Source organism: Ictidomys tridecemlineatus, unplaced genomic scaffold (genome assembly GCF_052094955.1).
Source record: "Ictidomys tridecemlineatus isolate mIctTri1 unplaced genomic scaffold, mIctTri1.hap1 Scaffold_708, whole genome shotgun sequence".
Taxonomy (NCBI): domain Eukaryota; kingdom Metazoa; phylum Chordata; class Mammalia; order Rodentia; family Sciuridae; genus Ictidomys; species Ictidomys tridecemlineatus.
Window position 1 is genome coordinate 116,089 of NW_027525060.1, and position 72,089 is coordinate 188,177.

Genomic DNA, 72,089 nt, shown 5'->3' on the forward strand with positions numbered 1-72,089 from the left:
CTCAATTTTGCTGTGAACCTAAAACTGCTCTTAAAAACACAATAAAAAAAATCAAGTTTTTCTTATACCAACAATGAACAATTAGAAATTATTATTATTTTTTTGTTACTGGGGATTGAACCAGGGGTGGGGGTAGAGAGGGGCACTTTACCACTAAACTAATCCTAGTCCATTTTAATTTTTCATTCTAAGAGAGGGTTTTGCTAAATTGCTATGGGGCCTCCCTAATTTGTTGAAGCTGATCCCCTACTTGCAATCCTCCTGATTTAGCCCCTTGAGTTGTTGGGAGTGCAGGTACGAGCCACCATGCCCAGCAAACAATTGAAATTTGAAATTAAAATAATATTATTTACATTATACAAAAAATAAATAATTAGGGTTGGGATTGTGGCTCACTGGCAGAGCACTTGCCTTGCACATATGAGACACTGGATTTGATCCTCAGCACCACATAAAAATAAATAAATAAAATAAAGGTATTGTGTCCATCTACAACTAAAAATAACAATTGGGTGTGAATTTAACAAAAATGTACAGAATCTATATGTGAAAAATACAAAATTCTGATAAAAGAAATCAAGTAAGATCTAAATAAATGGGAGGGTATTCTATATTCATCAACTGGAAGATACCATTTTTTTAAGAAGTGGACTTTTCCCCCAATTTTGTCTACAAATTCAATGTAATTACAATCTGTATTCTGGGAATTTGATGGATACTGATAAACTGTAAAGGTGAAAAATCTAGGATAGTTAACACAATACTAGAAGAAGAATCAAATTGGATGATTGACATTATCTAATTTCAAGATTTACTATAAAGCTAATATGATCAAAATTTTATGATTTTGGTGAAAGAATAGGAAAATAGATCAATGGAATAAAATAGAAAACCTAGGAACAGAACCACACAAATACTGGCAAAACATATAGTTAGCTCCGATTTTTCTGACCCACCTGCAATCTCTGACCTTTAATTGGTGTGTTTAGAACACTGACATTCAAAGTAATCATTGATAGATTTGGGTTAATAGCTACCATATGTGTTAGTGTGTTCCATTTGTTGCCCTTGTTCTTTATTCCTGTTTTTGTCTTCCACTGTTTTTAAGCCTTTTGTGGTTTTAGATGAGCATTTTATATTATTCCATTTTATCTCCTTTCTTTGCATGTCAGTTAGACTTCTTTTTTTTTTACTCTTAAAGTAATTTCTCTAGAGTTTGCTTATGTGCTTACTATTAATCTAAGATCCCTTTCAAATAGCATGATATTGCTTTCTAGGTAGTTTTAAGACCTCTTGATAACAAAATAATCCAAGTCTTTCCTCTCTCATCCCTTGTTTGATTTCTGTCATTCACTTATATACAAGCATATAGAAATACACAGACACAGGAGCTATAGATAATTGAATATATTATTGCTATTATTATTATTCAGAATAAAATGTTGCATATAAACTTTTTGGAAGCCAGACTTTATGTTTGGGGCATTAGTACACTAGTACATTAGTGTGTGTTTGTGTGAATCTGGTCTGGAACTGAGCTGCACTCAATGTTTTCTGTAGCTGAAGTTTGCAAAGCCTTCAGTGTCTTAACCTCTTGTCTTTTGGTTTCTCTAAGAACTCCCCAAATATGCTATGTCTTGCAGTTTCCTCAGTTGTGATCTACTGTTGTTATAATGGAGTTCTGTTGCTGTGGTAAAATGTGAGTCAGGAGAAGCTGTCCATGATTTCATGATTAAATCTCAGTCTTTGGTAGACAACTGTTTCATTGCTTTGACCAAAATACTTGAGAAAAGCAACTTTAAGGAGGAAAGATTTATTTTGGCTCATAGTTTGGGGGGTGGCGTACAATTTGTGGTTGACCAGCTCCATTACTTCGGGTCTGTGGTATGGCAGAACATCATGGTAGAAGGGTGTGGTTCAAGAAAGATGTTCAGCTCATGGTTGCTGGAAAGCAGAGAGGGTGAGGAAAAGAGCCAGAGACAAGGTATAGTCTTCAAGGACACACCCTAAAGACTCACTCCCTCCAACTAGGTTCCATCTCCTATATTTTACATCACCCACAATAATATGTTAAATATGAATCCCTCAGTGGATTAATCCATTGATAAAGCCCTCATGATACAATTACTTTCCCAAATCCCCACCTCTGAACATTGCTACACTCCGGATCATGCCTTAATGCAGGAGTCTTTGGAAGACTACTGGTGGGCTAGATTCCAAGTATGCTCTGCAGATGTTTCTTTGCCTTCCCTGTCCACACCACCACCCCCACCGCCCCCCGCCTTCTCATCTAGAGGATCTTGAGTTGGGCAATTACCCTTTGGCCAAGAAGATAAAACTCTGATGGTCATTTTCTTTGGAGAACAGGCCTTTATATGGAGATTGCTTTGGGCATAGTTCAAAATTGGTTAAATTTTACTTCTCTGCCCAAAACATGAAGGGACTTGACTTGCTCTTCACCTGAAAAATATAGTGGGGTTCCTGGAGGGACAATCCCGGAAAGGGTGGGGTTCCCTGAAAACTGGTCACCAGGAGTTTCTCTCACTTGTTAAGCTACAGTCAGCTTCCAGAAATTAGTCAAGTTCCCAAACAAATGTTCCTGCCAGCTTCTGGCTCTCGAGGCTTCTGATCAATGTAATCTGGTCTTGACTATGATTATAAACATCTGTCTCTAGATTTTGGAGAGGTGATTTGCCCTATGACCTCAATTCTCTGATGAGACTAAGAAAAGATGATTTTAATTTAGGCTACCTATTTTCTTATTATAAAAGTGGAATTTATGACTACTAAGCCCTCTACTAGTCAGACCTGAAACCAGAAGTCACCCAATCTCCTTTTTAAATACTTAACTAAACCAAAGTAAAATGATTTGTTGAGGAGTTTGCTCAATTACTGTGACATTCCCGGAGTTTGAGTTGTAATATGTCTCCCCGTGACTACCATGTATAGGATTTTGTGTAAATCGTTACAGCATGAGTTTTGTGTGAATGTATATGAACAATTTGAGTCTGAGGCCCAAATTCACATACAGTAGCTACAATTTCAATTTGATGTGCAGTAGTTATCTACATGTGAAATATGCTTATCTCTTTACTTAGTACTCCCACTTCTAAGAGTAGGTCCTACAGAAGAATAAGCAGGAGTGTAAAAAATAAAGGTGCATGAGGAGGTGTTTTAATAAACTGTAATATTGCTTTGTCTGGTTCTGTAATTGTTCAAACAAAATCAAGTGACACTTTTGATAGGTGCTGTACAGGGGATTCACACTGCTCATGGTGACATAAGTAATAAAGTCTTTTGTATCTGTTCAGAAGTCTATGTCTCCTGTCAATATCAATAAAATAGTAAAAGGCCAACTTATTAGAATAAAATTGGCACTTCATAACTCTTGGCAAAAATAATGCATTTCACCATTTCCTCCCAATATGTTCTTTAATAAATCATGTTTTTATTAACTCTAATTAGCATTTTTCACTTTCAAAGCATGCTTTGAAGATAGAATATTTTAAAATGCAAAATTTATTGACCTCTTTACAGTTGAAATTAAAAGACAGTATTAAATTTACTGTGAGTTTATTAAAAACTTGATGTGCATAGATAAGCACTTGAGCTAGTGAAGCAGGTAGTAATGACTTATTAGTATTCAAAAACTCTGGGGTAATATAGGGTTATAAATTAATCTGTCTCTTCTCTCTCCTTCCTCAGTCATTCAGGATATAGTAGATGATTCCAAGACTATTTTGTGACTTAAAATGAGAGATTTATTTGTTCCTGTATGGCATTGTTCTCCCCAGTGAATTGTTCAATTTTCTTTCTTTATTTGTTCCAGAATCTCTTTTAAAACTCTATTCTAAATACATTTGCCTTTTGCATTATTTAAGATAAAAAATAAGTATTCAATTTATTGAAGCTTCTATCAATTCTATGTAAGCCTGTTGACAAAAATTGCTTTTTAAAATTTGATGTTTATTCATAAGAGAATAACTATATGAGAGTCACAAATTTTGAGATAAAAATACTTTATTCCCTGTGATATACACTTCTTCTTGATACTGTTTTATTTCTAAGAACTACTGTAAATATCTTATCCAAATCTTAAAAACCATATTATTAACTAGTAAAATTAAGAAAACAAGGCTATGAAATCAAATTAATACCCACACATTCACGTGATGTTTGCTATTTGCCAGATTTGTCAGATTCTAATAGGGAAATTAAGGCACAGAAAGGTCAAGCAACTTGCCCAAGATCACACAATTAGAAAATGGAGAAAGTCTGATTGTAGGGTTCATCTACTTCACTGTGTTGCTTCTTAAATTTCATCTTATTCTCACCCAATAAAAATATAAATCCAATCCCTTTCTATAATTCCTTCACCTCTCTTAAAATTGTCATATTATTAATAGGTTGACTACAATCTACTCTCTCAAATACCTGTGCATTTTCCTGATATATACTTGAACATAAACTTACACAGAGTATATTCATGCAAGGCTTTAATTCAGATAATGAATATGGCACATGAAGAGATATATAGTACAGGCAAATATCAAAAAGGTCCAAAAGTTTCAAATTACCTAACAAATCTCTTTTAAAAAATAAAATATTTAAAGGGGCTCGGGTTATGGCTCAGCGGTAAAGCACTCGCCCTACATGTACAAGGCCCTGGGTTCGGTTTTCAGCACAACATAAAAATAAATAAATTAAAAATAAAGTTAAAAAATTATTTAAAAATATTTTTTGAGGGCTGGGGATGTGGCTCAGAGGTAGAGTGCTCACCTAACATGGATGAGGCACTGGGTTCGATCCTCAGCACCACATAAAAATAAAGATATTGTGTTCACCTATAACTTTAAAAACATATAAAAATATTTTAAGAAACAATTTTCCTTTGTCCTGCAATTTCCTTATTATTTTTTTCCACTAAACTATGAGGTAAGTGAGAGGTGATAACTGAAATTTTTTATTGTGGTAAAATACACATAAGAGAAAACTTTACCATCTTACCATTTTTTAGTATACGGCTCAGTGATATGAAATGCATTCATAATACCGTCTATCACCACAGCATCCGTCTCCATAACACTTTTTGTTCTGCAGAAGTGGAATTGCATACACACTGAACAATGAATGACTCCTCATTTTGCACTACCTTTGGCTTTTGGCAACCACGGTTCTACTCTCTGTGTCTATGAATTGTACTACCCTATGTATCTCATAGAAGTAAAGTCATATGGTGTTTACCTTTTTATGACCAGCATATTCCATTTGGCATAATGTCCTCAACTTTCATATGTATTGTAACACATCAGAGTTTCCTTCCTTTTTAAGCCAGGATAATATTTCATTGTATATCTGTACTGCATTTGCTTATGTATTCATCTGCTGATAAACACTTGAGTTGCTTTTACATTTGAGCTTTTGTGAATAATGCTGCTATTTATAAAGACAGACAAATATCTTTTTCAATGATTTGGGCATATACCCAGAAGTAGAATTGCTGGATCATGTGAGGACTCTATTTTAAAATTTTTTTAATACGTTTATTTTATTCATTTATATGTGGTGCTGAGGATCGAACCCAGGGCCTCACAAGTGCTAAGTGAGCGCTCTACTGCTGCCACAACCCCAGCCCTGTTTTAAATTTTTTGAGAAACCATCAGAAGACTTTTTTTGTGTCAGAGAGGCTTCAAATTTAGATTTCGAACTACTTGGATAGTCTCAGTGGAGCCGAATTTACCCAAACCACTCAAACCCACTCATGTAACTACATCAGATGGCCTAACTAGTTAAATCAAGTGCAAACTATTGATCCATTATTTTGATAATATATGAAAATGTTGAATAGTTTCTATTGATTATATTTAAATTTGCTAATCATTATTTCTGTTTTGCCTAATCCGCTGTGAATCCCATACAGTATATTTTTTTATTGTTGGTTGTTCAAAACATTATATAGTTCTTGATATATCATATTTCACATTTTGATTCAAGTGGGTTATGATATTTTTTACAAAGGAATTTTTTCATCTTTGTAAGTTTGTTTTGGGTTTTTAAAAGGAACTCCCAAATTCCTATTCACATTCAAATTTCTTTCAGCTTTCTTGAACTTAAGGAACCCAGTTATAATAGCTATTTTAATGTCCTTATTTGTTAATTATATCATTTGTACCATTTTCATTCATTTTCAAATTGACTCATTTTTCTCGTTGATATGAGTCATATCTTCTGTATTTTGCTTGCTTGGTGATTTTGGACTCAATGTCAGATCACAGTTTCATCTTTTGTCTTGTTTTAAGCTACCTATACCTTACCTCTATTCCCTCAGAATTCCCTGGAAGTACCATTGTTGTACCCTTCTATGCATTTTTCTGTTGTTTGGTATTGTCTTCTTGTCTCCCTGGCTGGTATTCCATAGCTATATCAAGCCAAACTGGGCTCATGCTACCACCATTCTTAGTTTATTATTGCATCATTACATTTATCACACTATTATAATTCTGAGGGTGCCTATCTATTTCTCCAGTAGGCTCTGCAATAAAGACTGTCTCTACAGACTCATTTCTGTCATTCTTGTGTTTCATAATGCATTGAATGAGTTTATGAATAAAATGAATATTTGAAAATAAATTATTTTAGCCAATAATTTAGCACAGAGAAGTTTGAAATTGAACATTAGATCTGTTATATAGTACTTTACTTTATTGAATATGATTTTATTAACTATCTAAAGGATATATATTTTTTAATTTCTTTTAATTTTTCAGTTTTTCACTAAGTTATTTTATACTTTCAGGAAATCTGACCAAAAATAACCCTTCCAAGCATCTTCTGATTCAGGAAACAGCCTCATTGAATCTTCTCTGATTACTTCATTTAAGATCCTTATACACAAAGTAGAGAAATTAGATATTCCTGTCACAGTAGGTTGTGGTTTTGATAGATCATAAAAATCAGAGGTAAAAATCAGAATTTCATTTTATAACTGAATATATATATTTTTTTGTTGTAATAAAGTCCCTACATTTTAGCAGCAGAAAATTAATTCTCATCTTCCAGGTACTTAGTCTAATCCAAAGGTTCTTCTCTCATATTTAAGCATTATTGTCTGTCAGTTGGTTTTACAAATGTCAGATGGGATTTCTCTTTCCTTGGCTTTCTCTGAGTGGCTTACAAGACAGGAAGAATATATACAGAACTAGTCAGAGTGGGGACAGGGCATGGAAGATGCAGGTACTTTCTATTCTCTGAGTGGCTTCCACTGTCTATGCAATTTATGTTCTTAATTTTGGCAATATGAGATGCTAGTGAGATTTGCTAGCTTCTGGAAAATATACTGGTTGTCTGTGAATCTTTCTGAAAATAGATGACTCCACAAAGCTTCAGGTCCAAGTTAGCCCAGACACTAAGGAGCTGAGTGAACTTGTTTGTGGCTATCATTTGACTTCTTCTGTCCACAGCTTACTCTGGATCTAAGGAGTTCTGTGTTGGTATCAGTGTCATGCCTTCCTTAGATCAAAGCACTCTTAACCTTCAGTGAGAAGTCCTTGTGGGGATGAACCCAGGAGAGGATAGGAGTTGGGTAGGAACGGAAGAAGAACAACCTGCTTTGCTCACATGCTTTCTCAGAGTCCCCATAAACTTGTTTCTCATATTTCTCCCTCTCCAGCCTCCATGTATATACAGTACAGTTTCCACGAAAACACATACCTTTGCAAACATTGGAGGTTTTTGTTCTTACTGCTTATCAGAGCTGTATTGGTATGTGTGGACTGAAGAAGTTGCTTCTCTAATAAGCCTAAAAGTGTAGTTGGAGCCCAAGTCATGACTCCCAAGCAGATGCTGATTCAAGGCTTTTAGTTTGTACTGAGGAAGTTGCAAAAAAAAGAAAACAGAACATTTTGTTGATGACTCTTGTTAGCTGCCAAACATCAGCAATTCCATGTCATTTTGTCTCATGAGTGGACACTCTGCTCAGTCAGAGCCTGACAGACTGCTTATATTTGACTTACCTACCTCAACATGGAGCCATCCAAGAAGTTATAAGGCATTTGGCCCCAATTTCCCTTAATACTTGCTACAATAGTCTCATTCAAAAATCCAAAATGATTGTTTAATTGAGTCATCCCAAGGTCTTCCAAATTGTGAGGCCTTTTTAAAAAATTTAAATTTTTCCAGAGTGGGGAGTCATCTGTTTTATATCGTTTTTGGCTCCTTTTCTACTTTAAGGTAGCAGTTGGATTTCTTTCCTGAAAGATTGATTTCAAGTTATCAAACATTCTTATATTTAGTCCTTCTAGTTCCAGACATTTAAAGGGAGGATTCTATTAAGACAAAAGAGGAATTATTAACAAAAACTCCTTCTTATTTATTTTACCTTGAGGCTATAACTTGAATTTGGCTTTGAATGGTTTTTCAGTATTTTTCTGTTAGGTAGGGATCTGCATGCAACAGATGTTTAGTCTATGCTCATTGACTCAACCTAGTGGCTCTGTTTAAATTACATATGAAAAGGAAAATGACAATTGAATTGACATATATGAATGAGGAAATTTAATTTTTTATAATCACTCAACCTTTTCTAAGAAGTCAATTTTTGCTGATTATATAAAAAATGAGTATCTATTCTGGTTCATTGCATATTGCCAATAAACTTTACTAATGGCATTAATAAGCTGAAAAAATTTATAGTTTGATACAGTGTAGTATTAGAAACATTTTGCATTACATGAGTTGACATATAGGTTTTTGATAAATCATGTTCTATTCATTGGGTTTGTATCCCTATGAGTGATTTGAATCAGGCATAAAAGGTGACCTTCTCAGCATGAAAGTAAAGTTATGTATTTTAGTTGTACTTAAACTAGATATAAAGCAAGAGAATGAAAGTGGAGTTATTAGAGCGATAAAGCAGCATAGGTGGCCTGTGACAGGTCAGTGACTACACACGAAAGCCCTGTGAGGAGATGTTTGCTGAAGCTGGTTGGGCTTTGTTGAGCTTTACTTGAATGGTTCCTGTCTGACTTGTATGGATTACTGATCAGAGCAGGGAGTTCTCTATTTGATGCCAGCATCCAGTGTGAAAATGTCACCTGGTGCTTTAATCAGTAATATATATTTCCATCAACCTCTTCAGATTGTAATTTTTTTTTAAAAAAATGTAGATTTGTCTTGCTATTATGTTCACAGAATGTGCTAGGTACCTATTGAATTAATTAGTGAATGAATAAAAAATTGTAAATTATCTACCCCAAATCCAAATGAAATGGCTCACATGCAAGTGCATATGTCCATACAGTTTTTTAAAAATACTCATCAGAGAGGGAGCATAAAAGCCTTGGCAACTCCAGAGCAGGGGAAGATCTTTCCTCTCTCTGTATGTTAAAATAAATATTCTATTAGTATTTTAAATATTTGTTTAACTGCACTAAAATGAAAGAGAGACTGAAAGGTATGTTTGGTTTTGGTAACAACATTTTGCCTACATGGAGAGAAGTAGAAAAATAGCAGTCCAGATGTGTATGCTAATTTCAAATTACTCTGGAACTGGGGCTGGGGATGTGGCTCAAGCGGTAGCGTACTCACCTGGCATGCGTGCAGCCCGGGTTCGATCCTCAGCACCACATACAAACAAAGATGTTGTATCCGCCAAACAGACAAACAAACAAACAAGCAAACAAAAATTACTCTAGACCTTGCATGTTGGGTTGAGCATTTAGGTAATGGCAAACTATTCAGATTTTAAAATTTTATATATATATATATATATATATATATATATATATATATATATATGGAAAATGATGTGATTGCACATCTGGGCATTAGAGAGATTTATATTGCAAGAATATGTATTTATTAATGAAGAAGTTTGAAAATAAGTAAGTTGAAGATAATGTACTGAAATTGTAAAAGGCCTGTAAATGTTGGACTGTGGTACTTGCTTTGCATTGCCAGTGAGGAAAGTCAAGGTAAAAGAGAAAGTATTGAAATGAGTAAAGGTCAGTAAAAATGCATTTGGTTTCTGGGGATTTTTGATAATAGTTTTGATATTCTTTTGGAGATAAAGCTTTTTGTAGTAACCACAATGAACTAATCTTATTTGAATTGCTTTGAATTCTACAGCTGTCAAAAAGACATTTAATGTTTTAGCAAAAATAATTGAGAAAAGCTAAAGAGAAAGCCTGTCTTCTATGTAGTTTTAGGATAAATTGTCAAAAGACAATGACAATGGGTACATATTTTTTTATTTGTTTATACAGAATAGAAGCTTTTAGCCTTAAAGCCTAACAAATAAAATCATTAAAAAGTTAATAATACTCTCCAAAGCATATAAGGACTTTTAAGATATCAAAATGATAATAATAATGACTTGGAAAGAAAACATGTATATAGGGAAATTAAGAGTCTAGATAGAATTATTCTATGAAAGCTTCTGTCCCTGGAACAGAAACTGATGGCATAGCTGAGTTTATAAAGATGCTCTTTTTGTTTGTTTGGAGTTGACAGTTGCGAGAGCAGAACGGCTCCAAATGGGACTATACTTTCTAAAGCAGCTTTGACTAAAAGACCTGACCAGAACAATTTTAGAGGAGGAAAAGTTTATTTGGGGGCCCATTGTTTCAGAGGTCTTAGTCCATAGACAGCTGTCTCCATTGCTGGGGGCTCAAGGAGAGGCAGTACATCATGGCAGAAGTGTGTGGCGGAAAGAGTCCCACATGATGATCAGGAAGCAGTGGTCTCACCAGATATAAAATATAAACCCTAAAGGCATGCCCACAGTGACCCACCTCCTCTAGCCATACCTCACCGACTTTCAGTTACCACTCAGTTAATCCCTGTCAGGGGATTAATTCACTGACTGGGTTGAGGCTCTCATAACCCAATCATTTCACCTCGAAGCCTTCTTGCATTGTCTCACACATGAGCTTTTGGGGGACACCTCATATCCAAACCATAACAATTAGCATTTTTATTGCTTTCCTTTTATGAACAAATCACTGAAGGAGATGCTGAAGATTGAAGAAAACAAACTGAAACTTCAGTCTCCTCAAGGCCTAAAATTTAGTGGAAAAAGTCAGGCACTATGAGAGTGAACAAGCTCATAAATTAGGAATTAGGAACTGGCATGGTGCAGACAATCAATATTGATAAAGAATAAGGGTGTGGAAGCAAAGAATGGGGAGACCTGTGGCAGAAGGGTATTAAATCTTAATCTGAGGATGAGTGAGTGAGTCTGTGCTGGCCTCATACAGAGATGGAGGGAAAGCATTCTAGACCTGGGTCCTGCAGAGACATCGGCCTAAAGTGCAAAAGAGAGTCCAATATGTTCAAGGAACAGACCCAAGTTGGAAAAGCAGCAGAGGTTAGACACTCAGGGCCTCAGAGGCAATGGCAAGGGCTTTGGATTTATTTTAGTGGTTTTAAGATGTGTTTTGTCAGGTTTTTCATTGCTGTGACTAAATGATCTGACAAGAACAATGTAGAGGAGGAAGAGTTTATTTTGGCTCGTTGTTTCAGATGTTCAGTGCACGCTTGGCTGACTCCATAGCTCTGGATTTGAGGTGAGGCAGAACATCCTAGTGGAAGAAAAACATTTTAGAACACGACAGCCAGGAAAGAGAGAGAGAGACCTCTGCTCACCAGCGACAAAATTGTAAACCCTGAAGACACACCTCTGGTGACCTACTTCCTCCAGTCACTTCTCACTTGCCTGCAGTTATCACCTAATTTATATCAGTGGACTGATCCACTTATTAGGTCATACTTCTCATAATCTAGTCATTTCATTTCTGAAAATTCCTGCATCACATTACATATGAGCTTTTGGGAGACAACTTATATTTAAACTGTAAGAGGATGCTATTAAGTTTTTAAATAATTGTGCAGCAATTCACATTTTACATTGACATTTTAGAAGGATGACTCTTAGATTAGAACTATGAATAAACTGGAAGGAAGGAGGTGAATTAGACAAGATGGAATATTTTATATGGAATAATGGAAAGTAGATGGGTTCAAGGTATATTTGGAGGCAGAAGGAACAAAATGCAGTTGGTAACCTGGAGGGGCAAAGTGAGAAAGAAGAAATCCAAGATGACACTGAAATTTCTTGGATTAGTAAATGAGTTATCGTTTATAGGGAACACTAGAGATAGTGGAACAACAAGCGTTCAGTTTGAGAGGCTGTAAGACATCCAAGTAAAAGTGTCAGTGAGAAGTTGGCTGTAGTATAAGAGAGGCAGGGCAATTTGTATACTTTTGGAACTCATCAGCATATGAAATGGTATTAAAAGTGAAAGGAGTAGAAGAGACACTTCGGGAAAATTTTATAGCATTAATGTACAAAAAGTTGGCATACTTATAACTTCAAACTTACCACTGTAATATGTATATATATATATATATATATATATATATATATATATATATATATATATATGGCTCATATACATTCATATATTTTTATTGTATATTTTTATAAATAAAATTTTGTGGTGTGTGCTATGTATCTTTGTGCATTTCTTATTGAGTTTATTCCTATTGATTTTCACTAGATATTTTTATCATAAAATGAAATATTTTTCATTCTATTTTCAGTTATTATTTATAGATTACAGAGCTACATAAGTTTTTACTTTTTTAGATATTTCAGTTTTAAACCCCAACCCACAATTAAGACAAGTGTGTGCTTATTTCCACTTATTGGGCTTTGGAGGTTGATAGTCCATATCACATTTAAACAAACAAACAAACAAAAAACATTCTCGTCTCTTCTAATAGTCGTAGTATTCGTTTCTGTTTGTGACTTTACTGCACTAATGTCTTAATATCCTTAGTAGAGGATATTCTTGTTTTATATGCAACTGAAATACCTTTTTCAGTGTGAAGTGCGATGTGGTTCTAAGATACACACCTACATGTGTGTAAGTGTAAGAGTGTGTGTGTCCATTTCTCAAAAAGACATATTTGGTCATGTGAGCTATTTTATATTTTGTTTAGTTATTTTGCTAGTATTGTGATTTCAACTTTTTACATCTCCATTGGTGTAGTATCTATATTTAGCTTTTGCCTGTTACCCATTTTTGTCAGGTTTTTATATGAGTACTCTGATGGTTTCATTAAAAAATTGGGTATATTCATAGATTCAAGCCTTTTATGTGCTCAAAAATGAATTGCATGGCAAGGAAGTATTTTTCTTGTACCTCCTCAGAAGTAGTACATTGCATTCCAGCCTAATATTGACTGCTCTTTTGTTTAACCTCTCAATAGGCTGGCATAGCTTATTTTTATTTATTGTTTGACATAGTGTTTTCTTATTTTGCATTTAAGCTTTTAAAAGCATATTATGCATCACATTTGACTTCCATCCAATGGGGTGTTCGGTTTAGCTGTGTGTGCAGGGAAATAGTCCCTTGTTCCATAATAGAGTTTATATTTTTTAAAAATATATTTTTTTGTTCTTCCCTTGCTTATTTATAAATGTAGAGTTTGTCTTCTATTTGCAAACTGAAAGGTAGATAGAATTTCATGCATTGCTTGGGTACTGGATGCTTTCCAAATGGCAGGTTAATTGTCACAGCTTATGGTACAATTTGAAATAAAAAGATTTTTTTGTTTGGATTTTGTCTAATTAACTTTTAGGGTAATGTCTTGCTTGATTTTGTTGTCTTTGAGTATTTGTAAGGTCTTTGTTCTATTTCTATTAGCAATTATCTTTATATAAAATATAGACGTGTCACCTTGGTCTATGCCACCAAGATGAAGGTTTTCATCTCTTTTGTTGATCTGTTGTTGTATCTGAAGAACCCAGAAGTATGCCTGAAATATACCAGATGTGTACTGAGTATCGGTGAAATGAATGGATCTGTGCATAACCAGGCATTTAGCACACATTATCTTTTCTTATCCTTTTCTAATCAACTTTATTAACTCTATCTGAAATTATAAAAGCAGGTTTTTTTAAAGAAAGCAGCAATTGTATTCACACATACTTCATAATCTTATAATTTTTGTTTGCTATTGTATATTTTATTTCATAAATATTTTTGCAATAATTATTTACATTCAACTATGACTTATTAAATTTTATAGCCATCATTAGATATTTGTTCTAAAATGTTTTTTGCACTTTCAGTTTTGGAAATCATGTAGAATATGTTCAAGTAAATTATTCTGGAATATTTTCAGGAATTCAACACAAATGACATATGTTCTTGGTATGTAGATATCTGAGATGTTTCCCTGGTGCTCTCACACATTAAGTGCAATATGTTGGGTGTAGCACTTTTGAGCATAAAATTTTCTTATCATATCTTCAGCTTTAGCTATTTTGGATCAGTTATTTGAAACTTCCTGGATATGTTATTGAATTAATATTAGATCTTTCTTTTTTCTGTAAGTTGTATTTCCTTCTAAATTAATTTTTCCTAGAGTAAGATAAGCCCTTTTATGATCTATACACAAAGGTCTTTTTACTGAGGAAAATTTTCTTCAATTACATCTTTGATTTTTGTCCTTGCCATTTATTCATTTTTATTCCTGAGTGTTGTGGATTTTATTATGATTGTTTCCTTCTAATTTGATTTTGAGGTCTCACTGTCAACAGTGGCAATAAACCAAAATTGTCACTCTCTGGGTGAACACCAATGGGGTGTTCGGTTTAGCTGTGTGTGCAGGGGAAATAGTCCCTTGTTCCATAATAGAGTTTATTTTTTAAAAATATTTTTTTGTTCTTCCCTTGTTTATTTATAAATGTAGAGCTTGTCTTCTATTTGCAAACTAAAAGGTAGACAGAATTTCATGCATTGCTTGGGTACTGGTTGCTTTCCCAATTTCAGGTTAATTGTCACAGCTTATGGTACAATTTGAAGTAAAAAGATTTTTTTTTGTTTGGATTTTGTCTAATTAACTGAGCTATTTCTCCTTCTTTAACTATTTTGTTCTCTACCCAGGACACAGCATCTGAAAGGAGCCTACAAGCCTGCAGCTCTTTATTGGGGGATGTTAATTAAAAAAAAATCCATCTCCTCCAGCATGCACTAATTCTAATTAATTTATATTTTTCTCAGGTAAGTATGATAATTATTTATCCATTTTCTAGATTTAAATACAGAAAATAAAACTCATACAAAAGTTATTTGAACAATAGCCTATTTGTTAACTCGTATAATAAGAGGGAGAAGTGGCTTCAACTTATTATTTTAGTGGATAAAAGATGTTATAAAGACCAGATATATTTCATATTCTATCTCTTTAGTATGCTGATTACTTTCCTTATTGTTAGAAGATGAGTATAGGAGCTCCAGCCTTTATATCCTCACCCAGCTTTATGTGCAGGTAGAAAATAACCTAATCCTCAACTCTGTCATCAGCAAGCTCATCTTCCTGAGGAGCTACCCAGAAGAAATGTCTTCATTTCTTGTTGGGAAGAACCATGTTACATGTTCTCTTCCAAATCAAATTACTTTTGTTAAGAGAATGAATTTCCATAATTAGCTTAGGTTAGTTGTTCTCAACTCTGTTTGCACATAAATCACCTGGTAACTTACAAAAACAAAAGCAAAACACCCCCTCTATACCAGCAAACCAATTAAATCAGCATATTTGAGAATGGTGTATGGTTATCTGTATTTGAAAAATTCCCAGTTATTGGCAAATGTGGAGACTCATTGGCTTAGATTTGTCAAAGTTCAAATTCTTAGCTCTGTGGCTAAGGAGAGGCTTATCATTCTCTGGGGTAGCTGGCCCCTTGGTACTCGATCAAATTTAGGATCTCATGATTAGGAGAAGGTGAACTGAGGGAAAGTAATTATTTTGTTCTGTGCAATGGCTGCCATTTTATGTATTGAGAATTGAAATGTCTCTGAGGCCTTAGAGTGGAAAGAACTGACAAGTATGCAGATGTGTGTTATCACTGTAGCTGTCTTGGAAGAGACTTCCCTTGTGCTTGGGGAAACAGTTCTATTTTCTTCAACGTACAGATAGTTTGTGGAGTCAGAATACAAAGTTGTGGTGAATCTAAGCTTTGTCCTTCATACTTTAGCACAGGTTTGCTGCTCTGTTTCAGTTGGTTGAGCCAAGGTAATTAAAAATATGATTCTCAACCTATTTTTATCATAGCCATAGGAGCAGGATTTTGGCATACAAAATTCTTTTAAGTTTCTAATAGCATTTTAAACATTTTATTTTTGCATTTTTAAATTTTTTCCTTTTAGATATACATGACAGTAGAGTTTAGTTTGACATATTTTATGTACATGGAGTATAATTTATTCTAATTAAGATCTCATTTTTGTGATTGTGCATAATGTGGAGTTCCACTGGTGGTGTGTTCATATGTGAATGTATGAAAGTTATGTCTGATTCATTCTTTCCATCTTTATTCAGCTATTGCCCATCATTACTCACAAGACTAAATGCCTTGAGACAATGGATCTGTATTCATCATTTCATGTCCATTGTCAAATATGCATATGGAATAAGGCATGGGCTCAGTAAATATTTGGTGAATAAGTGAACACATCTGTCTTTGGTCAGATTACTGTAGCAACCCAAATGATTCTTTTAATCCTTAAGTGAGGTATTTTATTTCTTCTGCCCAAAACCTCCCACTGCTTTCCTATCCAATGCAAAAAGCTAGTGAACTCTAAATCACTTTTGTTATCTGGAATTGTGGCTGTTTGGGGAGTTTCACCTCTTACTTTTCCATATTTATTCCCATCAAAACAAACTGCCAGTCTTGTAATTCCTGAACATGCTAATTCCATTCCTGCCCCAGGGTGTGTACTTGTTCCCTTTGTTCAGAACACATTCCCCATAAATGGCCACAAAGTTCACTCCTCACCTACCTTTGCTCAAATGTTGTCTTACCAAAGACACCTGTCTGGCCAGCTTATTTAAAGCATCCATTCAAAGCCCAGTTATTCGCTCTTTCCTTCATGGTCTTGTTTTCTTCTAGGTTTTTATTGTCATTATAATCTTCAGTACTACATATTTGCTTTTTTTTTTAAAGCCCTGTCAGATGTTGTCCTTCATAAGAGAACAAGCTTTTCCAGGGAATTTCATCATTTATAATTTATAGCTGGACCTCGGTTGTAAAGAACAGTGCTTGGTGTAGAGTTGATTCTCAATTAAGAATTGATGAGTGAACAAAGGACATGCTTTAACTATAAACTGAGTATAACATCTACCCAACAAATTTCCTCTGAGTACTGGTGACAATACATACAAAATGATTAGCAAAGTGCCCAGTGCATAGTAGTTGTTCATCAAAGTAAATTTTTGTTATTTTAAAAATAATGTTTATAATGTTTGGGTAAAAATTCCAAACATAAGTATATTTTATTTAATGCCCTCCACCATGGAGAAATTACCTGTGATGTACAAGCTCCATTTAATAGAGTGTAAAGATAAAGATCCTTTTTCATGCTTAGGCAGTTGAAGTTCTTGCATACACAATATTTCAACTCCTAGACAGTTTTCAAATCTCTCAAGTACCAAGAGGAAATTATTTCAACCACAAAATAATAAATTCATTTGCAGATTCCTTATTTTTTTCAAGAATGTTATTGAATACTGGGTACTGCATCTCTCTTTCTTCAGTTTATATTCTTTCCCAATAATCTGAACATATCTGGAAAAGATTGATCAAAAATTCAGACCATTGAGGAATCCAAAGTTCCAAATCACCATCTTTATCTGTATTATTTCTATCACTCATGTCTTCATGTCATCAGAACGTACATCTATTTCTATTTCTGTAATATTGAGAGATGCATCATAGACTTTTATTATTAGGAAGTATCTTAAGCCCATGAAACACAGAAAAATATCACAAATATCAGTATGGCTTATTGTAATCTTTATGACACGTTTTGCCATATTTGATTCAAATAATTTTCCTAATAAATATGACAATGTTGAGTTACTTTTGTTTTTCTAGACTCTATTTTTTCCATCGGGGATAATCCTGACTTTTCTTGTTTCTCATGATTGTGAGTTAATTATTTAAAGTTTTACAACTGTTATATCCTAGATGTAAATCACATACCTGCCTTAATTCAGTTTCAGATTTACATTTGAATAAAACTGAAGAAACAAAACACAGTATCTCATTTAGAACTCAGTCTACCTTCTCTTGGAAAATCAGAAATTCCAGATCTGCATTTCTGAATCTTGTGGCCAGCTGACACTGACAGATGACCTTCTCTTCAACACTTGAGTTTCAGTTAATGACTGCTAACTTACTTCAGGCCTGTTTCATCTTTATTTCTTAATAGGTATGCATCTTGCTTTTTGAACTTTAACTCATTTAAAATAGTTCCTTTCAGGCCTATCTTCTGTTTTATTTGCCTCTTATTCTGTTGTGTATTTATGTTTTGCCAATTATTCTTTGGTTGAACAAGAACACAAAATTTGTAATTTCCCCATGCATGTAACCAACAGTGACCAGTTTACCTAATTTCAAGCAGGGGCTAATTTTCTTTGAACTGAACATAGCAAGTATGTCCTCATTTGCCCCCATTTCTTTCTGTTAGCTTTTTTTTTTTTTAATGAGCTTGACGTTATTTGGAAAAAGTTCATTTTCCCCTCTTCTTAGCCTTGGCTCTTGTAAGTTTTCTTTGAAGTTGTTAAAGTAAACCTTCAGGGATTACGATTTCAAGTCATCTATACTTTGTTGACCTGATGTGTATTTTATTCTATCTTTGTCATCAAAAGAAATTCTTAAATTCGGAATGGGCAATGAAACAAGAGAAAGACTGATGTTATATCTCAGAGCCTGTGGGGAGAAAAATCAGATTCAATAACAAAGCATTCATTTTATAAATTTTTATTATTAATCTTATTTTAAGAATTGTTAATGACCACCAGGGAAATTATGATACTTTTAATAATTTATGATAGTGCTAGATAATACCACACTATTTATTGAATAATACAAGGACAAACAAAGGGAAAATTGGGAAAAACATTCGCATATGTAATTTCTTGATCCACACTGCCTATACTAGATTCTCTCTGGAGCACCAGATTATTCTCAACAAATTTTCCTACTTAGTAACAAACCAAATAATCATTGTGCTGATTTCATCCCATATGGAACCACATTCAGTTTCTGAATCCAATCATGGGCAGTCACAAATTCTCCTATTCCCATTATGACAAGCAAAGGGGGTGAGCAAGGTTTAACCTTATGTTTTTCACATCCCCTTAAAAGGGAAATACATTCCTTATCTGGGTCTTAGGTTCTATGGTAAAAGTTTCTAAAAGACATTAAATAAGAATATGTAGCATATTTTCTTTAATAACAGGCTTTGTACTTCTTTTTAATTTCTTCAGAATTTTGGTTTTGATATCCTTTATCCAATGAAATTATATAATTTTTTCATTAGTTTATATTTGAAAGACAGAGAAAGAGGATAAATTACCTTGAAGAAATTATACAGAAAACTAAGGAAATACATACCAAGGTGATTTTAGAATCTCCTCAGTTTCTTTGAAAAAAGAACTTCCTCTCCCCTAGTGATTTTGGTGACACATATTGTCTCCCTGCTCTTTAATATAGATTGTGCAGTAATTTAGATACAGAATTTTAATCTGGCAGAGCACAAATGCTTCCAGATAAGGTTGATTTGCTTTCTATCCTGAAATAGCTTCTTAAAATTCTGTATTTAGAGGAAAAATATACCTTCTTGAAATGTGAATGAGTGTGTGACCTCTGTCAAGGTCTGAGGCCAACTGGATTTCTTTGACATGGCAAATTAATGTGTTTCAGAATACAGGTCACTTCATGAAGAGTGTGGTCATATAGAACATCTAATACACACTTCAGTAAAGATGCATGCTTTCATTATTGGGCTAGTTTTGTGTCCTTGCAATGACTGAAAAAAAAAGTTCACACTGAAGATTAAAACTAAGTACACCCCAAAGGAAAGACACACACCAACTTTGTTTTAAAAGAAAGAGTATTTATTAAGAAATTATATGCTGGATTCTACAGTCTGTGAAGATGGTTTATTCCATTTCCACAGCACAAGACAATAGCTAAGAGTATTTGGAAAACACTTGCAATGCTTGGGAATGAAGAATTCCTAGGAACAGGAGATGAAGTGAAGTGATGTATGAACTAATTGAGATTTTTGGATCCAAAGACAAGACAATCTTTTCTTTGTCAATCTAGTTCTCACCTGTGTGAACATTTAAACCTGTCCATGGAATCTCATGCCTAGACTGAAATATTAGGTAATAACTGGATCATTTCAGTTCAGTAGAGCGAAGCATGCTCAATTTAGTCACAGGTCAAACCAGCAGTTAACTGTTGTCTCACATCTGAAATAACTGCATTCTTTATTAATAAAAATGGTGCTTATAGAGGGCAGAAATATAACTTTTTCAAGTATTTTATCCTTATGATCTGAAGTACTTTAAACTATAAATTAAAAATAAATTATAAAAACTAGCATACAATGTATCTTTTCTTACATGATGCTATTGTAAATAAGCTTTAAATGTAGAATTGCCATACCACCTGACTCTATATATGGTCAACAATGAGACATGCTAATCATAAAAATAGCTTTTACAAATATACATTTGTATACAGTGTCTCTCTTACCATTCATAAATGTCCTTCACAGTTTAAGACTTAAAAAAAAACATAATTAGCAAGAGGGAAACACATTTACAATTTAAACCATAAAAACCTGACAATTATACAGCTTAGAACATAGAAGAAATGGAATTTCTAAAATTGAACAATACTGTCCATCTTATTTATTTGGGTTTTTATACAAATCGAACCAAAGATGCTGCAATCCAGTAGGAAACCTTCTTTCACATTTCTGGGGGTTGTCAGAGTTTCTCTTTTCTGTTTTTGTGTCATCATATATTATTTCAGATCACTTTATCTGTAGAAACTGAGAAAAGAAAAAAAAAGTTTTTTAAAACACAGGGATTTGTGTTTCATTGTTATTAGCATGAGAAGATGTAAGTCAGATTTTAGGACTTAATCAAGAGAAGGATAAAGAAATAGTTAGATCCTTAGGATGAATATTTTTTCTATTTTGATTAGTTGTAGATGGCCACAATAACTTTATTTTATTTATTTTTAATGTGGTCTTGAGAATCAAACCCAGTGCCTGGTACAATGCTGAACCACAAACCCAGCCCTAGGGTGATTTTTAAAATTTTTTTTTTTAAATTTGACAGCAGAATGCATTTTGATTCATTATACATAAATGTAGCACAACTTTTCATTTCTTTGGTTGTACACAATGTAGAGTCACAGCATTATGTGCAGTTGTACATGAACCTAGGGTAATGATGTTTATCTGATTCCACCATTGGATGAATATTTTTGATGACAGATTCTTAGATTGATTGTTCAAGGCAATCTTAAATTTATTTATTTTTATAGCATTAATTACTTTTTCAATCCATGCAATTTGTTGCCTGAGATTAGCAATTGTTTTTCAGCTTGAGCTCTTATGTAAGAGCAGAACCTCTTGAAGTTCCAGGCTCAAGAAAGGATTTGATTTGCCCATGAATCTTTGTTGTCCTTAACAAGAGTGACTGTAGCATACTTTCCCCAACAGGGCACATTTAAGCATTTTTGTACCTGGGATCTCTGATCTGAGTTACACAATCTGACTTGCAAAAGAAGAAGGCCAGAAACAGGAAAGACTGTGGAAGATAAATTTCATGGTGTAACTGTGAGTCAAAAACATCATATAAAACCTCAAATCTAATTGGTTGAAGAACTAAATTGAGAAATTGAAGATGAAAATGATGCAAAATTCAATTAATGGGAAAAGGCAAAGTATAAAGACTTTGGTAGAAAATATGATTGCACCTGTGTCATCCCATCAATTTCAATTTGCAGTTAAATGGGAAAGTTTATGCATGTCTTTAGTGAGTTTCAATATTTATTTATTTAATTTTTTTTAGTTTTCGGCAGACACAACATCTTTGTTTGTATGTGGTGCTGAGGATCGAACCTGGGCCGCACACATGCCAGGCGAGTGCGCTACCGCTTGAGCCACATCTCCAACCCCAATGCATGCCTTAAGAGACAAATACATGCAAATCAAGGCAATTATCTGAATGGGAGTTACTATCTACTGTGAGTTGACAGAGATTTTGGAAGCCCATTAATAGATTCTGAAAAAGACTGAGCATTGCTATTGAGTGATGAGAATTGCTATGAATGCCTGCAGGTTCAGTTCTCAGGTCTGGCCAAGATTTCTGGTGGAAAAAAGCTCAGTGAATCTAGATGGTAATAACTTCATCTCAATAATTTCAGTTAACTGGAATGTTGTCCTCAGTGAGTACACACCTTTTCATTCTAGAAGGGTTCAAATTAAATATAAAATGTTTATAACAATAGAAATCCTAGTACCAGTATTTTTTGTTAAGGAGAAAACCTGTGCCCATTTGGTAACTTGAGTGCTTATGTTTTTTAAGAGAATTTAGCTTACTTGAGTAAGTCTTGTGATTTCAGTTTAGAACATACACTGAAAAATTGATCTAGAATAGGATTTCAGTTTTATGACTTGAAATCTTACTCTGCTTCTGCATAATATTGGAATAAGAAAACTTTTGGCCATCATAATGATACATTTGATTCATTAGATTTTAAGAAAATTTTCACTCTCAGACTATTTGTTAAACCACACAAATAAAGTACTTTTCAAGAAGTTATCAGGTGGGGCTGGGGATGTGGCTCAAGCAGTAGCGTGCTCGCCTGGCATGAGTGTGGCCCAGGTTCGATCCTCAGCACCACATACAAAGATGTTGTGTCTGCCGAGAACTAAAAAATAAATATTAAAAATTCTCTCTCTTTCTCTCTCTCTCTCTTAAAAAAAAAGAAGTTATCAGTTGTGTTGAATTTACAAATGCCATTTACAATGTTTGACTGCATTTAATTAACTAATCTGGGCTAGTCATTATTCAAAGGACTCTCAGAAGTAGTTTGTATAATTTGCTGTATTTATAAATATAAATATAATCCTAATAATAAATGCCTTAATAAATCACACTTAACTTAAAATTGACAAGACACCTTTTCTTCAGAGTATTTTTTCTACAATTAAAAAACATTAAATGAATTATATCCCAAAACTTCTAAGAGTAAGAAACAAATATATTTTGATATTTTGACTCTCTTTCTCTGTTTCTCTCCCTCAGTCCTTTTTCCCTTTTATCTCCCTTCTCCCTCCTTACCCAATATATACTATATAGTGATTACACACAGATGCATTTTAAAAAATGAAAACATCACTCACACATGTTCTTCATGTAATTCTAGGTTGTGTTTGTATACATGGGAAACAAATCCATTAGTCTTTAAAGCACAAAGTTTTGGTATAGGCATGCTGCTCTTTTGTGTGGTATAAAGGAAGTTTCATATATAACCTGTAGGCACATACCAAAAATGATCAATTATCAATGTAAAAATGAAAAAGAAATAAAATTAAGTTAACCTCTAGGCTAATGCTGCTATGTGAAACTGAGGCATAGCAGTTTTTGAGTTTTTGATTGATAACCACTGTGTATAGGAAAGAACCAAGATTATTTATATGATTGCAATTGCACTCTTTCCTCCAAAGTCTCCATTGATCACTTTCTTATTATGAGTGGAAAATGCTAAAAGTGGTGCCGTAGCTGTGTTGACTAATCTTTGTGTTTCTGCAGGTCTTGGCAGGTAACATTAATTTAGTGTGTTCTTACATCATCCTGTGCATCTCAAAAGAGGCATTGGTAGTTAAGCAACTGTTTGATTAAGAGGTACAAAAAACAGCCTACAGATTTTTTGTGCATCTTCCATCATCCTTAGTACATTTCCCCCTTATTTTGCTCCTTAACTGTAAAGGATTATGTAAAAATAATTATTGTGGGAAGAAGAAAGGTGGGTTTGAAAGTAATTGAAGTCTTTCTTCTTGCCATAAAGCTTCTGCTTGTCATTGGTAGAAAACAAAACCTTCATTAACTTTGCATTGTGAAGTATGTATTATTAATCATATGGATACAAGTCAAGCATATAATTTTCCTTACTGAAAAATAGTCGTAAAATATATTCACGGAGCTTTCATCAAACTTGCAGCCTCAGAAAAGATTTCTAAAGGCCGTGGAGAAAGAAGACAAACTGACATTTTTGCTGCCTTTTTCTCAAGGGAGACAACCACTTAAGGAGCTGATTTGTTTAGTATAATGTAAAACTAATTGTGCTCTCTTGAAGAGCAGGTAATTCATCTGCTGGCTGTATGGGAGAGTGGATGCTTTTAAAACAAATTCTCCTGATGATGAATGCTTTTTCAACTTTCAATTTCTCTCATTTCTGAAAAACAACAAAGAAAGCCACTGAGATGGGACTGGATTCTATTGAATCAAGCAATTTACTTCTATTTGACGAAGATAAAAAAAAGATGATATTAATCTACAGGGAAAGCACATCTAATTTTAAACTTCAAGAACTGATGTGTTTGAAATAAAATAGGTACAGCAATATGCAGAATAAATACACCTTATTTACAGCTGTATCCCCTCAAAATCATACTTTTAAATAAGTCTCGTGACTTAAGTATTAGGAATGCTTATCCTTTTCCTAATTGAGATTTATAAATAATAAACATTTAGAGAAATTTGGATAGACTATATTTTTAGGTCATAGCTATAAAAGCAAAAAATTATGTGGGTGATATGGGACTTATGAAGTTTTAGAGAAAATGTCTTATGAACAGGAATTATTTATATTTATTGTCATCATTGATCATATTTCTTGAGTATTTGCTCAGACATTCACTTTTTATGAATGATGTGAATGTATTTGGCTTTAACTAATTCCTCATTACAAATGAAATGAATTGTATTAATTCAGATAGCTAAATAGCCCAACAGATTCTCAGCATCTACTGCTTATTATAAATTAAAACTCGCCTTCTGTTAATAAGCTCTTGGGGAAAAATAACATTTTGCTTTTAGACTAAAAGAATCACACATCACAAAAATTATAAATAAAGGTAACTACTCTGAAGAGTCTCTATTTCCTTAATTGATGACCATTTAAGATATAGGAGGTCAGACAGGGAACACAGGAGAGAACGAAAATGTGGTATCCTATGGTAATTGTGGAAATAAGATTCTGATTGTCTTCTGAGACTTTAGCTTTAAAATCAATATTTAAATGATGAAGGCAGAGACTGTGCAATGTCACTAAAGAGAAGGTTTCTAGGTCTTTGAGAGTTGACCAGAATATAAACAAAACTTGTCAAATCAGCCAATGAAAGAATGTGTGGATCTAAAAATGATGTACAGCAGTTAAGAGAATCTAGGTGGGCAACCACTTGTGCCCATCTGAGAACTGTTCCCAGGAGATTATGTCCAAGCTCTGGAAGTGAACCTGCCCTGTGAAAATGGGAATATTCCTACTATATTCATGGTCATACCAGCAATCTCAGAACATTCAACTGTCAGCACAACCACCTCTCTGCTCTGCATCCACACTCCTCAAGAAAAACTTATAATTCCTAGCAGTTTGCCTGTTGGAAGAGAATGCTCAGGCCAGAGCACACAAGACTGGTTCAGTTATAGTTACCACTGTAAATCAATAAACAGATCTTCTGAATGTGTATGCTGATCTATTACAGGTAGGTTAATTTGCATTTACCTCAAGCCACCGATAAGTTCTACACATCTGTAAGACTAGCCTTAGATTTTGGATTTTGGAAGAAGCTTTCAAAACCCTGAAAACCTGCTTACTTGCTACCCAATCTCTCCTGGCTTTACCAATATTTGCCATATGAATTTCAAGATCTTTAATACAGAAAAATATTTACAAAGCTACATGTCAGGGTTGGCAGGATTTCATTGAATTTGAACAATAAGCAATCAGAAATTATTTAACTTTCTTCTTTTATAGATAAAGATACTAAGAGCCATACAGGTTGAGATACAAGTGCAGGAGGTTGGTGGAAACCCTGGCTGAACCCAGAATCCTGATATGAATCATTTAACTTTACATTATTGGTTGTCAAACTTTAGGGATCCCCTAGAATGATCAAGTGGGCTTATTAAACTTGGTGTTAGTTTTCTGATTCACTAAGTCTGGAGTGAGGTCCATGATTGCATATGTAATAGATTTTGTAGTGATGCTGATTTGGGCATCTCAACAGTTTTGTGTGTGTGTGTGTGTGTGTGTGTGTGTGTGTGTGTGTGTATGTGTGAAACTGGGGTTTGACCCAGGGGAACTCTGCCCCTTATCTACATCCCCAATCCCTTTCACAATTTTATTTTGAGATAGGATGTCACTAAGTTGTCCAGGCTGGCCTTGAATTTTCTATCCTCCTGCCTTGGGCTTCTGAGCTGTTAGGATTACAGCCCTTTGAGAACTACTATCCTTTACCATTGAGGGGCCTTGGGGGGCCTCTTGCACTCCCATACATCTTGCTGAATGTGCTAATGTCACAATAGTGGTTTCTTCCCAAAGGCTACTTTTCAGGATTATTTATTTGACTGGTAACCCTGATAATTGAGAGAGCTCATTTCCAGGAACAAAGCACCTTATTCTGATATTTACCTTATCTCCCTTTAGATTAAGAATAGGCTTATTTACTACTTGCTAGAAAATTAGATTTGCTAAACATAGGTTCTGTCTCCTGAGTATCTTGTATTGAGCATGCAGGTCTACCTGGTCTCCATTTCAGACTTGGGTCTTAGGTGCAACTGTCCTGATACTCTATTGCTTCCACCATAAGTAGCAAAGTCTTGTTTTAGGAATCTCCTGTCTTCCATTAGCATCTCTGTCACTAGAGGTAGTGAATTTATTAGCTTTCATAGTTACTTTTTGAGACTCCATTTGCTTGCAGGAAAGCAAAAATCCTCTGGTTGCTTTAGTTCTAATCTGGGTTAATGTTATGGTTTGGATTGTGAGGTATCCCCCAAAAGCTCATGTATGAAAAAACTTAAGAAGGTTCAGAGAAGAAATGATTAGGTTATAAGACCCTTAACCCAATCAATGAATCAATCACCTGATGGGATAAATTGAGTGGTAACTAAAGGCTGGGGTGTGGCTGAAGGAGGTGGGGCATTGGGAGTGTGGCTTTGGGTTATATATTTGTGTCTGGCAAGGAAAGTTAGTGTCTCTCTCTCTCTATCTCTCTCTCTCTCTCTCTCTCTCTCTCTCTCTCTCTCTCTCTCCTTCATAATCATCATGTGAGCAACTTTACTTTGCCACATTCTTCTGTCATGTTGTTCTGGTTCACCTTGAGCCCCAAGGACTTCTATGGACTGAGACCTCTGAAACTGTGAGCCCTCAAATAAACTCTTCCTCCTCTAAAGTTGTTCTTGTTGGGTCTTTTAGTCACAGCAGCTAGAAAGCTGATTAAAACAGAAATTAGTTCCAACAGTGGGGTTATTGCTATGATGAACTTGACCATATGGTTCAGAAGCTTTTTGAGCTTTTTGCAATTGGTGGGAGAAATTTTGAGATGTTTAGCGGTACAAGCTGGATATGCTTTATATTGTTGTAAATAGAGCTTAATGGCTGACTCTGGTGGGAGCTCAGAAGACAAGAAAGCCAACAGGACCATGGACAGTGATGAAAGGCGAGAAGGTTCAGGGGAGGTCTCTATTGGAATTTGGACTACAGGCCATTCCTGTTATATTCTGGCTGAAAAGTTGTCTGCACTATGCCTGTGTCCTGAGACTTTCTGTGAGGCTGATTTTAAAAGCAATGGATTGCTAAATCTGGCAGAAGAAATGTCTAGGGCACTAGCACAGGATTCAGGAAGTGGCTTGGGTATTGCTGGTAGCTTTTAGCCAAGTTTATTGTGATATTCAGAAGTGGAAAACAGAGCAGGAAGATTTGAAAAACTTGGACTTGAAAGGCAGAAGTAAAACTGGGCCTAAGGAAGTTGCAGTTGTTAAAGACGTTACTGCCACTAAAGAAATCCTGAAGACTGCCTAGAAGCAATAAGAAAGATGGCTTTGAGGGCATCTTAGGAGCTGCCAAGACCACACCCATCTCAGGTTCAAGCAAGTAAAAGTGAAAATTCTTTTGAGAAGAGACCAGTGGGGAATCCTCTTGCACAAGGGGGCTTAGGAAGTTTTTCAATGTTCTCAGCCATCCAGACACTCAGAGGCTGCTGCCGACAGGGTCCTTGGAGGATGGGCTACTGCTCAATGTGACAGCAGAACTTGGCATCAACCACATAGTGCTGGTTCTGCAGGAATGCAGGATGCTGAAGTTAGGGTTCATGGAGGTTTCCACCAAGATTTCAAAGGAAGTCCTGGGAGGTCAGGCAAAGTGCAGCAGGGCTGGAGTCCCTGAGGACAGCCCCTGAAAGGGCAAAGTGTGGAGATGTAAGGAGAAAGCCGAACTGCAGTGGAGACCCCTGAGATTAAGAAATGCCAGTAATGTGGAACAAGGTCTTAGGAAAGCTACAGGAATTGAGCAGAGACAAACAAAGAGAAAGGTCACTTGGGCTGCCATCAATAAGGCCACAGGGGTGGAGCTACATAAGCCCTATGGAGAGGACATCATGCCATGTGCTCCACATGCCATACACAGAACTATAGAACCTGTTTGCCCAACTGGATTTTAGTCTTGCTTTGGTCATATCCCTTTTATTCTATGCCCCTAATTTTGTAAATGGAAATGCTTACTCTGTATCATTACACATTGGATACTTGTAAATTGCTTTTTATTTCACATGAGCATATAATGTGAGATTGCCTTGATTCTCAGAGAAGAACTGAACTTTGAGCAATCTTGGAAATGTTGAGACTATGGGACTCTTGGAAAAAGACTACACAGTAAGATACAGTGAAAGTATAAAACTACATAAGACACTTGACTTTGTATATTTCTACTGGTGAAGTTTAGAGAATGTGATTCCTGCTCATCAGGGTTGAAGAAATACAAACAGGCAGCATAAAAAAGAATGGATTGCAACAACTGCTTAATTTTCCCCCACTGGTTTACATATAGTGAAGAAATATACAAATAATGATTTTATAAGTACAAATTTCATTGTGTAACTTAAAAACTTTTTTGAAATGTCTTCAATTAAACAAAGTTAAACTTTTAAACTTTTGATTACACAAAGTTAATACTGTAACTATGTTCCAATATCGTGCATCCAAAAATGATTTCACGTTTAAGGAATTAATTTTAATTATAGTTTAATACTAATTTAGAATAATTTAATTAACATTTTGAGTGGAATAATAAGTTACGGCAACTAATTTTTTTTCATGCTGGGGCTTGTACCTAGGGTTCTAACTACTGCATGCAACACCATCTCAAGGTAACCTTTTGTTCAGTTTTACTAAAAACAATTTGTGGAAGTTATATGTGAAATATCTTAAATTAATAAATGATATATTTGATATAGTTATGATAAATCTATCAACCTCAACTATCCAAGTCAAACATGATCTTTATTCTTTGTAGATCCCAAGCCTGAAAACAAAAAGAAAAAGAAAAAGAAAAAGACTACATGTAATTCGCATTGTCAGATTAGTGAGAGCTTTTAGGGGCCAGGGGCAGAATGTTATGTTTTGGATGTGATGTGTCCCCCAAAAGCTCATGTATGAGACAATGCAAGAAAGTTCAGGGAAGAAATGAGTGGGTTATAAGAGCCTTAATCTAATCAATGAAACAGTCACCTGGTGGGATTAACTGAGTGGCAAATGAAGGCAGGTAGGGTGTGGCTGGAGGACATGGGGCATTTGAACATGGCTTTGAAGGCATATATTTGTATCTGGCAAATGGAGTCTCTCTCTTTGCTTTCATGTGAGCTGCTTCATTCTGCCACATTCTTCCATCATGTTGTTCTGCCTCACCTGGAGATCTGAGGCATAAAGCTGGCCGTCTATGGATTGAGACCTAATGGTTTCATTTCCTCTAAAACCATGAACCCTCAAATACACTTTTCTTCCTCTACAGTTGTTCTGGTCGGATCTTTTAGTCACATCGGTGAAAAAGGTGACTAAAACAGTTAACATGACCTGAACCACAGTGGTTCTTGGCAAGTCAAGACTCCACCTGGCAAATCCTCTTCTGGTCATTGCAAACTGCTTTCATTCCTGTCTTTATCTACCTTCTCTTTTCTTATGAACTTTTCAGCCCTCTTATTCTTTTTTTTTAATTGGTTGTTCAAAACATTACAAAGCTCATGACATATCATCTTTCATCCATTTGATTCAGGTGAGTTATGAACTCCCATTTTTACCCCAAATACAAATTGCAGAATCACATCAGTTACACATTCACAATTTTTACATAATGCCATATTAGTGACTGTTGTATTCTGCTTCTTTTCCTATCCCCTATTATCCCCCTTCCCCTCCCCTCCCATCTTCCCTCTCTACCTCATCTGCTGTTCAATTCTCTCCCTTGTTTCTGAGCTGTCTGGTTTTACAACCCAAACTCCTTGTTCTGCACATTAAATCTCATATCTTTATCATATTTACTATCTTTACACCATTTTTCATCAAATAAGTATGATAAAGAGACAACAGCAATTTATGCCATGGTGGATCACAAATATCCACCTTTGTCAGCATTGTTATTTCATAAACAAATGAAAAGTTTAAAAAAATAGGAAAACTAGTCATTTTCTATTAGCATTGTAGACTTTAACTTACTGCATCTGGTAGTCAAGATTTTTATTTTCTGTCCTACAATTGAAGGAAAACAGCATTATTATAAAGTGGTTATAAAAATAGAAGAAAAAAATGAGTATTAAAATAGTTTATATATTATATGTGAATAAACAGTCTTTCCTAAAATATTATGACTGCTAAACTTTTGCATAATTCATATTTTAGTTTGGTTTATGAAACTGACTTACAGATAGAATCTAAAGTGCTTTCAATATTTATTTAAAAACAGTATATTAACTAACATAAAATTGTAATTAGAAATAGCATATCTTTAATGGATTTTTGATTTGGAACACAGTTTACCATCCATGATTTAAAGAAAAAAAAAGCTCTTTTCAGAATTAATGGTTTCATTTCCTCTAATTACTGCCATCTCTAATGAAGACATTAATGTGGTAATACTTTTTATGTCTACACAAACAGATCATTTGTGTTTCTGAAGTATATTTCATTTAATTGAAATCACAAATAATTTTCAAATAAGAAGCAAATAGTATCTTTCCTTTCAAACTCATTTAGTGGGGTAGGACACAATGACATCTTCTCTACTCTAATGCCAGAAACTTCAGAGAACCAGAGTGGCAGAATGTGTAAGCTGGTGACATAATGTTGAGCAGTCATCTGTCTAAATTCCAACCAAGGCAGCCATGGAAAATGGTTATATACCTTTGGCTTGAATATCTACAAGGATACAGATCTCTACCTCACAAAGCATCTTGCTCCTTTTACAGATAATTGTGATTAGAGAAGAATTGGTGAGCTTGGGTCTAAATCTGCTAAATAGCTGAACTACATAACAAACCAAAAAGAGCCTGTGGAGACAAGCCAGACGGCTACACAGAATAAGAGAAGCATAGAGGCATCATGGGTTCCCAGATATAGACTACAGATTCCAGTCATATCTTGCAAGATGGCAAGAAAGAGCGAGGCAAGGACCTACTTGAGGGGGAGGTTAACTTGGTATTAGATGCTAAAATAGGAATTTGAAGGAAAAGATGTTCATTCATTAATTTTTTTGAAGTTCATCCATTTTGAGGAATAAAATAGGACTGAGACCTTAGAATAAGTCTAGGACAAATGTAGTAATTTTATAGCAAGAGAAATAATAAAAATGTCTTGCACTTTGAGCCATCTGAATTATTTAGCTCAGGCTCCCTTGATTCACTTTAATAGAGATTGGGCTTGGGTTCTTAGAATCTATGTATCTAAAACTGGGCTGAATCTGTGGGCATGGATCACAGTTAGAATAATAACAACTTTTATTCATACAGTGTGTGTGAGTTTATAAAATACATTATACCATGATTTGGGCATAGTTTGAGTTTTTCCCTCAAAGGTTCATGAGTTGTGAGCTTGGTTCTTAGTGTGATGATATTGTAGTGTGGTAGATGTTTTCAAGGTGGAACTGAGTAGGAGGTCATTGGGGGCCCCCACCTGGAAAGGGTTAAGGTAGTTCTCATGAGACCCTGAGTTAGTTCTCTCAAGAGGATTGTTATAAAAAGAAGAAGACTGGTCCTTCTTTGACCATTGTGGCTTTTGGTCTTACATGTGATTGCTCCCTCATACACGCTACCACTATTATGATGCCATCTGACATAAAGCCTTTACCAGCCCAAGTAGAACTTGAAGCATGCCCTTGAATCTCCAGAACCATGAACTAAAGAACTTATTTTGTTTAAAAGTTATCTAAGCCCAGGTATGTTGTTATAGTATTGGAAAACAGGTTAATACATTTTATATGTATATTCTCATTTTATTTTAACCAGTGAGGCAGGTTACTGGGCAATATCATCCTCAGATTATACATAAATCCCAGGATTAGGTATGAGCAATTCATCTACAGAAAACTCAGACCAGAGCTTTTTGTAATATTCTTTTCTGTGAAATTTTGGCAAGGAACACAAAGAGGGACAGAATGGGCACATCACTAATTTTAGCACAGGTGATCTTAAGAGGCCTGTGAAAATACTTTTGTTCTCTGATGATGAACAGGAGAAAAAGAGACGGAATTATTGGGAACATAATAGGATTTGCACATAGTTTTCTGCTTTTCCCTGATTTGCAGCCATTTTGCATATATATATATCCTAAACTAATTCAAAACCATTTTAATTAAAAACTTGCTTTAGGCATTTATCTAAAGGAGATCTTTTATGTTATGAAAATACATTTGCTTAAGAAAAAAAAAGAATAATTAACTTTGGAATAAAATTATCTAATGTGGGTTACATAATTTTATTTAAAATGTCTGTATAAAATTTAATTAATATAATACTGAAGTAATATGATCACATTGCTAAACTGTGTGATTTATCAGAACTTGGATGTTCTGTTTCACATACATTAGTGCACTAACATTTCTCTTACTTTTTCCAAACTACACTCTCATACTTTCTGAAGGTAATGATGATAGTGTTTTAAGTGCTGGAATCACCAACAAGCACATTTAACTAGTTAAGTAAATAAGTGATAGTAATTTTATTTGGCACAGAGTTCAGGTTTGATTATGCATTGATTTCTGATTCCTTATGCCAAGTATATAGTGTGTAAGGACCATTAGTTACTGCTAATGCTAGAAATTATAATGATAAGTTTAGGGTAATACTATAAACTAAGTTGATATCAGTACTGAAAACCAAATGCTGAATAATGCTAATATTTTTATGATCTTTGAAATCCCACATGTCTGATTGCTGTTTACAGTTCCTTGGAGAATTAGTTTTAGCACCACAAGTAGAAATATTTTAAAAATTCATTTAATTTCTACCAGAAAAATGTGAATTAGAATTAATTGATTTAGAAGTAAATTTAAAAAGTCTTTTGGAACTTTATTGTTAATTCATGATTATTCCAAGTAGCTGGGAGAAAGTTTGTCATGGCTATTTAAGAATTCTTATTTAATTAAATTTACTGTAAACACCATTTTAAAAAGCTAGACTATAATAAACTAGCTTAGTTTTAAAGCTGAATAAAATTAATCTGAGAAAGCAAGTAAAATAATAAAGTGAAGAAATGCTTATGCAATTATGTTACTAATAAGCCCTTGTTTTTATCTGTGTATTTGGGAAATAGAGTAAATTCCTTCCCTCCTCCCCCAAATCTTAAGTCTTAAAGCTTTAGAATATTACCATATGCTCTCAACACTTAAAATTACTGGATATACAGAATCCCAGATGATTCAGAAGTGATTTCACAGTCTTATAGTAACTGGGATTATCGTGATTATAAAAAAAAATCCAGAATTACAAAAGATATAGAAAGTATTGGAAATTCAGTTTTATCTATCTTATAATCACTGTGTCATATCCTCCACAGGTTACTTTTTGAAATAAACTTTATGAAACAGGTTTTAGGTATCAGCTTACTTATCTGGGTTTTGCTTTTTTCATTATAAGTGAATATAGAATTTTGAAACAGTATCAGTGGTATGATCATCCTGGTATGGATCAAGGTAAATAAAACTCTGGTGCATTTTAGTTCAATAAACTGATTAAATAATTTAATATAAGTTGAGTTTCCTTCTAGAAGATTTCTGTGAGCAAATCTGTCCCCAGTCAGAAAGCAAACTTTTTACTTGAAGGGATTTTTCCTTTAAAATCAGATTCTTCTAATAAGTCACATGGTATGGACCTGAACGGAATGCTGTCACTCCATCTGCTCATCAGGATTTGCCCTTGGTACTCCATCAGACTCATGCTCCCTTGACTGCTGAGTGCTGAAGAGGACAGGCACTGTGTCTGCCTGCTTTTCTGCTGCATTGCATACACCTGGCATTATTTGCTGAGTTAATAGTGTACAGTATTGCCTGAATCGTAGATCTGAAACTATAAATTATTTCTACTGCATTTCAAAAACACTAAATGAGGAGTCTGAGGAACAAAGAAAGTCATTTGCCCAGGGTCTTATTGAAAGTGGTAAAATAAATCCAGTTTCAGATTGCATTATTTTGCCCTTATTTGAAGACCACAATAAAGAAATACTTGATTTGAAAAGAAATCACAGAATAAATGCCCTGTGTTCTGCAGACAAAGCTTCCTCTAAAAACCTGGTAGGAACAACTGGGACAATAATTGTCTGAGTGAAGTTTTAGACAAGATATTGCCACTGACTTTAGGACTTAGGAACTCTATTTTGTTTAATAGGGTTTTGGTAAATGAGCATTGAGAGTGGACGGGGTAGACACCTATAATACTGTTTTGAAGATTCTCCTTATTCTGCTAACAATAGAGGCAAGTGAAGGAGTGCAGGGAATTAACTTCTGGGTCTCAAAGAATTGCAAATATTTACTTGTATATGTGCACAATCATAATAAACTTTAAATAAAGGTTAGCATATTTTAGAGGGTGATGGGCTTCTTTATCATTTATTTTTTTTCTTTTATGTACCAAGAAACGTATATTTTTGGTCTTAATCCTTGGTTCTTAATACAGAGCTCCCAAATCCATGAATTCCTGAGTGATACTGGTAGGAGAATGTTTTGTTGTATTTGGCTTTTGTATAGTTCCTAAAACCTCTGAAATTTCTTAAGTAATGGATTGTCTTTTCTTGTTCATAACAAGCCCTTTCATCATTAAGCATAAGCTTTATGAGGTGACGTAGGATGGGATCCCTAGACAGCATCAGCAGGTACAAGACCAAATGATTAGAGGATTGGAATTTCCTGCCTAGGCATGGGAATGAACCAACTGCTAGAACAGAGGAGGGACTGGAGATTAAAATCTACAAAGAGCTTTTTTCCCTCTTGAAACTAGGAATGGAACACAGGGCCACTTAATCACTGAGCCATATACCACCCCAACCTTTTTTTTTTTTTTTTTTTGGAGACAGGGTCTTGTTAAGTTGGCTGGCCTTGAACTTGTGATCTTCCTGTCTTGGTCTTCCAGAGCCACTGGGATTATGGGCATGGTCCACCATGCTCAGTGTATAAAAACTCTTGAATAAGAGATTTGATGAGCTTCCTGCTGAATGAATGCATCCTTATGTCCATAAAGTGAGCTCTCCAACTTCACTGGGAAGAAGCTCCTGAGTTTGGAAAACTTCCAGGCCTCACACTATGTACAGCTTCACCAGGCTTATCATCTGTATCTTTTATAACACACCCATAAACCTAAGAAGAGTGTTCCCTACTAAGTTCTGTGATCAAATTACTGAACAGGAGGGGTTTACTGGAACCCTGATTTATACTTGGTAGGACAGAAGCACAGGTTAGAAGATGGAATTTGCACAACTGAAGCGGGGTTAGTCTTGTGGAACTAAACCCTGACCCTATGGGTTCTAACACGATCACCAGGGAGAGAGTGTGAACAGAATTAAATTATAGAATACCAGTTGGTGTCTATTAGAAAATAGTGCAGTGTGTAGGGTACCTTCCATCTAGTCCTGTGACACATCCAATGTTCTGTGTGGTGAGGATAGGGTAGGAGGAAACTGCTCTTCATAGACCCTCTTATAGCTCTATTCATATCTGTGTAGCTATATAGTAATAATATTTTAGTGCAATTGTCTCATTGATTGAACATTTGGTATATGAAAAGGAATACCCAATTTTGTCTCTTTATGTACTTTAAGAAAACACCATACCTCACATGAGAAAAAAATTAATTATATGACTGAACTTTTTAAACCTAATTTTAATTTCACATGTGGTTACTCTCTTCATATTTACAGATATAGTTCAAAGAAACATGTCCTTTTAATTGCTTAGTATTAGTACACATGAAGATCAATCATAGCCACAGAAACCAAAAATAAAATGTGTCTTAAATTTTGACAACATTTAGAATTCTGGGTAAAATTTAAAATAATTAACTGGACCTGATCTCACATTTTTACATTTTCATATGCAAATATCATTAAATTTCAAGTTATTTACATTAATATTTATATTTTCTAATGGTAAATATTAAGAATATATTTTTAGAATAGACAATATTAAATATATTTTTTCAGGAACAAAATTGTTTCTTGGGCATGCAGAAAAATTTCAGAGGAAATAGCTACAAAGAACTGGAGTGAGTAGCTATGCATGTGATTTTTAAGAACATTTTCAAATTACTTTTAGTTAACTCATTAGTATAGAATTCCTACTTACTTTAAAAAATTTCTTTTTATTTCAAAACCTTCTCAAACCCTTAATATTTCACATCATTGATATCAGAGTGTTTGTCTTGAGATATGAAAGCTAATTTAGATATAATAACACTTGGCACCTATTACTGTAGTTAAATATGGAATGTTTGTGTAACTAATTTAGATATTCCTATTGATACTGATCACTTCTTTTCAGCTGCTAACTTCTTAAAACCAAGTATTTTAGAGCATTACTGACCCAGTGGAAGAAATAGATCTTCCTTTGACAGTTACATTTTTTTTCTTTACTTTCAGTTTCTGTTTAATGAAAGGAATCTTTATTTGTCTATGGGTGTGGTACAAATAGAACAATGCAACATTCAGAATTTATAAATGTAGTTTCATGTCCCATCTTGCTTCACATTTGACTGCATTTTGAAGTGCAATTTAAAATATTTTTCTCTTGCTGCAAAGCATTATGTTAGTGTGCAAAAGAGGCATATTAGGTGGTCTGGGTGCCTTTCTACTGCCACATTCTCTTTTTCTCTAAAGGTCTTTCCCTGAACTTCATTCTGTTATTAAAGGCTGGTTAGCTATTGTTGAAATGAAGAGACTAATTTTGATTCTCTCGGTGGAAACAGGAGATTAGTACCCACTAGTTCACTTAAAGAACACCACACTGAAGTTTTCTCCTTAACATACCTAGGTTCTCTAACTAGTTTTGTCACTGATTTTTCCTTGCCAGTAAAACGTTCAGCTTGACTTGTTTGGATCAAAGCTAACATGTCAAGCATCCTCTGAAGTACTTTAAATGTCTTATTTCATTTAATATTTGCACCAATACTATGAGGAAAATGGCACTATTACAGATACGAAAACAGAACTAGAGAGGTAAGTCACCTGCCCAAGGCACCACCGAGGTCTTCAGAAGAGGCTGATACTAAGGCAGTGCTTGTCTGTTCAGCCTTTACTCATGTTGTGCTACAAACAGTCTGCTAGTTTGCTTAAAGCAGTTTAGATGATTCCTAAGATCTCAGCATCATTTTTCTCTGAATAGTAATGCTATTGTATTTACTGGCTAATTCTGGATTACTTCTGATCTATACGGATTTGAACTATACAGATGATACAAAATTATTATCACATATTTCAATACATAGGAGTAGTTTTTCCCCACTCACTTTGGGAAGTCTATGATTATCAACTAAGAATGCTGAGACCACAGCAGGCCTATAAGAGATTTATTGAACTAGCTCAGGAACACTGGGGCACTAGTTTCTCAGTTGGTCTATGGGCAGTTTTCCCTACAGAAAACAATGTATATGAACTATTTATATCTTAACGTGTTCTCTACATTGTGTGGTAAGACTTCCCCATTAAAGATGAGGCAGTCTAAGGAGGTGATGTCCTGGTTTGATGGAAGTCAATTGGTGTGTCATAGACAAAGCCAAGGCGAGTGCTTCCCCTTGACAATAGTGGAAATCTGCCCCCGAGAGGCATTTGCTTTCTGAGATTTGCAGGGCTCAGAGATGTACAATTTGAAAATGCTATTTCACTTGTTATCAGTTTGACATATCAAATTCTACAAAAATTGGGGGTACATTTCTAATGCGATTTAACAAGTCAATTGTCAAACTGAGGTCTACAAACTTCAAGTATAAAACTGTGCAAGGAAAATGACTGTGGAAGGTTGACATTCAATTAGAATGTCATTCAGAGATGTTATCTCATTAGGTGTGAAGGGCAGGTCAGTTGTGCTTCAGATTTCCTAGGGTGGTTTGTAAAACATCAGGATTGTTCAGGATATTGTTAGGTGAGAAAATGCATTAAATATATGAACTCATGTCCAATTGATATCTACACTCCATGTTCGTCTCAGTTGATTCCTTGTTCAAAATAGCAAATTATGGAATCAACCAGAGTGCCCGTTAGTTGGATGAACAGATGAAGGAAATATGGTACTTACAACCAACAGAATAACATTGAAGTATTTAACCTTAGAAAAATAAAATCCTGTCACTTATGACAACATGGATCAATCTGGAGAACAATATACCAAGCCTAATAATCCAGGAACAGAAAGATATGCATGTTTTTTCTTATACTTGGAATCTAAAACAATCTAATTCAGAAACTGAGAGCAGAACTGTGATTACCAGCAGCTGGGAGGTGAGGGAGAATGAGATGTTGTCAACGGATACAGTGATTCAGTTAGAAAAGAATATATTTTTTGAGATCTTTTGTATAGCATGGTGCACTCTAGTTAATAAAGTGTATTACATATTTCAAAAATTGCTAAGAGAGTAAATCTCAAATGTTCTCACCACAAAAATCGATATTTTATGTGATGGGTATGCTAAGTTGCTTGATTTGACTATAGATATGAATACATATGTAATTATATATAATATGTAAATATTTAATTATATATTATATCTTTGTACCTTACTAATATACACAATTATAATTTGTCAATATACAATACAATAAAGTAAAAACCATTTACTTTCATAATAAGAGAATCATCTTTCTCAGGGCTTTCATTATATCTTAATGCATTAATGAGAAATTTTATGTTTGTGCTATTCTTAATGTTTTTTAATACTGTCCTTTTTTTTTTCTTAAATGAGGTAAGAGGATAAGCAGAAACACAGGGTTTTTGGTCATGTAAAACTACTAACCAAAATATTTTAAAAGTTTTGTTTTTCTTATTATACTGGAGTTTAAATTTTCATTATTTTTCATGCTGTGACTAGAACCCAGGAATTTTCACATGCTAAGCAAGCACTCTACTATTTGGCTATATCCCCAGACTTCATTATATTTATTTTATATATATCTGCTACCTATGAAAAGATACTTAGTTTTTCGTTTATCAGAATGAAGTCAAATTTAGTGTGTAAGGTATATTTAAGAAAAAAATTCAGTAAGCCAATTTAATTAAAAACATTAAGTAAAAAAACCAATACCAATGGAGTATAGAAATGACAAAAATCATAAGGATACTATATAAATTAAAATGAATAAAATTAGTGAAACACTAATATTGTGGTAATTTCTAAGGTCATTAGAATCTTATAAACCCTTGTGGAATCTTGATTCTTCTTTCTATTAGCAGTATGACTTTCAAGAAGTTCCTTAACCATTCTAAAGTAAGTTATTTATAAAATACCTACCCCCTAAAGTTACATTAGGCATAAATGAGATGGAATATATAAAAACAACAAGCAAACAAGCAAACAAACAAAAACTTCCAACATTGTCCCTGGGAGGTAATGAAAATGCTCCCCCCCCCAATTTTTTCCCCTTTTCTTCTTAATTTGAAATGAAATTAAAATTTTCTCTTTTTCTTTCTGTGAGCATCATATCTATTTTCTGAGATTTCCACCTTTTAAAAGATAAAATAATTTAAAAAGCCAGTTTTTTTTTAAATAAACTAGGGCTTAAAATGATTCCTCAATTTGTTCAATTCCCACAATTTTAAATGACTGGAGTTGATATTACTTCCAGTAGACCACAGGCTAGGAAGGTTTATTTTTAGGAAATGATGCTTAACATTATTAAAATACATTCCTAAGAATGTGGCAAGACAGAAAATATCAAACATGCAGAAGGTATCTAGAATACTTGTAAGGTTCCAGTTAATAAGAATTTTTATTAGGTTTCAAAAGGCCTGAACTTTCATCTCAGGATGCCCTGAAGCTTATGGTTTTTCCATATCCAAAGCTATAATAAGGACAAGACACATTCACAGGGAAGGTCCTTGGGCAGAGGCAGGCTGGCAACGCAGTCTGACTTGGGCCCTGTGAGAGCTCTGAGTTGCCTAGCTAGGAACACCTGGACTTCCCTGGTGATGAAAGCACACCTGTCCAGGTGGGCAAACTGAAGGCAACTCAAACACTGCCTGAACACAAACTGTGTGCCATCTCATGAAAGTGCACTGTTTAGGAATTCTTTCCAGAATATGAAGAAGAATTAAAAAGGTCAGCAACATTTAGATGACCTGTTTTCTCCTGTGATCTTGTCTGTTGAACCATGAATGAAATTGGAGGGAAAAAAGCACCATGCTTGCCTTTCTTTCAACACTTCTTTCCTTTTTTCTTTCTTTTCTGATTTATCATAACGCTTTCATACCTGTTCCTATTTCTTCTGTCACAGATGATTAGATTCAATGGAGTTTGAGCAGGTATGACCTTAATTTCCATCAGAAATACTGATGTTAATAACTTTTTTAGTTTGTTAAAGTACAAATTTCTTGCCCTGATATTTATGAAATGAGCTAACTAAACATTCCACTGTTTTTATAGATGTAAACTTATAAAATGGAGGAAGTGTTGTTATCATCAAGATATGTAAAAAGAAGATGATCATAACTTAAAAATTACTATTCATAAAATATTTGTGCCAGAAAATTCAAGGAATATTTCACTGCATCAAGGATTCAACTTTCATTATTTAATAGAATAAAGGGAATTATTTTTATGTATATCTTTGAATATTAAGATAATTGGAGAAGTTGGAACCTTCCACACTACGTGTTTGAATGCAAAATGGTAAAAATACTGTGGGTAACAATATGCAGGTTTGTCAAAAAATTAAAACTAGAGGTAGCATGTGATTCATCAATCTTACTTTCATGTATTCATTAAGAAGAACTGACATTAGGATCTTAAAGAGATATTGCACTCCAATTTTCATTACAGCCTAATACACAATGGCCAAAGATGTGAATAAGATCTAAAGTCCTGCCAAGACATGAATGAATAGAAATAAAAATGAAATGTATTCAGTGGAATACTATTCGGTCTTCAAATGAAGGGAATTCTGTCATATGAGACAACATAGATGAGACATAAGGATTTTATGCTAAGTGAAATAAGCCAGTTACAGAAAGACAAATCTTACATGACTCCACTCATATGAAGTATTTACAATAGTCAAATTCATAGAATCAAAAAATAAAGTTGTTTCCAAGGACAAGGGAGAGAGGAAAATGAAGGAACTGCTAATCAATAAGCATAAAGTGTCAGTTAAACAAAGTGAGCAACTTCTAGAGATCCACTGTATAGCACTGTATAGCCAACTGTATGGTTTGAATAGTTTAGAGGACAGGTCACATGTTGAGTGTCCTTCCCTTCAGGGTCTAGCATCTAACTAACACACAATTCTCCATTTAAAAAGAGTAAACACTTAAAAATCACAAGAATGTGAATACAACATGCATATAACATGCCACAGTGGACAAAAAGCAGCATGAGAAACTAGAAAGACAATGTAGAAAAAGTGCAGTTAAAATTTTATGACTCTAAATGATATTTGTGTATGGTAATAGTGCTATTTTAAAAAATGTCTTTAACCAATCCAATTTGTAGAGTCTTTAGATTTTCCCACAAACTAGATGTAATAATCCTGTAAATGTCAAATGAAGCAAATTTGCAATTAGTAGGAAATCAGAGGATTATAACTTTCTCATGAGTGACTGATAGAGAAATGGAAACATTTTCAAAAACAAGTAATAAGTTTTGCTAAGAATACTCACATAATTATGGGTTGGCATATTTTAGAATTATTCTTTTATAAAAATAATTACTTTTGATACATGAGCTTTACATTATTTGCTCAAATTATATTTTACTTCTTATGAACATTGCACATATACTACCATTTATTTGAAAGTCACATATTATTTTAACACTGATTCCTTTAAAGGTAGAAATTTAGAAAGCACTGGTAAATTAATATTAGATAACAAAATTTACCTTGTGATTATATTTGGGTCTACCCTTGCTAGGCCTTCTACTTAAAATGTCTATCATGCCATCTATTTACTGCAGTGAATTCCAAAGAGACCTTTTAATTAGTAAGTCTGAATTTAAATAAGAATAAAGCCTAACAATGAACAGTCAAGTTAAAATGAATTTAATACTCCAGTCATTGTATTAGTTTTATAGAATATGTTTACGTTGGAGAATATGTTTCAGAATGTGAGTCTGTAGTACATTTTTGAAGGTGAGTTTCCACTTGAGAATAAAGCTGCATGCCTGAATACCCCTCCCCACCAAAATAAGAGCCTTTTTACTATTCACTCCCCTTTTCTCATCACTCAGAATGGTGCCTGAGCATAGTGATCATTTGATAACTATTTGCTGGCTGGCTAAATAAAAATGGCATTAAAGGATAGCTAGGATAATTTTTATTGTTGCATAAAACTCTTAACATCACTAAGACCATGTTTCCAGTCTCTTTTGCCCCTTGAGATTTAGGAATAATTATAAGGAGAGAGTAAGTCTTATTTGCTTTTCAGAATCTTGGAAGAGTTTATTGATCTAATGTTGCTTGGCTAGACAGCATACAATTATATTACAGGTTTTGCCCATCTGACACAAAAATTGGGATTCTGGGCTAACCATTCATGGGCTATTTAGAAACCCTATGATAATCACAATGGTATCTTTCTTGTCTTAATGGAAATGGCAATTACCTTCTAGGAAGCCAGAAGATGATACTTCTGGGTGACAATACTGCCCCACAGAATTCCCTGTTAACATGTGTATGTGTTTGAGCACTTGGTTAGGAATTCTTCCCATAAGTGACCTAAAGTGTCTGTCTCCAGCCAGGTTGATGTAAAGGCACCAAGGTAAGGGATAGGGCTGGAGGTGAAGTGGAATCCAAAAAAAAAACAAAAAACAAACAAACAAACAAAAAACCAAAATACAAAAAATCCATAAAGTATTGGGCTACGGTTGTGGCTCAGTGGTAGAGCACTTGCCTAGCATGTGTGAAGCACAGGGTTCAATTCTCACTACAACATCACAAAATAAATAAATAAAATAAAGTCATTGTGCCCAGCTATAACTAAAAATGTTTTTTAAAATTCCATAATGTATCAAGTCAGATGAAGTAAATACAGGCAATTTCTCTTCCTAAATACATTAATTCTGTATCATCTTTTATTTCTTGGCCTCTTCCATTTCTTCTTAGTATCCCCATAGAAATGAAAACCACTTCCTGTAAATTGAAACTACTGTGACTTTTATCTGAGATGGTTTCTTGAATGGTTTTATGTCAGCCTGTATTCTCCAAAGAGTACCCTGATTCCAGAGACAAGATTGCTAATAAAATATGACAGGATTTTAAGACAAGGAAAGTTATAAGGAATCTGTATAAACATAGTAACTAAACCATTTAAATTTCTTTTAAAGTTATTAAAAGTTTCTCCAATTGGTACTTCTACTTAATTTTGTTAATTAAGGGAGAGATCGTTTACCATACAAAATCCCATATGAGAAATTTTTATAGACCTGGTTTATTGGATTCTTTTAATAACCCACAGAAACTTCCTTTGACAGATGTGGAGACCCTAGAGACTCAGTGATTTGCCTAAGGTCTGATAGTTGTTAAAAGGCATGTGCACTTGAATTTAAAGCCCAAATAATTCTTTGATCTGCAATGACAGACTTAAATCTGCACTTTGTAAGGGTGGGTGGAAAAATTTTTCTCCATTTATAGAAGGCAGAGAGGTTGATTTCCTCTTAGCCCTTAATCTATTTACAGGCCTATGTTTCTGTATCCTTCCTATCACTTTGACATAGAGATAAATCCTATTAGGGATTAGGCCAAGTGGATACAATGTAGACTTATCTCCAAGATTGTAAACCAAATAACCTCTGGATATGTGATAATGTTTCCTTCTGTTCTGGGAAATGGCTACTGCATTTTCACCCTTCCCCATAGGACTTAGATAAGACTCAGATCTTGTTTACCTATGACAAGACCAGACCCAGACCCCCAGATTCCCATTCTTCCTTTCAAAAATGATTAAGTGAATTGTTTTGCTCTGTTGATCAATGAGAATTAAATGCTTATTAATCAAGCTTTGGTTCAGTTCACTTTTTTCCCCAGGATCCTGAAATTTACTTCAGTCTTAGCCTGAGGTCCTACCTACTCCCTACTTAGAACCCTTCTAGAAAATAAGGTTGGCTTCAGAGTAAAGCATTCTCTATTCAATTATGCACTTTCATCAACCTCCACATACCAGGTTCTTGTTTACATTTTGCATCAAAGAAAACCTTTTTTGCCTATCTCTCTAGAGAGGCTTGCTGATCTTATGTTTAACGCGTTCCCCCTATTTCAATAGTCCTTTTCCCTCTTGCAATAATCATTTTGAATAAAGTTTCTCCTTACTAAATCTAGATTTTGTTTTAATTTAATAAATGTAAAAGCAAAGCTCTGGAATTTGCTCTGAGGTATTTCAGGAAACTCTCATGAGGTATATAGCTTTTTGTCTCTTTGGAAGAGAAAATTAACCCTTCTTTTGCTTTGCTGTATAAAAGGTGAGATTTTTTGTCCTCAGGATCTAGAAGGTCTTAGTGGTCCCTTCAGAATGGCAAAAGTTTTATAGATGACTTTCTTCCAGACTTTAGGCCCATGTCCTCCCTTTCTTAGGGTATATATTTTAGGGAAATTTTAGTTGTATATTTTTTCTCTTCCCCTTTGAGATGTGAATCTTCTCCCAGCTTATTTCCAGCTTTACAAACCCAGTAATGTCTGTCTTAAGGACCTGGGAGACATTCCTATAAAATGTAATCATAGAGAAGAAAGAATCTTTACTTCCAGTCTCTGCAGGAGGGCAGGAGCCTAACTCTAAGGAGCACGAAACAATAAATGAAGATGGCTTAATCATATTGATCAACCTCCTCATAACTTCTTTAGGTACTTTTCCACTAGCCCTTGCTTAAAACCTCTCTTAGTCTTGTGCATCAGGGAAGTTGAGTTCACTTTCTCTCCCCTATTGGTAGCTTTTGACTTTTGCTGAAATAGTCTTGAATAAAGTCTTCCTTGCCTAACTTGGTGCAATTTTTATTTGAAATGAGCATCATGATCACTTTGGTACCAACTCATATCCTTGTAAATCTGTTAATGCTTACTCAGTTAAAATTATTTTTTTCTCTATATTTTTAAAGAGAAAAATTTTTGCTGGCAGATCATTTTATTTCTGACTTTCATAACTAGCTTTTTAAAATCTGGAGTACTTTAGGTTGCTTCTTGTATCTTATAGCATTTCTGGAAAAGTAGCTTTCCCTCCATGTTTGGCATATTTAAAGCATATTTTTGGATGGCTTCTCATTCCCAAGGGATGTCAGAACCTTTCTGTGTTTCTCTGCTGCTGCTAGGAAACTCAGGGACAGTGAACATATTTCATTTTGTTTGGGTCTATACTCTAGATTATTATGTTGCCTTTTAACATCATTAGAGGCAGTTTGGAAATTGCCTGTCTCCCACAATTCTTATTCTTAACATCTCAGAAACTCTTTGCTCTAAAGTCTATTTTCTAATAACCACATTAGAAAACTATAGTGCTCCTAGCTGCAGTTAATATCAAAGCATCTGTCTTCCTTATCTGGGCACACTTGAGTTTTGAATCTTTTCAAATTTATTTTCTCCTATATTTCTGACTATCTGCATTTTGAGTACATTTTAGCTTTAAAATTTGCAGATCGGGAGTGAGAGAGAGGCTTGTTTTCTCATTTGCTTTATAACTCAGCGTTTTAGTTTTGCTAACTAAATTCAGGTTACTTCTGATTTGCATTTTGATCACTCGTGGGAAGTGATAATACCAATGCACTGAAAACCAACACAGCAGAGTCCAGACTCCCGGGTTGCTTTGATGTGTTGGTGCTAAGCCTCCTTCTATTGTTCTTCCTTGGTGCACTGAAGACGAAGGCTGTTGCATGAATGACCTTGTGAATAAGTTATAATGAAAACGGTTTGCTTCTGTGGTTTAAGTAATAATCCTCTAAATCACAGGGGGAATGCATAGAAGAAGAATATTTAGAACACAATCTGATCATAACGGACAATAAAATATGCTTAAAAGTTCTCACAAGGCATCTGAGGTAATCTGAGGACGTTTCCCTTTCTCCTTCTTTAGCAAATATTTATTAACATTAACATATGCTAAGCACCACACTAAGGAAAAACACACAATAAAATAAGCCCTGAGAAATTTACAAATCAGTGAGCCAGAAAGTGGTAAAGTCTTTAATTACAATAGAGCAAGTAAAGATTGATAAGGTATATACAGATCAGAGCTAATGATAGAGGAAACCCAGGTAAATGTATGTATCCTTGTTTTGGGGGGCAGAAGAGGTAAATTGTGACATGAAAAGTTGGTCTTGAAAAAAAAAAGATGTGTTCACCAGACAGACACAACATCCCAGAGTGGCATGTAAGCATCCATGTGCACACATGTGTGTATGTGTGTATAAGTGCTGCTATAATAAAAAGGCCTCATCTGCTTGCCCTCTGTAGAATAGGGAGATTGCCAAATCCTCTTTCCCTAGATCTCACAGGCTGAAAGCAAGTATTGGCATATCAGATATTAAGAAAATAGGGTCAGTACTTAGGGATGTGAAGTGAAACAGAGGCTGACTTTAGCCTTTCCAAAAGTGCCCTGGTGACCCAAAGATGCAGAGCTTAATCCATGACAGGAGAGAGAGAACTATTTGCTTTGACTGCACTCTGGGGATTCTGTCTGAATTGCATGGGACACCTGAATGTCTTCATGTCTACCTCAAGCTGTCATGCAGGTGCATTGGTAGAAGCCAACACACATCTAATAGCAGCAAAGTCCTTGATGTATGTGATCCTCCTAACAACCGTGGGTGGTAGGTCCTATCATTACCTCCATTTACAAATGAGGAAATGGAGGTGCAGAAAGGCCGAGCATCATGTGTCAAGTCCCCCGTTAGTGGTGGAGGAGATACCAGCACCTCCAGATCCAGTTTGTGTTTTGAACCACAACTTTAGATTCTCTCTTTCTGCAATTTCCTTTCCTGCTGGCACACATTGAGAGGCCAGAGCCAGGTGCCCCACAGTTCAAGTTGCTATGCCTATGGTAGGAAACCTCCCATCCCAGGGAACCTGCTGCCTTGCAAGAGGAACACAGCATCCGTGCAACTTGCATGTGTCTGCTTCACAAATCCTTCAGTGCACATCCATAGCAATGCTGGTGATTGGAAAATGTGGTCCCAAGACCTGAAGGACCAGAGGAAGGAATGCATCTGTCCTGCTAAAGCTGACAGGGAATTGATGCTGGTATCAAGAGACTAGAAATCAAATCCCAGTTCTGCCTGACAGTGTGACCTGGACAGGCTTTTGCCCTCTGTGCCTTGGCTGCATTTCTGAAAAAAAAGGGGGGGGATATTAGCTTTGACCCTCAAGGATTTTATGAGGTTAAAGTAATGACTTTAGACCACAAAAGGCTTCAGACTTTAAGCTTTATTTAAATGGATGAGACCACTGCTGTGATTCCCAGAGTAGAGGAAACCAGAGGAGTGGGTGGTGGAGGAGAGCTCTCTGGCCTTCTTCCCTGCTTTGTATCAGCAGAGACGGACACTTCTAAATCTTTAGATTTCTGCTCCTGTGCCACACAAGTAGTGGGGCTCTCTCACCCATGCATTTAAACTAGCATCACCCCACCCTGGCACCTCTGCCACCCCCTCGTCCCCTCACTTCATTTATCATCATTTGACCTCATTTGGGTTGTTTGAGATGATTACATAAAATAATGTTTAACACACCTAAAAATATTAGGAGCTCAGCGCACATCATTTCCTAGGTAGTCAGAAATATTTTTTCATGCAGTCTAAAAATGCTCAACTGGTAGAGTTGAATGAGTATCTGTCTCGACCCCAGCTACACAGGGCAGAAGAGGGGCCAGTTACCCCTTCTCCCTGTCTGCCTGGCTTCCAGACTGCCAGGGCTCTCCCATCTCACATATCTGACATTGTTATTTGATTTAGTTTCTAGAATTCAGCCCTCCCAGAAGTTTAAGAAAGCAATGGATTGCTTTGGCTACCTTTCTGGTCTTTTAATTAGGAGCAATTTGCTTCATTTCAGAACTTACGATGAGGAAGAAGGAACATGATATTGGGAACTGCTGGGTGCTGAGGTCAGGACTCGGTTCTACCACTTACTTTCTGTAAATGTTATTATTGTCATTATTTAAAAATGTAACAGCCACGGGATTTGGAGGTCCTGATTCATGTACAGGACAAGCATTGTGCAGGGAAATCTGTATACATAATTTCATATTTTTTTCCTTAAAATGACCCAAGTGGCAAACATTATACTCTTTTTGAAGATGAGGAAACTCAAGTTTGGGCAGTGAATGAGTTGGAATGACTATAGTTCCACCAAATCCCATAGATGCTGTTTTCTGTAATCTACTTACTATTCTTTTTGAGCCTTATTTTATTCATTTGCAAAATGGGACCTGTTTGGGTTTTCTTACACAGTTTGTATAAGGATGAAGAAAGATTTCATTGCAGCGGGATATTGGGTATTCAGTAGGGGCTTGACTTATGCAGAATCTCCTTCCCTTCCCTTATACCTGAAGGATCATCAAGAGCATGGTGCTCTCGCTATGTCTTCTGTTGGTGTGTAGAGATCACGAAAAGATGAAGAATTTGCACAATAAGTGAAGCCCAATTTTGTTTCCTCTTCAACAAAAATTCTCAGCAGCAGTTCATCTGGGATGGGTCAGGGATGAACAGGAGGACCTGTGGCTCTCTGCTTAGCTACCTGGCTCTGAACCTTAATCATAATTGCTCCTGACCTAGAAGAAATGAAGCAACAGGACGGATACACCCTCCCTCTTCCTAGTAATCATCGAGGTCTTCATGGTTCAGCAATGAGAGGTCAGAATGGTGGGATAAGACTGAGAGGCTGGGGCAACATTTTTTTTAAAGCCACAGTTTATGACGTCTTCACATCTTTCGGAATCCTAAAGTCAAGCCATCTTGTTTGGTACCATCAGTTGGCTTGGGTTTGCAGTCCAGAGCTCCCGGATGAAAAATGCTTGCAAGTTAAGTCTGCATGAAATAAAATAGCCTGAAGAAAAATTAGACTGAAAGGTCTAGGGGATGCTAAGCCATCCATAGGATGAGTTTTTCTTTATCAAAAAGAAGATCTCCAGGGTCTTAAAAAACAGCCTCAGGCAATGTATTGATTGGCTCCCCTCCTCTCTCCATCCTTCCATGGGGTCACCTGTACCCTGTACACTGGGGTCATTTGTAGCTGGTTCTACCTCCAGCACAGTGTTCAGTAAAATACCAGACAGCCCCAGCACCTGGGAGAAGCCCGTCTTCTTTACATTTCTCAGTTGGGCATTGCTCAGAAGTTGGGTATATATGAAGTCCAGGGCACTATGTCCACCACATCTGGCATGTGGTTTCACTGCTGCCACCAAGACACCAACCAGAACAACTGTAGATAGAGGAGGAAAGTTTATTTGAGGGCTCATGGTTTCAGAGGTCTTAGTCCATAGAAGGCAGCCTTCCTTTCTTGGGGCTGGAGGTGAGGCTGAACATCATGGCAGGAGAGTACAGTGGAGGGAAGCAGCTCACATGAGGATCAGAAAACAGAGAGAGAGAACTCCACTTGCCAGATACAAATATACACCCTCAAAGCCACAACCCCAACTCCTAACTCTTCCAGCCACACCCTACCACTTAAGTTACCATTCAGTTAATCCCATTAGAAAATTAATTCACTGATTAGGTTAAGGCTATAACACAATAATTTCTCCTCCAAAACTTTTTGAATTGTCTCACATGTGAGCTTTATGTGGACACCTCATATCCATACCATAACAGCATGAGAGTCTCCAGTTCCATCCATTTACTGGCAAATGCCATAATTCCATTCTTCTTTAAGGCTGAGTAATATTCCACTGTGTATATGTACCACATTTTCTTTATCCATTCATCTGTTGAAGGGCACCTAGCGTGGTCCCATAGCTTAGCTATTGCATTAAGTTTTTTGTCTGTTGACCATTTTCCCAATGTTTAAGTGTCCCCAGAATTCTTTTACTCTCCACCTGACCCATCCCATACAGCCACAGTTATCTGCCTGGAAACTGCTGCATCATTTCATGAGAGTTTTCAAGTTGTCCTTGTAGGACCTGAGAAATTGGCAGCAAAATAAAAATAACAATAGTACCAATATGAAAGGGGTAAAAGGGGTCCATAAAATAAGGCATGGAGTACTCTTTATGGGATGCCTCCTACACTGTGAACCTTCTGAGAATGTCAGCTGATGGTAATAACAATGATCATGATGTCCAGTCTGACCCGGAGGATGTAAAGAAGACAAGATTTGGGAGAAATCAAGGAAGGCCTCATGGAGGAGGCAGCACTTGAACAAAGTCCTGTAGAGTTTGACAGTCTTGTATGCAAGCCCAGAAAAGAGGAGACATTCAGGATGGTGGAATGATGTGATGAGGGGATCTGGGAAAGACTGAGCCAGTCATTTGATTTTGACTAAAGCACAAAGAAGATACAAAAGGCCAAGGAGGTACAGGCTGCCTAGAGGAAGAGCCCAAGGCCCAGGAGAAAGGGCTGGAGCATTTTCTGTGAGTAACAAGAAGCTCCAGCAGGCAGGGAACAGATTTATTTCAAAGTTCCTACTGTCTGATCCAGCTGTTCCTTACCAGCAGTGATGTGGTATGGTCATGTAGTGTCAGGGCTGACAGGCATGAGAATCGGCCGGTGCAACTGCTTTCCTAATGATGGGGAAACTGAGGCTCAGAGGGGATGAGTAGTGTTTAGGAAAAGCTCAAGGACCATGCAGTACCAGGGAGATGGAGAATAGTCCTCCACTGGGGGTGAAGTCTGTGTCCCCTGTGTACCTTTCATTTTAAGGCTTCTATGATCCCCACCCACTACTCACAGAGATAGCCACCCACAGGGCAGGAGCGTGGGTCCTGGTATCTCATCTTCAGGAGATTAGTCACCCACGGTTCCCTGTGCAACCCAGCACCTTCCTGAACCTGGCTTATTATGAAAATCACCTGCAAAAGGATGGAAATTTGCGTATGAGTGACTCCCACCCTTAGAGATGGGGACTCGGTAGGTCCCAGCTGAGTCCTATTTCAAAGGCTCAGTGCTCCAAGGAGGTGTTTGCATCTCCCTCACCTGCTGCCAGGGCCCCTTCCCACAGTACCTGCACTTACCTTGTAACATCTCTGTCCCCTGCTTCAGGAGACCATGTCTGCACCATTTTCAAAACACCCTCTGTGCATCCCCAGCATCTGGAGCAATGCATATTTTTTTTCCATAACAGATATGAAATGAATAAATATTTGCTGAATCAAAATGATTGAAGAAATGAAATAAATGTTGTTCCAAGCAATGAAGAATGTCAACCGTCGTAGCTACTACTTTTAGTATTTGCTCCGAGCCAGGAATTGCTGAGTATTTTGTATCTGTCTGTCATTTAATTGTATCCCTGATGAGGCAGATAGTATTTTCTTCATTTTATAGACATTGGAACTGAACTCAGAGAGATTAAATGAATTGTCCAAATCAAACAATTTTAAGTTATAAAAAAATCCATTTTTTTCCTTATTAATTTGTATTCCCCTCTCCTGTGATGCTTGAGATGGAATCCAGGACCTCAGGCATGCTAGGTAAGCCCATTACCACAGAGCTACACCCCAACCCATTCAGGACATATATATATATATAACATTTTTTTAAAGGGTGAATGAATGCATCCTATGACATCCCCAGGGTTAAGGCTGGCCCTGGCAGTCCTGCAAGAGCAATGTTGCTCTCTTCTGCCCTCTGCTGGTCGAGGTGGTGTCATGGGAAGAGCACAGAGCAAGCCTGGCTTCCTAGGAAAGGTCTGAGCCCGGAGGAATCTGTGACTGTGGGGGACCCACTTCATCTCTCTGGGCCTGTCTCTTTGTCTTTCCAATAAGAAGGACCACCTCAATCCTGAAAACTGCTCAGGGATTTGGGGGACACTGAGTCACAACAGTAGAAGTGAATGCATTGTGCAGTTTGAGATCCCTGGTCATACAAATCCAGGCTTCTGCCTTTGGATGCTGTGATGATAAGTGCCTTCATCTCCAAGGCACTCAGACAGTACCAGGCACATAGCAACTCACCACTCAGAAGTCATTGGTGTTACTTGTTTCCTACTCCCCTTTAACCTCTAGCCCACCTTCATCCTCACCCTGCTCTCACCTGACCTGTTCCTTCTACCTGAGCTCTTGTTGTTGCCCCATGTGCCTCCCCAAGTCAGCTGGGCCACAGCTCAGGTGTGAGATGCGTGATCTGAGAGGTGCCGGGGTGCCCTGTCCACGCCGCCACTGAGGATTCCTAAGAGGCATCCTTGCCTTTGAGTGCAGTGCAGTTTCTGTGGTCAGTAACACCTGCGTTTGTCCCAAAGAATCATGAGCTTAAACAGCTTCACGGTCCTTTAAAGATCCTCCAAAATAGGGTCCTTCCCTTGGGGTCTGTGGATGGGCTTCAGGGCAGCCATGTTGCTTTCTTGGGCTTACATCTGTTCTCCAGGAGTGACAGAAGTTTCATAAAGAACTGCAAGTTATGAATCATGGTGCCTGGTTTAACCCTACCCCTTTACACATGCGCGAGCGCTGTAGAAGTGAAGGTATCACAGCCCAGAAAGGAGAAGGAACTAGCCCCAAGTTTCACCCAGGGTCCATGGGACTTCATTACATTACATCTCTCAACAGCCAGTCCACAGCCAATCACCGCACCACACTCTCCCAAGTCTGTGTGCCTCTCCTTTGCACAAAGAGGCTGGTAGTACCTCTCCATGTATCAGATGGGAAAACTGAGGCTCTGAGAGGTCCAATAACTTGCTCAGAGTCTCACAGGTAAGTTGAGGCAGAACCCGGCCACCCACCCCACCCCAGCTCCATGTGTTCTAGCTAAATCCACCCCGGCTCTGAACTCAATTGGTTCATGTTTCAGCAAAAGATGTACGTTCAAGGTCTAAAATATGTCACCTCTGTCCCATGGTATCTTTGCAATCAGTATTTCCAGAAATATCTAGATGGGAGTGCAGAAACAACCACCAAACTCCATATTTCAGTTGTGTGTGAGCCTGGATCACCTCGCACAGGCAGAGGGAGTCACAAGTGTCCTCAGGCAGAGATTCAAGATCTCTCACTAGCACAATCGCTGGCCTCTGCCCCCATATCCCCCGACCTGTCTTGGTGCTTTTCTGTCCTATAGGTACGTGGTCAAACAGAAGCTGTAAGACCATTTTTTTTAGAGTAAAGGAAGAGAAGGAAGGACTCTTTTCCAGTTGTCTTTGGTATTCCGAGGCTGTGGTTTCTGTTGCCTCGTTCTCATGTGTGCTCATTAATCCCGGCACTCATTCAGCGTGGGTCTCTGGAGGCCCACCTTGGACCAGGTTTCTGTGGTCCTAAAAGGCAGCTGTGAATAATTTGGGCTCTACACTCACCAAGGTGACCTTCTAATGGAGGAACCAGACGACCGTGACCAACAGGACTAGGAAGGGAGCAAGCAGGATTGCAATGAAGAGCAATATGGAGTTGGGGGACAGGGATGGAAACCTGCCTAAGATAGAGACACTCAAGAAGACCTCCTAAGAAGAGCCTGGGGGATGCACAATGAGGCCTGGGAGGAACAGGCAGGTGAAAGCAGAGGGAACAGCTTTCCAGTGAGAGAACAGAAAGAGCAAAGGCCCTGAGGCAGAGCAGGACTCTGTGTATTTGAGAAACAGGAGGAAGGCCACAACTTGAGGTGCAGTATGCATGGAGATGGGGTTGGAGCCGAGAAGGGAGAGGCAGGAAGGGGCCTTGCAGGCTGCAGAACAGAGCATGGGTTTGAGTTTTTGTGATATCCTGAGGAAGCCTGAAATATAATTTCTGCTCCTATTTTACAGTTACAGAAACAGAGGATGGCATATAAAAGAGGGGTGTATTGAACTTAAGGTGGGGTGTCATTTGGTGAACCACCTCCTATGATGGTAAGAAGTGGGGGGATCCAGACAGTGGGGAGTCCTTGTGACTTCACCGGAATGACAGGAACTGTCCAGGAACAAGACAGGGAGCCCCTTGACCCTGGGGCCTTCTGCACAGCTTCTCTAAAGAACCTGGGAGAGACCTACAGGAAAGAAAGGGATTACCAGGATGCTCCCCACCATGGGCCACCAGGAGGGGCTGGCAGGTCCGTGGTCAGTAACCAGCATTCTCCCTGGTCCTCCAGGTACCTGAGCTAATGGGTAGTAGCCCCTGAAGAGCCCCCTTGACCCGCGGCAGGTCCTCCAGGACCCACAGTGTCTGTCTCCACTGGAGCAAATTTCCAAAAGATGTTCCTTACCCCTCCTCGAAGAAAAAGGACTCTGCTGCCAACGTGCACAGTGATGGAGCCTCCTGCTGGGCGCTGGACAGGAAGCTCATGGTCTCCCCATGGCCCTGGAACACACAGGCCTCGCTCAGCCTGCAAAGCCAAGGAGGCGACTCGGGGCTGTGTGTGCGGCACCTCCATCTGCGACACTTGTTGGTTTATTGTAAATGTGTAATTTGTTTTCATGTATTTTTTCCTTCTGACTATACAGTAGCTTTTGTATCTAAATTTGTATATTTTTGAAGAGCACATCCCAGATTGTGGAAACCTCATAAAATTAGATGGGTCCTCCCATCTGTCTATCAGGGACGAGGCAGTGGGGAAGCGCTGGCTCTCTGTTTCTCTCCAGCATCCAGTGGGAAGGGGCTTGTTTAGGTCAAGCTGAGTGTCCTATTGTCTCTCCTCACAATGACCCTGGCTAGAGCCTGCACCATACCTAGCCCCACCCCCTCCCTCCTGGTTGAGCCCGTTTTGAACAGGTGTCTCCTTCCCCAGACCCAAAGGAACCTGGCTGGCCTCTCTGTTCATCCCATTCCCCTTGTTAATAACTGGTGGAGGGCAGAGTCTCCAGCCTCAGCACACATGCTCTTGGGTGGGATAATTCTCCATTGCAGGGCTGAACTGTGCACTGCAGGAGGGTTAGCAGCGTTCTTGGACTTCACCCACAAGACACCTGCTGCAGCTCCCCAGACTGTGACAACCAAAAATGCTCCAGGCATTTCCAAATGTCCCCTGGAGAGCAGAATCAATGCCCCCCCACACCTGTAGCGTGGAAATCACTCGTTTAGGGTGACCCCAGGCTGGTCCTTGGAAAAAAAACTCTGCGTGTCCTTCCCAAAGCATTTCAAAGATTCCCTGTCATTTTCCAATGATGCCTGAGGTCCTTGGAACAGTGGGCAAGGTCCTGCATGGCTGGGAGACTGGCCTGCGTCCCAGTTTTGGACTGTTTCTCATGCTGTACCAATTTCCAGAAAGATCTGTCTTTCCGCCTTCTACACAGGGTCTGTTCTAGTCACCCTGCAGACTCAGCTGGTGGCCCCCTTGCAAAAACCATCCTCCCTCACTTTCCAAAGGTCCCAGAGCCTCTCTACATTGCTCTGAGGTCACAGCATTTATTCCAGTGACTGGAATTGTTGATTCACTGTCCTCTGGCCCTGCTTCAACTGTAGAGGACAGGGACCCAGCTAGAAGCTGGTGGAGCCTCCGCAGGTGACATTTGACCGATGATAACTTCCTGACCTACACTTCCTTCTCTGTGAAGGGTGGAGCCTGGACCTCTGCAGAACCTTGTGATGCCATCAGTCAGAAGCCAGCTCCACACTGGACAACTTCAGTGACCTCTTTTGTGTTTGAATTTCCATAAAGCAAGAAACTGGAATGGAATGAGCGTCCCCTTCCCGTTTCCTATTCTCTCCACATTCAAGAGATCTGCCTGTGGCCTCCAGAAATCACATTAAATCGGTCAGTTAAAAAAAAAAAACAATAACATTAGAAAAATTTTCATTTTCAGTCCTGGTCATTGGAAAAAAAAGTTAATCTCTCGCATTTGCTCCTGGCTGAACGCCAGAGTCAAATTAGATTTATGAATTTAGCATGATTGCAAGTTAACAGATAATTCCATGTTCCACAGAGCCAGTACAAACATTTAATGTTTAATCAAGGAGTGGAATTAGGAGTTAAGTAATGCCTTGCTTGAGATATTAAAAAAAAATAAAATAAGAAATACCCTTAAGTCTTCCAATCACAACCAGCTTTCAGCCTATTTAGCCTGCCAAGATTATTCTCAGCTAATATAAGTTTCGCAGATGGGCTTCCTGGTTCTAAGGTGGTGGAGTGTTCATTTTAACAGTGAGTGACATAAACCAAAAGTGCACAGGATAGCACCTCAGCATCACAACCTCTGCAAGACTTCTGACAGTCAGTGCATTAGTTGCTATGGCTGCGGTAACAAGTGCCCCAGATTGGGTGGCTTAAACAGAAATGTGTTGTCTCACAGTTTTGGAGGCTCAGATCAAGGCATTAGGGGGCTGTATTCTGTGTGTTACAGTAGATCAGGGGGGTCCACTCTAATTCCATAGGCACTTGCTATAGTTTGGATTTGAGGTGTGCCCCCCAAACTCCTGTGTTAATGCAGGAATGTTCAGAGGTGAAATGAATGGATTGTGAGGACTGGAATCTAACCAGTCCACCCTAAGATGAATGGACTAACTGGGTAGTGAGCGTAGGCAGACAGGACATGGCTGGAGGAGATGGGTCACTGGGGACATGCCCTGGAAGAGGACATCTCTCCTGAGGTCTGCTTCCTGGCTGCCATGAGTGGGGCCGTGCTTTCCCACAACCCCCATCTTCCACGATGTTCTACCTCATCTTGGGCTACAGCAATGGAGTCAGCTGACCGTGGGCTGAACCTCTGAAATCGTGAACCCAAATAAACTTTCTCTCCTCTCAGTTGGTCTTGTCGGGTATTTTTGTCACAGCAACCAAGAGCTGACCAGAAAAGACTTCATCTCAATCCTACTAATTACACTTGCAATGAATGACCTTATATTTTCCTAATGTCACATTCTGAGGTGCTGGGAATTAGCACTTCAGCCTATGAACTTGGGGGTAAGGATGCACAGCCACCCGCAGCAGTCGGCTTGAGGGAAAAGCACCTGAACCTTCAGATGCGACATTTCTACTGATCATTCTCCATACTTTCTGCTTTTCTGACTTCTGAGGATACGCCATAACAGGTTCTAGGCTCAAGTCCGGTCTACAAATCACACAGCTTGAGATCTTCAAAAGCAAATGCTGGTCCAAATCTCCTCAAAATGCAGGGGTGTCAGAAAAATGGCTTAGGCAGTGGCTGTCGGGTTCCAGGAGCCCAGGTCTCTTTGCATGATGCCCCTGAAGCTCCCCTTTACAGTGGCTCACTTCAGAGCTGGCTTCTAGGGCAGGCACCGCTGCTGGGACAACTTTCCTACCGTGTTGGGGGTGGCATGACAGTTAGAAATTCCCAGTTCCTCTTTGCAGAACACCATGAAATATTGATATGCGAAGCTAACCTGAATATCATAAATGTCTAATCACCTGCCAAATTGATTATTATCTTTTCTAGATTCTGATTTTGACAGGAAGTGGCAGGCCTCGATGGTGGCAAGAAGAAAAAAAACCATTCTCATAATTAAGGAAATTATATTCCTGTCTTCTCTTTTTAATTTTGGGGGGGGAATGTGCATTATCAGATTTCAGAGGAAGAACAAATCGGTCCGTGTCGTGTGGGAATACCACTGCATTTTGCACCAAGCTGGAAAAATACATAACAACAGGGTCCCTGCTGAGAAGGCAGATATTATGTGCAAGTCTAGGCATGAGGCAGGTTCAAGCAGAGCCATCGTGTGGAAGCAGAAATGGCAGAGCATTGGACAGTCTGCTCCCAAGAAAGCCCCACAGACTGCACGACCTTGGTCTAACCCTGATGCTCTGTTTCCTGCAGAGGGCTCGTTTTCCTCAGAGAGCTGGAGCTTGGCCTTCAGGCATCTGGAAGTCCTGTTTCTCCCTTCCTTGACTCTCCCAAGGCAGAAGATGGTGTCCGCCATTTTTCAAGGTAGGTAGAAACCCATCCTTTACTCCTGATCCCAAGCAAGCTCCCGATCCATGCAGGAACATCAATGGCTTCTTCCCTGCCCACCTCCAATCTCTCCAGCCTTCACCACTGCCTGTGTGTGGCTCTCACTGGATGGACGGACAGCTGGCTTCCCTTTCTTCTCCTTCAGAAACTCCCCTGCCTCCCTGCTGCATGCTCCAACACTCTGCTCCTACCTGAGCCTGAGCTCTAAATTACCCTGACAGTTCCTCCTTGATAAGGGATGACTGAGGATCATGTTTCCAATCAGGGGTTGACTAGCTGTGAAATGCAAATCCTGGGCCCCAAAGTGCATGCTGTCCTTGGCAAACAAGGGACAGGCCTAACCAGCCTGTTAGGGCTGGCTCAAATTCTAAGAGGAAGAGGGCTGGCAGGCGTGGGAACGTTATTCAGCGAAGGAGAGTCTATCCCTCACTTTGTCTTGCACACACTGTCTCCTCCAGTCCTTTGTTCCTTAGCTATCCTCTCCAGCTTCAGGATGGTAGAGCCCCATTGGTCAGGTGGGTCAACGGAAGCCTAGGGACAGCACTCTAATAGGATTCTCAATAACAGTAAAAGGGCCTGTGTCTGATAGGGTGCCCATATCTGTGCCCTGGCTAAGTTGTAAAAGGCCCAGCGATTCAGGACCAATGTTGATGTGTTTGTTCTCAATTGGACAGCCATTGCTCTCGGACAGGATGCTAGGCACACTGCAAGCTTTGAAACTTCCTCTTCCTAGGTCACTTTGAGAGTCAGTCTCTGCAGGAGGCTGGATAAAGGCTGTTTTCCCACAGGACCACCTGGTTCATCAGGTTCCCTTCTTATAAGGAAGAGGCTAGGATCTGCTCCAGCAGGATGGCTGGGCCAGTGGGTTCTGGGGTCCTGTGGCTGCAGCAGAGGCTCCTACAATGTCACCCCAGGGCCTAGAGGAATAGACAAAGCCAAAGCCAAGCAGGAGAGTGGGGTGCACAGGCCAGGACAGGCAGCAGAAAGGTTCCTGGTAAAATCACAACATAACAGGGACAGCAAAGAATCCTGGATTCTTTAGGAAAAACTGGGGTTCAAACGGAGAGTCTGAGGTGCTCTGAGAAAAGAAATGAGGGTGCAAGGACTCCTCCTACTGGGGTGAATTGGAATGCCAACCAATGTCATCCTGAGGTCCAACACTTAATTCTGCACAACATTATCTAATTGGCCAAGCCTTAGATCATCCTGTGCCCTCTCTCCTCCTGGACCCCAATTCTCCCCTGGCCCTGCTCGGGCTGGTTGAGATGGATGGACAGCTCTCCTGGTCCTCAATGCTCCTCAGGAAGATAGGAGAGTCCACTGGACACTCTCTGAGGGTGGCCTCATACTTCAGGAAGAGCCCAGCTAGCCTTGGGGTCAGAAGAGCTGATCACTGGTAGATGCTGGGATCACCTCCCAAGCAGCTCCGGGAACAGGCTTGTCTGCCCCGTTCTCCAGTGGGCACGTGTTTATCTCTCTCAACATCCTTCTTGACTTCTGGGAAGCAGAACTGAGGTCCATTCCCAGCTGTGGATTAAACCTGGGCAGGCAGAACCCCAGGCCATAAATTAGAAGGGGGTGAGGTGGGAGAGGGGGACTGGAGTGATATTAGTGAAGCTGGATCAGTGAAGGGCAGGGGTTGAGAAAAGAAGCCTAAACACAGTCTCGTTGAAATCACGAATGATGGAGGAAGAACACGTACAGGCTTTGAGTTCACACAGACTCCAGTTTAAATTTTGGTTCTTCTACTTACTGTGTGTCTTTGGGTAGATGGCTCAACCCCTCTGGGTCTCAGGTTTCTCAAATGTAGCAAGAACAAGAGGAATGCTTTCTGCACAGGATGGTGAGGAGTGAATGGGGTAACACTGAAAATACTGAATGCTGTACTTAGCATATAGTTGGTGCCCCCTGGTATGAGTTATTTCTTAACTTTTCCCAGAAGGAAATTCATTGCCTGAGAAGGCAGTCATTGCCTGAGAACCATAACAGAAATGGAGGGAGGTGAAGTCTGGAGGGATATATTCAGAGGTGGGGGCTGGGTAAACCTCTAAGAGAGAGGAAAGGAAGACTATGAAAACAATTGAAGGACAGAGAAAGCTAGCTACCCTGGCCTGCAACCCAGGATGACACTTCTCATGCATTGGGACAGAGTCTTCGGAAGCTGTGTCCTGATCTCTCTGCCTTGTCACCTGGAAGCTTGGGCCCTTCCTCTCTCTGCCTCAGTGGGTGGCAGTCTTGGTGCGGTGGGGGAGGAGAAGATAGGGACTCTAGATACCTCCTCCCAGCACAGTGTCCCCAAGCCCATCTGGCTCTCTTTCCACTGTGCTCTCCCCTTTCAATGCGGCTCTGGGTAGCAGGTGCCAAAAGAGGAATCCAGATAGTTTATGGGCCATCTCCTCAGTAGCTGAACAATAAGAGGGTCATTATCTGTTGGATGTCATTTATGACATTTGGTGGCAGGTCCAATGCCCAGGGATGGTCACAGCTCAAACCCCTCTAATGACCTGGCAGGCAGCAAAGAAAAGGATGCTATTATTCTGTTTATTGAGAATTAAAATAAATCTGGTCAGAGGGAAGCTATCTCCCCTATTTGGCTTTTTCCAAAAGCAATTACCTGTCATTTTGCCACTTCAGGAAAGTGAGCCACGAGTATTTGAGGAACCCAAGCCATTACATGCAACCTGGGAAGGTCCAGAGGAGATTAATCAGCATTTTTCTCAGGGCTGCATCAACCTCACTTCCTTTCATTTCGGGTTCAATTTATAGTATGCGCAGTCCCTCACAGGTTGCAGGGAGGGGGGCGGTGTATGTGTTTGGGGAGGCATGTGGGTTAATTGGAAAATTCTATAAGCCACCTTTATCCAAAAAGAAGCAGCCTGCTAGCCGCTAGTTTCAAATGATTCCATCTTGTCTGGCTGAGGTGTGTTTGGGCTCTGGGGACTTATTGTTGGCTTTGTGTATTTGTGTGTGTTCAAATTGAAGAACGGAACGGAATGGGGCAGCTAGTCTCCACTACCTGGTCATCCCAGGCTGTGTTAGGATCTACTGTGAGGTGAGTTGCAGGCCAGTAAAAACATGCAGGTTTGCAAATTATTTTCCTATGAAATAAATCAAAACAGAATGAAATACCTTTCACTGTCATAAAACCCAGTGGTGTAATTTTGTGAGAGAGACCAGGTTGACATCAGGGTCAGGTCTTGGAAATGACATTAGACCCCACAGCCTCCTGATTCTGTGACATCATTTATGCCGACTCACACGATGGCAGACTGTTTGCAGACTGGATAATTTGCATGGATATATTGCTTCCTTTATCCCTCCATTTCCACCAAAGGCTGCTCCATCCAAATCTGAGTCCACTTATGTGACAATATTCCACACACTTGCAACATTCTGATATGTGAATCGTCACTCCTGAATTGCTGTAGAACCATTATCCCCAGTATTTAGCTAGGGAAACTAGGTTTTGCGAGTCCCCCTTTGAGTGGCCTGTTCTCTGCCAGGTGTCTGTGCAGGAAGCACATGTTTGACCGCAGCAGTTGCAAGGGCAGTCACTGATCTAGCAGAGGTCACTGCACAACAATGGTTGGCACCAGCTCCAACACAGCTGTCCCCATCTGCACAGAGATCATTTAATGGCAATGGGACTGGAACATCTGCCTTCCCTCAGTCACTATCAAGATGCATCTGCCTGGCCATGTGAGCATCAGAATGCTGAGAGCTGTCTGTCTATAGTACCTGGGAAGGAACCTCTGCCCAAAGACAAACCCCAAATAAATGTAAAATCTCCACCTCCATTTGCTTGTTTGTCTTCCCTGGGTCACTGATTGCAGAAGCAGATCACAGGTGTGGGAGCATCCCTGGCCTCTGCCCTCAGGATGCCAGCAGTTCTCCTCCAGGTGTGATGGCCAAAAGCATCTCAGAGTCATGCACACAGAAAACAGATTTCCTTTCTCCCTCTCTCTGTCTTCCCACCATTTAATTCTCACTTCTCTTGCCATGGAAGCAGCCAATCTGTACCAGTTTCTTGTGTATATTTTTTCTACAGAAATAATAGATGGAAAAGATATGTCACATCCAAATCTTTCAACCGGTAAATATCACCTTATTTGGAACAACAAAAAATAGGTCTTCGCAGATATAATTAAGCTAAACATCCTGAGATATCCCATCATGGATTATCCAATGGACCCTAAATCCAATGGCAGTGTCTTCATAAGAGACAGAAAAAGAGACTTTCATGATTGGATTAGAGTGAGGGGACCATAAGCCAAGGACATCAAGCAATGCCATCACCCATCAGAAGCTGGAAAAGGCAGAGAAGGATTCTCTTCCAGAGCCTACACAGGAAGTGCAACCCTGACACACCTCAATTTTGGACTTCTGGATTCCATCACTTTTAGGAGAATACATTTTTGCTGTTTTAAGCCCCCTGTTTGTGGTAGTTTGTTCGGGCAGCCCAAAGAAACCAACACACTATGAATATATGTACATACATTTTCCCCACGAACACACAGTGATAATATGCAGAGTTTATTGCTGTATAAAAAGGCCAGCCAACACCTTAGCAACTTAAAGACAGTGGTTTATTATTAGCCCGTGGTTCTGCAAATCAGGCAGGGCTCAGTGGGGCTGCTCATTCTGCCCCCTGTGCTGAGCTGAAATGTCACAGGGCTGCCTGAAAACTGTCAGTGATAGGTCTGCTGCACCAGCCTGGATGGCCAGGAGAGTGGGAGCTGTTGGCATCTCTTGCTCTCTACATAGATTCTCCACACGGAAACTTGAGTTTCCTTGCAGCATAATGACTGAGTTGCAAGAAGAGGTTCCAGATAGTAAGGACTGACATGCAGGTTCTTATTAAGCCTTCATTTGCACTGGGCCTCCATTGCCCCAAACTAGTCAATGCCAAGTCTAAAAACACCTGGGAAGGAACTAGACACATTTGAGTTCTGAGAGGTGTGGTTCACACACCTCTCTTCCATCAAAGGAAGAGTCGGATACAAACATATAGAATTGCACATTTTCTTGCCTAAATTCACATGGGGCACATAAGCTAGACAAAATTGCCTGCTCTTTCTTCTTAATAGCTGAATTGTGTTTTCTTTATCTGGAGAGGACATTGCTTATTTAACTAATCACATGCTAATGGATGTTTACATTGCTCCCCAACTTTTGTTATTAAGATCAATGTTGCAAAACTAATTTTTACATACACACACACACACACACACACACACACACACACACACAAAGTTTGTAAATCTGTGAGAAAATCCACAGGTTGGATACCCAGCTGCAGAATTGCTACCAATACAGACTGTGCTTATGTCATTTTGATGGACACTGATAGGCAAATTGTCCTCAATAGAGGTTGTACCCAATTACATCCCCCTCTGCACTGTATGAAAGCAGCTGTCTCCCCACAGCCCAGGAGCTGCCAGTATCAAACCCTTTTTTCTCTATCAACACAACAGGAGAAACATGGAATTCCTTCTTGGTTGTGATTTATCTTTCTCACATGAGTAATATCAATCATCTTTGCCCGTTTTTTTTTTTTTTTAGATGTAGTTTGACCCAATACTTTTATTTTATTTATTTATTTTTTAATGTGGTGCTGGGGATCAAACCCAGGGCCCTGCACGTGATAGGCAAGTGCTCTACTGCTGAGCCACCACCCCAGCCCCATCTTTGCCCATTTTTAAACCATCTACTTATCTTTCTGTAAACTGTGCTTATTTGCTTTGCCTAATATTTGAGGATTGTCGGTATTTTTTTTTTGCTAATTTTTGTGAACTATTTATATATTCAATATAAGAAATAGCCACAACATAAATTGAAGATTTTTCTTCATTTGAACATGGAACTATTTATGGTGGGATGTTGTTTTTTATTTTGTTTTTTGTTTTTTTTTTCACACAGAAATTGAATTCTGTACCTTCTCTTCCAGTGACTTCCAAATATTGCTGGAAATACTTAGAAGGACTTTCTACATCAAAATACCACATAGGTAGGTAGGTAGATAGATAGATACATAGATGTGTATATAGTACATATTCATATTTGTATGTATCTGCAAGTCCATCCCAAATTCTAGTTCTTTATGAGTTTGTCACTAAATTCTTTACTTCATCTGAAATTAATTTTGGTGTCTTGTGAAGTAGGGAGCCAACTGTATTTTTTTTTCTGGATAGCTGCTCAGCTGCCTCAATATTCTGTATGATATCATCCATTCTTTATCCATTACTTTAAAATGTTATCTGTTTCGTATGCCAAATTCCCTTATTATTTGGTTTAATTTCTGGATTTGCTACTCTGTCCCACGGATCTGTCCGTCCTTTCTTAGGCAGCACCATGCTGTGTTCACACAATGTTCTAAAGCGAAGTTCATCTTTAGAAAAACAATGTCCTGTTAATTTTATCTGGCATGCATTAAATTTGTACATAAACTTAGAATCCTCTCGATTTTTTACTTTCCTTTCTGTCCTATCTTGTCCGGGGCTTCTAAGTCTGTTGATGTCACTTCTCCCAGGGGAACATTCTGCTACAGGTTGGCCTTGGGCTGGGTGGGAGGAGCAGGGCTACACAGACCTGATGTGTCTCGGGGGACTGCGTGGAAGCAGTTGTGATGAACACCAGGTCTGTAGTCAGGGGACTCACCAGGGTTGCTCAGGGGTGCCAGAAGAATCTGGGTGGTCCATTAGGTGCACCAAGTCTGAGAAGGTCAAAAACATGTTGATGGCAGGAAAGCCAAGAGAAGAAGAGGGGCCTGTCAGGAGAAAGTAGGTGCATGGAGAGTGCTAAGCAAGCACCCTCGCTTAGAATCTGGTGCCTGCTTTGAGGAGCTCTGAAGATGGGGACAGTCTCAACATCAGTCAGGGTGAACCCTCACCCTGTGAAAGGGCTGGGATCACAGGTGCCTGGTGGAGGGTCTGCTTTGAGAGATGGTACAGTGATAGGAAGGGGCGCTAAAAGGGAGGCAGACAGCTTGGATCCTAGTTCCAGCACTCTGACCCATTCACAGGGAGATGGCGACCCATTGCTTTCTCTAGACAATCAGAGCAGACCTGTAGCATCTCTGAGATTCTTTCCCAATCTGATGTTTCATGGCTCTATGAGGAAGATTTGCAGCCTGGGGCGGTGGATAACTTTTGTATCATTGGAAGTTCCAGGCAAGGTCAAGGGTGGGCTTTGAGGTTGCACTTCAACCTCACATCTACACCTTTACAGAGTCTGGGAAACTTGATTCCTCCTTGCAAAACTGTGTCCCATCCAATGACTGCCCACTGTCAATGGAATAAAGCCCTGGTACCTAGGCCTGTGAGGAAAGCATGGTGGTGGTCTGGCCCAGCATTCCTTCTCTCTGCACAACCTGCCTTCCCCTGCAGGCACCCCATGTTCCAGCCAGGCTGGACTTCACTCAAGTTCCACACATGCTCATGCTCTCTCCTCTCTGTTGGTATTCACATTGCTCCCACTACCTGGAGCATGCTTCTCCACTCCTCAGCCAAGACCAAGCCATACCTGAATGTCAATCTCAGATATTTCCTCCTCTCCAATTCCCCAAGTTTCTGATTGAGCTTTCAGAGTTAGAAAAAGGGACTCCATTAAAGCTCACTCAGCAAGGGAGGTTTATCATCAAGCTCCAGTGGAGAGTGTCATGAGCAACCCAAGAGAGGACAGGTGAGGAGTTTACACCTGGGACCTGGGGATACAAGAGCCAATGCTGCTTTCTCCATCGCTCAGCGGCAGGGAGATTCCCCTGATCTCTTCTCTCCTCTGTTTCCTCTCTGTGCCGTCTCTTCCCTGATTTCTCACCTCACCCATCAAGTGAAATGGCTGCCCAGACTCTGCCTTCCTGACTTTCCAGCCCAGGGCCCGCAGCTGGCTCATGCCTTGCTTTGCTTAAATCCCACTCTTCTTCTCAATGTGGGGCTAAGCTGTTGGACGTTGGATGGCCTTAAGATTAGCAAGCACTTTTGAGTCCAGTGACCTCTGGTCCCATCATCTGAGACAGCTTTCACAGCCCAAGGGTGAGGGCCCTTACTGCAGTGATTGGGAACAAGGCGGTGGCCCAAGGACAGGGGTTGTTTCTCTGGAAAGGAACGTGGCTAGAGAAGATTTCCCCAGCCATGCCTACTATGTCTCAGCAGAAGGGAAGAGTCCCTCTCTTGTGGATTTTCGACTCCAGAGTCTAGTTCCACATCTGACACGTCATTCACAAATGTCACCCTAACACTTGAGTAGAGGAACATGAACATCCCCCTCCCACCCATGGGAGCTTCTTTGCCCAGACGCTGAGCTCTACGGTTCTATCTCGCTCAGCCTCCCTCCAGCCTCTGAGCTGATGTCCCTCCTGTTTGTAAAAGGACAAAGAACCTCACCAGCCCTTTACATGTCAGAGCCAGCCTGTCAGGAAGAACCTGAATACATGTGTCTTTGCCGCGGTCCCCACAGCCGCCTCAGAGAGGGGACCCTCTGGGCTGTTGTGACTGCTGTACAGATGGTGTTTCAGATACAGCCCCTGCCCCCCCCAACAGGCCGTCTGTGCCAGCCTGTCACCCAGGAGCCAGAGTCTGCCGAAAACACTATTTAATAGTGTTTAAAAATGATGTTGACCCAGTGACCTGGTAAGATGGAAAACGTGCATCCGCTATGACCCAGAAATCCTGTTTCTAGGTATGTAGGCTGGGGGACACCCTTGCACATGCTTAGCATGAACCCCGGAAAGCATAATCACTTCTACATTGCCCACAAGGGCAAAGAACTAGAAGGACAAACAAATTCCGGTGTGTTCTCAGGGTGGAATAAAACGAATGAACCAGATCCTTATACCAACACGGACAGGTCTCAGGGCATTGAAAGAGCAAAGGAAGCAGCAGAATAATTCACAGCCCATGAGAGCATTTAAGTGAGAATTGCAAAATAAATAAATTAACATATCTTTACAGGTGCATGTGTGTGTGTGTGTACTAAAAATACAAAGAAACAGACTGAAAATAGTGCAATTAAATGTATGATCCAAATAGTGTTTTGTAAATGGAGTACATAGGACTGGAATGGGGACCTATCTTTATTGTAAGGTTATACACGTGTGTGTGTGTGTGTGTGTGTGTATTTGTGTTTTTGTGTGTGTACGTCTGTAAGTAAAATATATTTGAAACCAAACAAGCCAGGCTTTTCATCTGCTTAATTGTCCAGTGAAAACACCACTCTGGGGAAGCCCAGCAAACAAGTCCTTCTGCACAACTCAGCTTGCCAGGTTTCTGAGAGCTCATCTCATTTGGAACAAAAGCTTCTTAAAAATATGTTAAATTTGTGACATTATTTCATGACATTTTAGATCGGCAAATGTTGAAAGTAGTGCATGCGTACATTTGTTTAAAAAGATATTAAAAATACAGAAAGTCTTAGAACAAACACCTTCTGCCCCTGTACGCTGACCCCTCCCAGCTCAGCCCCACAAGCTCATGGCAGCCTGCTTCTTCTCTTCTGGATCCTTCTTTGTTTTCTAATCCTATGCTTAAATAGCTCTTTCTGGATCTTCAGAGTCAGACATGAACTTCCTGTTGTGAAAGAGGAATATTTAACGCACATCCACCACCCACCCCTCTGCCCCTTCTCATTTCCTCCTGATACCATTTTATTTCAATTTTTATTATGTCAAGTCAGTGTTTGCACTATTATAGCTCTATAAATACTGATCACTGCTAAATGAAGAATTTCATTGTGATTTACTTCCTTTCTCGTGAAATTCCGGTTTTCTTAGATTAATAAGCTCCTTTTAAAACAATGCTTAGCTTTCTTACAGGAATCTGGTTGAAATATATCTTCTGTTTCTGCAAACTCATGTTTAAAGCACTAACCTATTGCTCGTTGGTTAACAGCGGTACTGATTGCCGTAGCGTTTATTGGGAGACCTGGCTCCTGGAACCTTCCATTTTCGAATGCAGGTGAAGAATGCTGCCCTTTCCATACCCTGAAACTTGTTTGTCTTGTTTTGGGGCATTTCTTTCTCTCCCTGCTGTGTTGAGCTTACACCAGACCCTCCTCATTCCTGAATCACACCTTCCTGAGTCCTTGAGTCTCTAAGAAAGAATGCATGGGAAGGATTTGAGTTCTTGCAAACCTGAATATGACTTCATCTGTCTTTGCACTTGACCCAATCATTTGTTTTGGCATCAAATCTACAAAGAGAGAATCTCGATCACCTATTTTAGATAGAGTCTATGCTTTGACAGATTTTCAAGACATCTTCCTTCATAAATATAAAGGCCTTGGTCTTTGGGTATTTTTTAATCCAATGTGGTTAGTAAATAATTGGAATGTCTGTCTGTCTGTGTGTTACTCTACCCCCACACCTCTCTGAAGTTTATAAAGTCTGAATGCTTCTGAAATGTCATGGTACCATGTCTTGGTTGGTTCTTTAAACTCTATTTTTCTGGGCAGCCAGTGTGGGCCTTCTCAGTCATCCTTAAACTCTGAGTACTTTTCTTTTATTATTTATCTGATAATTTATTTTACTTAGCTTGGGATCTATTTCTGGAGCTCTTATTAATCAAAGTGTTGGAACTCCTGAATTAATCTTCTAGTATTCTTATCCTCTGTCTTCTATTTCCCTGCTCTATTCATAGAGCTACTTTCAAGATTTCCTCAAATATCTTCTTACCTCTCTCCTGCCTTGGACTTTGAATCTGCTTCTTATTCTCTGTGCCTCTTCACAGCATCTAGTTCTTAACCGGAGTCACCAGAGACACTCTTCCAGGTCATCAATCCATGCTCCCTCTTTACAGATTAATGCTCCCTTTCCCCATACAAATTTCAAATGCTTCAGGATGCTGCTACCAGCCACTATTAAAAAAGGACACCTCCCCAAGATGCTGATGACCAATGCCTAGCCAGCAGCAAAATACAACTTTCCCATCAAGTGGCCACAGCAGACATCATTGCTGGTTACAACCTTGAGCCTGGCTGAAGCCTCGAAGCATTTCCAATCCAACACCGGAGCAAGCAAATGGTCTGAGGCCCAGAGTACATAAAGCAACTTAGGACATGATCATTATCGTACAATGCAGCCAGGTGCCTATAGTAGGTGTTCAGTTAGGACTTCTTGATATGAGGAGTGGTTGATCAAAATGCTTGCTGACATGTCATTAATTTGGAAAGTAGATTTTACTAATCAAAAAATCACAACTGCTTATACTCACATAGTTCTTGGTATTCAAGGGGGCTTTCATACACACCATTCACTTTAATTTTCACGGGGAGTTATAACACAGGCATGCTGTTTAGATGTAGGTATTATTGTAGAAGTGGCTTATTATTATCATTGAATCCCCAACACCCAGCTGTCTAACTCGCTGCCTGCCATTCCAGTGCTCCCTCTTCTTGGCTGTATAACCACAGGCAAGTTCTCTGTGCTGAAGTTTCCTCATCTGCACAAGGAAGAGAAAAATTGTACCTACCTCAGAGTTCTGTTATGAAGATAAGCTTGAGTTATACACACAAAATTCTTAAAAGAGTGCCCCACATGTGGAAAGTATTCAAGTGTTATTCTTATCTATCCTCTTTTTCTTTATTTTTTTATGACCAGGTAGAAAATAAGACTCAAGAGGGGCAGTTTCATCCTTGGTCACCGTGTTAGTCAGCTTTTCGTCACCATGACCAAAATACCAACGAGAACAATGTAGAGGAGGAAAAGCCTATTTTGGCTCATGGTTTCACAGTTTTAATCTATAGTGGGTGGATTCCATTGCTCTGGACTCAAGGTGAAACAGAACATCATGGCAGGAGGGTGTGGTGAAGGGGACCTTTATTAACGGTGGACAGGAAGTAGAGAGGGAAGGACCAAGAGGCTGCAGGGAAGATACATCCTTCCAGGTCACACCACAGTGACCCACCTCCTCCAGCCATGCCCTGTCTGCCCATAGTGAGCACCAGTTAATCCATCCAAACTAGGGTGGATGGATTAGTTTGCAGCTCTCAACCTAATCATTTTACCCCTGGATAATCCTGCATTAACACAGGAGATCTGTCACCCCAGATCATAACACTCAGCCTGCTGATAAGTGTCCCCATCAGACGAGCAAGCCATCAGTAAAAGCAGAGAGAATGCGTGAGACATCGCTTTGGGTTTCTAGGGCAAAAATCACCTGTAGAAAGTTGGGGCTAATACGTCCTTCCCAGTCTGCTGCAGGAGGTATTGATGAGGCTCCAATAAATTAAAAGGTAAGGCAAAGTCTTCAGAAACTGACATACAATGGGTGGGCCACACTGTTCCGTTGGGGAGAAAAGGGTACGGGGGAGTAGGGTGTGGCTGGGCTTGATGGGGTCTGTGGCTTGGGAGAAAGGAAAGGGGAGCAGAGACCAGCTGCTCATTTCATGGCAGCAAGGGAGGGCAGAGGTTTGACTTTATCTCAGAGCCCAGGAGGGTGGCAAGGAAATTGCAGGTGCCTTCTCTTCTGCCGTTTGAGCATCTCACATTATTTACCATTGTCTGTACATCGGTACAGAGTGCCTCCTTTTCACTGGGGATTTGATATGTGTTATTGGCAGGAGAATAGAAATTTCCCAAAGGGATCTGTTCAGAAACCAACCGTGATGCACACACACACACACACACTCACTCACACACACACAAACACACTCACTCACACACACACACACACACACACACACACACACACATCTCCAATGAAGCGGGAACAATTGTGTTTTTAGCCAACTGAGTAGTGCTAACATCACTTCTGAGGACAAGCTCCAAGCTTTCATAACGGGTTCTCTTCTCATAAGAACCCCATGGGATACCGTGGAGAAGAGATGATTGGTTTGGTCCACCTTGAACAGATGGAAACCAAGGGAATGGGAGTCACACCTCCAGGATCACGGGGCTCACCCTCAGCATGGTCCTCTGCTTCCTAGTGTACTGCTTCCACAGACACAGCACCCCAAACAAGCCTGTGAAGGAGCAGGTTTTTTTGTACAGGGGTTCAGAATACAGGTTGGTTGCAAGATAGAGCCAGCTGTGAATAAGAGGTCGCTATTTATGAGCAAGTTTATCATTTCAAGAAACTGACCAAATTATGTTAGGTGTCTGTACAAATATGTCACAGTGCATCCCATTATCACATAAAATTATAATGTACAAAATAATTTTAAAAAGTAGAAAAAATAGAAAATAGTAGTATCCATGACTTGAACTGGTAGGATTAGAGAAGAATATCTATAAAGAACTACCAAAGGACTTCAATTTTCAGAAAGCTAGAAAATAACATGGCTTTAATTCTCCTCAGGGATGGAGGGGATTTGATATTCCAGATAAATATAATAAACATATTTTTAAATGCATATTTGTCCTTTATGAGAAAAACTAAACCCAGAAACGTAGAAGGTTAAATAGAGTCTCATATTTTTGCTGCCCTGAGACAAAGACAGACTTACTGAAGTAGCTTGAATTTTTAACATTCCCTTGGATACAGGTTATGAGTTCTTAAACTCATATCGGGCCAAGAGTTGAAACAGATTTCAGAGTAAATTGGGACCTTCAGTAACTG

At 38.5% G+C, this 72,089-nt stretch overlaps 1 long non-coding RNA gene across 1 annotated transcript; it reads right to left on the reverse strand.

Moving 5' to 3' along the window:
- Positions 1-19,949: 19,949 nt before the first annotated feature.
- Positions 19,950-51,590, reverse strand: LOC144374470 (uncharacterized). The gene is made up of 2 exons (XR_013433855.1): positions 51,469-51,590; positions 19,950-20,918 (listed from the first exon to the last, which is right to left on the reverse strand). It is a non-coding gene; the product is annotated as an uncharacterized LOC144374470 (long non-coding RNA).
- Positions 51,591-72,089: the final 20,499 nt, after the last annotated feature.